General features: G+C 43.8%; 3 protein-coding genes across 3 annotated transcripts; 1 reads left to right on the plus strand and 2 right to left on the minus strand.

Moving 5' to 3' along the window:
• Nucleotides 1–10,065: 10,065 nt before the first annotated feature.
• Nucleotides 10,066–16,024, plus strand: SLC30A10 (solute carrier family 30 member 10; the record flags this gene model as incomplete). Its single annotated transcript, XM_082277076.1, has 4 exons — nucleotides 10,066–10,579; nucleotides 11,027–11,110; nucleotides 14,558–14,794; nucleotides 15,549–16,024. The coding sequence occupies 4 exons, from the start codon at nucleotides 10,066–10,068 to the stop codon at nucleotides 16,022–16,024; spliced, it is 1,311 nt and encodes a 436-aa protein (XP_082133202.1).
• Nucleotides 16,025–41,763: 25,739 nt separating this feature from the next.
• On the minus strand, nucleotides 41,764–44,333 carry LOC309586227 (acrosin-like; the record flags this gene model as incomplete). Its single annotated transcript, XM_082302851.1, has 5 exons — nucleotides 41,764–42,276; nucleotides 42,744–42,889; nucleotides 43,159–43,424; nucleotides 43,739–43,981; nucleotides 44,263–44,333. The coding sequence occupies 5 exons, from the start codon at nucleotides 44,331–44,333 to the stop codon at nucleotides 41,764–41,766; spliced, it is 1,239 nt and encodes a 412-aa protein (XP_082158977.1).
• Nucleotides 44,334–48,764: 4,431 nt separating this feature from the next.
• Nucleotides 48,765–50,972, minus strand: LOC309586228 (acrosin-like; the record flags this gene model as incomplete). The annotated part of the gene is made up of 5 exons (XM_082302852.1): nucleotides 48,765–48,950; nucleotides 49,417–49,562; nucleotides 49,818–50,083; nucleotides 50,387–50,620; nucleotides 50,902–50,972. The coding sequence occupies 5 exons, from the start codon at nucleotides 50,970–50,972 to the stop codon at nucleotides 48,765–48,767; spliced, it is 903 nt and encodes a 300-aa protein (XP_082158978.1).
• Nucleotides 50,973–71,648: the final 20,676 nt, after the last annotated feature.

Here is a 71,648-nt window from a genome sequence, read left to right on the forward strand (position 1 = left end):
CTAACGAGCCCAGTGGACTCTGAGGGAGGTGTTTACAGGTGCCAACTCAGCTCTCCATCTTTTTCCCTTGTTCTACATCTGTACTCCTCATTTAGCTCATTGCAACACCCACTCCCCAAGTTCTCATCTTAGTATAAATATTCTTGTTGGGCGAGTAAAAATGTGGTTTTTCCCTCTCTTTTTTTTTTTGCCTCAGGTTTTCTTGCCTCTCATTCCTAACTGTTCAACCCCTCACCCTTCCCTATTCTGTTTCTTGCTACCCTTTTGCTCTGTGTCCTATTCCCTAAGTCTTCAGCTGTTGCCGTTCCCCTTTGTCTCTCTCAGTTGTTCAAATTCCTGCTGTCCCCTCTGCCAGCTGCAAGTACCTGTCTCTTCTCACCAGGTTGAACCAAGGTCTCTCTGTCTTCTAGGTCCATCTTTGCACTTGATTCAGACAAATGCAGTTCCCTGCACCAAGTCAGGACTAAGAGGAGAGGTCAGCAAGAGAACAGGGAGGACACGCCCCTGTTCTTTCTTTTGATGCTGGCCCAGACCAGCCACTACAGGTATAAAAATATTTCTACACTCTCTAAAGGAAACACTGTGTAGAGGAGCTTGAGCCAGCTGGGCCATCCATAGCAAAGGGCATCACAGAATAAGAAGTGCTTTGGATTCAAATCCAGGAAATACTTATTAAAACACAGAAATATTAAAGCTTCCCTAAGAAACTTTTCCCAGAAGTTGAAGTTCACAAAAGGCTTTTTTTACTGTTGCTGTTCGAAATGACAGAGCTCCTTCAGCCAGAGTTTTCTGACACTTTCGAGGTCTTGTATCTTACACAGGAAGGTTTGGCACAAAGAGGAAGAACATGGCAAAGTAGCAAGCAGATGAAAATAAAAAACATCACACTCCCATAATAAACACCAGACAATTTTAACACTGGCCATACGCCTTATAATGTCGTAAAAATACAGAAGTCTGTTTTACTGCACACAGAGACCCAATTACTCTTGTCCATGTAGGTCAGTGCAGTTGTCTCTTCTACTCATTTATACACAGTGTTAAACTCTTAGAGGGACCACAGTTTGAAAAGCACCACATTAGTCTGATCGTAGTAATTCTCTCTTGATTGTCTTAGAAAAGAAATAAAGATTTAACCTGGACAAAACATTTCTTCTGTCGTCTTGTGATCTGTACAGGGAGGTGTGGGGGGAAGTAGGAAATAAAGATGTCACCCAGCCCAACCCACCTGACACTGAGCCACTCATAAAATGTCTGACTGGGAGAAACAGCTCTCATCTTCTCATGAGAGAACTCATGGTCTTTGCACAGCTCACAGCTCATTAAATAAAACATGTTCTGTGTTAGCAGCCAAGTGCCTTGCTTTTAATGTCCCTGTTTGTGCAATTTAGCAGGTTTAGTATGTGAGCTTTTGGTGTTGTATCACTGTGGAATCTTGATTCTCCTATTTCAGCATGCACCAGCAGCCTACCTCTCAGATAAGAGCTGGCAAGTAGCTAGGAATCACATAAATGGAAAACTTACCTCCTTTCTCCTTCTGGACCTATGCAGAGTGAGTTTGTTTATTCTGAGGCTTGCTGTGAGGCAAATCTTTTTTCCAGGCTTTGTAAGCAGGAGAGATTTGGGGGCAGATGTGTGAACGAAGAGAGGCACTCACCTTAACTGGCTGGGTGACCTGGGAAGACTTTGTTGCTGTAATATTCTGAACTAAATATTGACATCTGTTTGTGCAAACATGCTGATCTCAGGGGAAATGAGAAGATTTATAGGCCAAAATAAGGGAATAAATGGCCGCTTAATTTGTACCTTAGTGCCACAGACCTTCCCGGTGGAGACCTGGTGAGCTAAATTGTGCAGATATCAAAAACCAATTGTACTTGTAGCAGTGCTCTCTGATTCTACAGTGGCAACAATCTATACTGCAGGTGCCAAAAATGTTCTGGGAATTAGAGTTCCAGAACAGAAGATTTCATTTTCTTAGGCTTTCAGTTTGAAGAATTTCATGATCAATCAATTTAGCCACATTTAAGAATAGAAAAATACGTTCCCTGGTTGGAGTAGGTTTCTCTCTCAAACGCACTGCTGAAAGTGTAGGAGACTTTGCCAGATGACGATGACTCAGAGATCTTTTTAGGAATTAGAAGGAACCCTGAGTGTAACACCTGTAACAACAAACCCCTGGCTTAATGTGCTTTTCACACGTGAGAAGCCTAAAGCTTTCCTCATAATCAGCACTTACTTTGTGCTGCCTCTCTTTTGGGTGTATCTTCAAGAGGTTGATTTTATTTTTCCCTGAAAGCACCAAGACTTCAGTAGACTCTTCATGCCAATTCTTCCCGTGGCTGCATTCATACAGATGATTGTAGAACTTGCAGCACCAGAGTTTACCAAATGACAGTTCTGTCACACGGTGCATCCTCATCCTCAGGATTTACATTGCCTCTGTAACGCACTGTGGCGCCCAACTCCTAAACATTATGCATAAATCCATAAATGGAGGGATGTATGCTTTATGCATTTATTTCCATAAATCACAGCGGTGTTAATGTGTTGGCATGCAGGTAAACAGAGCCTACTGTAACAAAATATTTAGATTTTTTGGCTTTGCTGGATGTAGTCTTCTCAAAGGGAATAAAAAGTCTGAGAGATACAGTCAAAGTATTTTTAAGTGTTTATCAAGTGCCTAAAACTGAACACATATTATTTTGAAGATCTTCTTTAGTTTAATAGTGTGGCAAATAGTCTTCATCAAAATTTTCCAAATCTTTTCTAAGCAGCCACAGGAAAGGTAATCAGATTTGTATTAATGTATATTCGGTGGAGCTCTAAAACAAAGTCTTTAAAAAGACAAGGGAAGAGACTGTGAAAGCATATTTAGCAACGTCCTTCACTAAATTTTCACCAGAATTTTGAATGCTCTTCAAAGAAACTTCAGAAGGCAATCTAAGGATTAGTTTTCGGTGAGAAAAATGTGCATCGAACCAAGTAAAAGCAAATAATTTAGGGCTACGTTGCATCCAAAATGGAAAGTGCAGAATGAAAAAGTTGAGTCTCTGAGTAAAGCAAACAAAGCATCCCTGGATGGTTTATGCAACAGCATAAAGATGAGATTAAACTCTCTGAACCTAGATTCCAACAGTACTAGTGCTGCTGAACTTTGGGTATCTGCATTCACTCTCAACCTTGAACCAATTTCATAATAAGGGCATGGACAGACTGTCTGAGTTACATCACAGTATCTCTGGTGAGCTGTAAGGAAATAAAAAGACTGTAAGATAACTGAGTTCAAAGTCATAAACCGTTTCAATACAATGGGGTTTTTTAAGGCTGACATGTTTATACGTTAACTGCAATTGTTTTATTTGGATGTTCTGCAGGGAGTTTGACACAGGCATAAGTCTGGTATCAGTTTCAGTCTAGAAATACTGCTGATACATAAAATGGACCTTTTCCAGTAGGACTCAATGCAATTTACAGTGATGAAATCAGTGAATGGCTTTCTCCTCTTCATGTTCTTTGCAATGTGCTATGCTACCTAGAAAAGGCCATACAGAGATATAAATACACACACACATACATTTATGTGAGCAGCGTAACAGAACTACACTTTTTAAAAAGTGAAGTATTTGAAATATTTCAGGAAGGTTTATCCAGGTGATAGAGCAGAGACTGACTGGATATGTCCTAAAGTATGCAAAACTTTGTTTATGCTGGGTATTAAGTGCAGGGAATGGTGATTTGCAACTAAAAACCTGAGCAACCACCTTAAAATAGGAAAAAATATAACAAAAAGAAGACATTCCAGTCTAGGAAATAAATAATCCCGCAGGTTCATCATTCAATGTATTCAAGTGAAATTTAGGAGAGCATGAAAAATACTTTCTCAGGCCAACCTCCAGTGCAGGGTTTCTCCCCAGGATAGCTTCAGGACTGCCATGAAGAGTCACAGCTATGATTAAAAACCCGGGAACATTCAACCTCTGTGCTCTGCCAAGGACACTGATAAAGCTTTCCGGCAGACTAATGAAGCCTTGCTAGTCTAGGCTTCTGCTCCCTGGCTTGAAGCAGACCTAATGACTTCCCAGCCATTCCACCTTTCAGTCAATCCCAAGAAACCCCATCTTCCTCTTGCAGGTGTGAGAGGGAGGCACAAATAAAATGAGCAAGGAATGAGGAGCAAACCACCTTCCACAACTAGGTCTGTTGGCTGGTGTTTATTATGTTCTTCATTTTGTGGTGGAATTTATCTGTTGCAGAAGCCAACCGCGTGGTTTCTGTTTAGATTTGCTATGAGTTTGGTCCATCATTCCTAATTTAGAGAAATAAGCTTCATGAGCTTCACAGTCAAGGCTATCACCAGGTCTTCTTGGAATGAAGCTTAAAGGCCCTCTCACAGCCACCCATTGCATTTCAGGCTAGGGATGCTGCCTCTAAATGTCATGTGCTCAGGATCAGCCTCAGCTTTTTAGTACAAATGTGGTATTTTCCTCCCCACAGCCTTAAGGAGGCATAACTCCTTTATGATGTACAGCAGTGTGTGGGTGTTGGCTTCTTTCATTCTCTAGTTCCTCCCAGGTAATTCCTGAAATGTCTTTTGTAAGTAATTTTTATGATGGGTTAAGAAGTAATCTCTGGCAGGACTTAGAAAAGCAGGATGAAGAGAGATGTCTCTTAACAGTAATGTTAATAGCTAGTTCCTTGTTTTCATGGCTCTTTTTACTATCCAAATTCTACAGAAGCACGAGGCCATGAGTGACCTTATTTTCATTCAGCAGTAGAAGAAAATTACCATAATTGCTGCTGTTATTGTTGTCATATTTCATAATTACAGAGATACCCCATTTTCACAGGCTGGTAATGGCTTCTCTGGAAGGAATTAAGTAGATTTTTACCTGCCACCTTGAAAATTAATAACTTAAGGAGGATGTGCAAATCTGCAAAACCGAAAGTGGCATAGGGATGGTCAGTAGCCATTGAATTTTTGTCCTGTCTTCTGGAACAAGAACATGTTACGTGAAACTATCAGGATTGAGATTCAAAACAAGGAGAAAGAGGCAATAGGCTGAGAGAGTTGAGGTTGCTTAGCCTGGAGAAGGGAAGGCTCTGGGGAGACATTAAAGCACCTTCCATTATCTAAAGGGGCTCACAAGAGAGCAGGAGAGGGACTTTTTACAAGGGCAGGTCGTGATAGGACAATGATTAATGCCTTTAAACTGGCAGAGGGTAGGTTTAGGTTAGATGTTAGGAAGAAATTCTTTATGCTGAGGATGGTGAGGCACTGGAGTACATTTTACAGAGAAGCTGTGGATGCCCCATCCCTGGAAGTGTTCCTGGCCAGGTTAGATGGGGCTCTGAGCAACCTGCCCATGTCTCTGCCCGTGGCAGGGTGGGTACCAAACTAAACTATCCTATGGTTCTTCACACTGTGAGAGGTGATGGTGGAGCTTGTTTCCAGTTAATGTTGAAGTCTGCAGTGATGAGTGAGAGGCTGGACTCGTACATGGAAAAAAATTCATTGAGGGCTACTAAATACAGATATCTGGCTCAGAAACTCACTTGGGCTGAAAACACTTGAAGGATAAAAGACCATTAAGGGAAAGTATAATACATACTTACCCTGCTTTACTCTTATTTAAGCATCCCCTTACAGCCACAGGTGGGGACAGCCTCTTGGCTACAGGATCTGGCTGCCAATGGCTAAGTGTTGAAAACTGGTGTGTTGAGGACTTTGAAAGCCTGGTACACAGAGATCTTGAAGCTTACAGGAATGCTTTGCACTTCGGGGTTCAGAAAGAAAGTTTTTTTGTTTTTAATAATTTTAGGAGTTCTGAAGAATTTTTCTAATTTCTGCTCCCAATTAGGATGAGAAAACAGCAGCTTTTCTAGCAGCATTGTAGCTGAAACTAAAGTTGGCAAATAAATCAGAAAGCTAAGGTGCTGGACTACCTTTTCTGAATCTTCTAAGAACTTGTTCCAACTCAGCATAGTCAGAAATGGAGAGCCTGGGATATTTAGGTTTCTTGTCTTGTTTAATAGTATGTATCTTGTTCAGGCCATCTCAGCACTGAATGAAAAAGTGAAATCATAACATTCCACTGTTGAATGTGTGCAGTCAGTGTAAAACACACAAGGATGCCAAGCACACTGCAAAGCAATCATGAACATCGCTCCTTTCTAAAAGGATTTGAGACCAAATGTTCTGATACTGCAGGTGGATTGGTGCAGGCAGAATAGCAGTGCCCAAAAAGGGGGAAGAACCCGAGTAAAGAAATTGGTAATGGCATCAGTGACTCCTATGTGCAGAATCATGGCTTTCTTTTGGACTGTGTGGGAAGAAATCAAGGTGCAAAAGAGCTACAGGGATAACACACACTTCATTCTGAAGATTGACCTGAATTAACTACTCTTGTTATTGAAAGCAACAGCTTACTTACATGTAATGATTAGGGTAACTTTGTTCACCTGGCAGTTTCAGTTGTTGTTTTTCTTGAAGAGATTGTGGCACCTGGATGAAGAGGGAAAGGGAGGTTTGGATGTACAGTGAGAAGAGCAAAACTTTGGATTTCCAAGACACTTCTAAGCATCCATTCCATGGATGAAGAGCTGGGCAGAAGATGTCCTGGTTTTGGCTGGAATGGTTTTGGCTTTATAGAAACTGGTGCAGCACTGCATTTTGAATTCAGCATGAGAAAAATACTGATAGCACACTGATGTTTTAGTTGTTGCTGAGTAGTGCTTGCTCCAAGTCAAAGATTTTCAGTTTTCTGTGATCTGCCAGCGAGAACCTGCACAAGAAACGGTGAGGGAGCACAGCCAGGACAGGCAGGACCTGAACTGGCCAAAGGGATATTCCACACCATAGAGAGTCATGCTCAGAAAATAAACTGAGGGGAGTTGGCCAAGAGCCACTGATCACTGCTGGGGGATGAGCGGGGCATCGGCCAGCGGGTGGTGAGCAACTGTGCTGTGCATCACTCCTTTCTTTGGTTTATTTTTGGTTTGGTTTTTTGTTTGTTTGTTTGTTTTTACTATGTTTCAGTTATTAATCTGTTATCTCAACCCATAAGGTTTTTTTTACTTTTTTTTCTGACTCCCCTCCCCATCCCCCTGGTGGCAGGGGAGAGTGGGTGAGCTGCTGTGTGGCACTGAGTTGCCAGCTGGGCTTACACTGTGACTGAAGATGAGAAACAGAAAGCAGGAGTGAATGATCAGTTCCATAAAAATGTGTGCTTAATGTTCAGAACAGAAAGGTGAATCAAATATGAGACCATCCAGGGGAAGGAGTAAAGGAGACAGTCAGGACTTTTGCAGTTCCTCTGTATCTGTGGCTGCCCTGTATTTTTAAGACAGTGAAGGTTTGGTTTCCTCATCTCCAAGAGGTGTAGATGGGAACTGGAAACAGTCCAGACACGGATCTGTGGTCTGACCCAGCAAACACTGCGCTGTTCCTGTGTCAGAGTGTGGCTGTATCGTGACAAGCAGATGGGGATGCCTGAGCTTGACAGAAGGAATAATCAGAAGATCAGCAGATACAGTGTCAGAGCTGAGGCTCTGAACACATACAGCTTCTGACACCTTCAGAGTCAGCTGTAATTGTGCTCCATGTCAGAGGACTTAGTCACAGCCTTATTTGCTGAAAACAATATTTTTAACACCATTTCTTCAGAATAACTGTGATATTTTTATGTTTTGAAGTGAGTTCAGGGCTATGAAACTTCCTTTTTTTCAAAGAGGATTGATGTATATTTTTCACAGGAGGATTAATGGTGTTTCAGCTACTGTATTATATGTCTTCCTAAAATAAAAGCCACTGGAAATTCCTTTCAGTTCTATGAAGGTACAGTTAGCTTCAGAGAGTTGTCTTTTTTTGTCTTTTTTTTTTTTTTGATTGTAAGTGAAGTGCCAGAGGCAGAATTTTCTATCATTAATTATAGTAAAGAAGATGTAGTCTGTAATTTTAAAATTTATATCTGACTATTTATCTTCCTATAACTCATATTTTTCTTCTTTCTTTTCTTACCTATGTCCCACTGCTTTTGATTTGGATCAACCATTAAAAATCTCGTATCCTATGTTGGTAGTAGTAATTATAGAGCTGAAATGTGTGGTGATGTAAGTTACTCCGTTTTCTCCCACAATTGTGTTCATGTTTATGGTAAGGTTCATTTCAGTACATTTATTTTTATGAATTTATAATAATAATAAATAATAATTTGCATTTTACTGCATTTATTATAACAATAAAAAAAAAAAAATTTGCACACCACAGAATATTGAATGTGTGAATCTCTGGTTAATTGGGAGTTGTGTGTTAATTCCTTGCAGGGGAGACTATCCCCTGAAAGGCTACTCAAGTTCACTCCAGAGGTTAAAATACATCTTGGGTTCTGTGCACAGAGTTAGGCGAAATGGAGAGGCCTCCTTTAAAAGATGTATTCAACCAAGGGCTCAAACTCAATCAACAGCCGTAACAATGCAATTGCGTCAGAGCTAGAACAAAGAGGAAATTCCTGAGGCCCTGAAGGGATTTCTGGCTGTAGAGAGCACTGTCTTAGGTAGGTGGGACAAGATAGTGTTTCTTGGCCTTGCTGGTTTAAAATCTGACAGTGATGGGTGCTTTGTCAAGCAGGTGAAATGTGTGATGTGGCATTTCAGTGTGAGTTGTAGCTGCTGAAGCAGTACCTCAGCACTGGTTTGCCTCTGGCATAGCTGACGTGCTCCAAACTCTCACAGGATAACACCTTAAGGACATAATTTTCTTTAGGTCTTATATATTTTATTATTTTTGGGATGAGTTCTGGTATTGAGAACCCCATTGCTGAGGATAGCTTGATTTCACAGCAGCTCCTTTAGTTGTCCCCATCAATTTGAAATGATGTATTAGTAGCGCAGCTCAGTCCTTTTTCCCTTTGCCAGCAGGGCTGTCATTTTCCCAAGAACTGTCCTAAGAGCAACAACAACAAAACATCTACAAATACAAGATAGAGGTTTACTACTATATTATGGTTCTTGTAGACTTTCCTGTAGGTTAAAAAGTGCAAGAAATTATTTTTCTTGTAGGGTGGTGATAGATTTGTGCACACTAAGGTATTATTTTCATTGAGTCATAAAATGTTAAGGGTTGGAATGGACCTTAAAGATGAAGTTCCACATGCTTAGACATCTCCCACTAGAACAAGTTACTCAAAGCCCCATCCAGCCTGGCCTTGAACACTAACAGGGATGGGGCATCCAAAACCACCCTGGGCAACCCGTGCCAGTATTTCACCATCCTAAATTTCCTCTCTTTCGATTTGTACCCATTATTCCTTGTACTATCACTGCAGTTCCTGAGGAAGAGTCCCTCTCTTCAGGCTTCTCTTCAGCCCCCCTTCAGATACTGGAAGGTTGCTATGAGGTCTCTCCACAACCTTCTCTTCTCCTCAAGGTACAGCTCCAACATTCTCAGCCTGTCTTCCTAAGCAAGGTGCTCCAGTCTTCCTATCAACTTTGTGACCTCCTCTGGACTTGCTCCAACAGCTCCATGTCCTTCTTCTGTTGGGGTCACCAGATCTGGATGCAGCACTGCAGGTGGGGTCTCACCAGAGTGGAGGAGAGGGGGAGAATCACCTCCTTTGACCTTCTGGCCACGCTGCTTCGGATGCAGCCCAGGATTCGCTTGGCTTTTTGACACACCTCTTTAAAGACTGGTGGCTGGAAACGAGCTAGCTCAGTAGACGACACTCTGTCCTTTGGTTTGGCACTTTCGTCCCCAATAAAGCACCAAAGGACCGTAACTGTTGGATCGTTGGAACTTCACCGTCTCGGGGTGGCCGGAGCGCAGGCAGGACAGCCTTGGGCAGCTGTGCCTGCCCGAGAGGGCCCTTCCCCCGCCGCCGCCCGGCTCCGCGCCTCCCCGCGGCCCATCTCTCTTCCGTTCATTGTGCGTTTGGCTGATTCCGCGTCCCCCGCCGTGGCCGCTCGGGGCCCGCGGTGCCCGGGGCGGGGCGGGGCGGTGCCCCCGGGCGGGGCGGGCCGGGCCGGGCTCTTATTGCGGAGCGTTACCGGCGGCAGCGCGCGGCCGCCATGGGGCGGTACTCGGGCAAGACGTGCCGCCTCATCTTCATGCTGGTGCTCACCGTCGGCTTCTTCGTGGCCGAGCTGGTGTCCGGATACCTGGGCAACTCCATCGCGCTGGTGTCCGACTCCTTCAACATGCTCTCGGACCTCATCTCCCTCTGCGTGGGGCTCTCCACCGGGCGCATCGCCCGCCGCAGCCGCCGCGGTCCCCGCGCCACCTACGGCTACAGCCGGGCCGAGGCGGTGGGAGCGCTCAGCAACGCCGTCTTCCTCACCGCCCTCTGCTTCACCATCCTCGTGGACTCCATCCTTCGCCTCGCCCGGCCCGAGCCCATAGACGACGCCCAGCTGGTGCTCATCGTCGGCACCCTCGGCCTCGCCGTCAACGTCGTGGGGCTCCTCGTCTTCCAGGACTGGGGCGCCTGCTGCCGCCGGCGACGCCCGTCCGCTCCTCCGCCCGCGGCCGCCGCGCTGCGGGACGTGCCCGGTGGCAGCCCGAACGGCGAGGCAGATGAAGCAGGTGCCTTTCGGCTGCACTTCGCCTCCCCGCCTTCCCCTTGTGTCCCGCATCTCTCCCCACCCTTCCTTCCCTTCAGCATCCTTCTCACCCTTCCGTACCCTTCCCCATCCCTTCTCTCCCTCTCGTTTTCCCTCGGGACCCGCCGAGATGTTGGCCCAATCCTCTGGGCCCTTTCAGAGCCCCAAGGCCACCCGGGGGCTTTCACTAAGCCCACTCAGGCACCCGCCGCCTCTTTCACCTTGTACTTTGCCCTGGGCTTCTGGGTGTCCTCTCGGGATGGGGGGAGGAGGCGTTGCCCAGGGAACGGCATGGGAAATGTTTTGACTCGTTTTTATGTTTTCTTCTTGTCATCTTTGAAATAAGTTGATTTTGAGAAGGTTTTGGTTTTTGATGTTTTTTCTGTTTGTAGAACTTATACACAACACAGCGTTTCTTCTTTGAATGCAGGTGATTCACCAAATGACCAAAAGAGCCCTGAAGAGGGGTCTGAGAAGAAAAAAGAGAAAAAGTCTGAAGCATTGAACATCAGAGGTATGGCATAGGAGTATACTGCTAATGTTATATTAACTTCAAACTCTTTGTGGTTTTCATTTCAGATTTACATACACACACACAAATATCAGCAAGAAGGGGAGCAAAACCCCAGGACTCTTCTATGTATTTGGATCCAGTTATCTCTGCTGGAAAGGTTTTGATTGTATGAAATAGCATAAGTAGTAACAAAATAGTGTCGTGCTGGTTTGGCTCTGAGTGTGCTCACAATTTGATTTTTATTCTTAGAAGAGTACAGCTGAACATTTGGGAAGGACACAATCCCTATTGCACTAAGCTCAAGTCATTACAGGCTTTACAGGAATGTAACACAGGTAGCTATGAGGTGCATTTTTGAGTGTCACTGATGTAGTAGTTGACCAATTTTCAACCTTAAAATGCTTTTGGGTAGAAAACAGAAATCCTTCTAAATCCCAAGGCTGATAATGTTTTATTGTCAGCATAAGAAAAAGGATTCTGAAACCGGTGCTTCAGCATGGTGTTTTTGCAGACCCCTGAAGTGTGAACCCATCCCTGTGAGAGTCTGTGACAGGATCAGCCCTTCCTACGTTGTAATTCAACAGGTCTCTGGGAATCTGTGGAATGAAGCATAAAGCTCCTCCTAGGAATAAATTACCCACGTGTCTCTCCCTGTCTGTGTAGGCGTTTCCATGCATACACTTTTATGTGTGTACTCTGAGCAGGGCAAAAAGCAGATGTCTTTGAGGATATGAAATACGGAGTTTGTCCCCAAGGAAAGGACTGTCAGAAACCTGAATCAGAACAGTAGTTTCAGGCTTCTTATGGTCACCTCTCAGCAGCTGATATTCCTCTAAGGTTGTGTAAGTTTGCATTGCATAAACTCAGCTTGAGAGGTCAATGTGGCAGTCAGACACCTGGGCTTGCTGGGGTCTTTTTGTGTGTATGTGTGACTGTCTGTCTTTCAAAAGTGTTTGCACAGCTACACAAATGCTTCTGTAAGGGAAGATGATTTGGAAAATCAAACCATGTGCTAGAGTCACAACACTTGCCTGAATGACTAGAAGTTGGTGTCACTGAAAATTATGGCATTATAGTGGTAACTGTTTGAGCAGGATAAGCAAACTGTCACACTCAGGGATGGAGGAGAGAAGAGTGAGAAACCAATTACTTTAGAGAAGGCCTTGCTTGCCTGAACCACAGTGCTTAGGTATAAAGATGCTGGAAGCTTTCAAAAATGTCTGAAAGATAAGAAGTTTTGTGACAGTTATTTTAAGATACTTTTCATCTTCGATTTTTTAGAAAGAAATTTTTAAGTGCTACTTCAGTATGTCACCTTAGCAAAACCTATTTTTATTATCTTTATAAATATTCTTTGCTTCTGTAGTCATAAAGATATGTGTCTTTGAAATTCTGATTCAATCAATACTTTTCATTTTAAGTTGTCTACATAGCTATACGTCGTGATCACCTGGCAAAAAGTTCTTTTGTTGTGGAATACGAGCCTCCCTGAAAAACATGGCTGAACAAAATGGATTGACAGAGGGATGGATTCCTTGGTTTTTAGAACTGGTAGGAACAGGAATCCATAAATTCTGCCTGGCAGGATTAATTATTGTAGTGTGAAATTATTCCTTTTACTTCTTGAGCATATGCAGAGTAGTTCAGTGAGACTTTGCAAGGCAAGTTGTTGGAAACAGTTACCTATGGTCTTACCATACTGCTTTGGTTCTGTAAATACTCATTTTCACTTCCAGCTTATAATCATAGTCTTTGGGATTTGATAGGGAAATGGGTTCATTTCTGTCTGGGCCCTAATTCTGTGATGCCTTACCAAGATGTACATATTAATGTTGTTAAGAATGTAAAATAAGCATTTTTCCAAATTCTGTGTTCTCAATTACTAATTCATCAAAATTCTGACATAGTTAGTTTTTTTCTTAACTCAAAAGAAGGCTTTCTGAAACATTTTCCTGTTCTTTATAAGCTGTGCTCTCTTGTTAGTTGCCTGGGCAATGCAATTGCATCCTGCCTGTCCCTCTTTTTAGTGCAACAGCTGATAGCCCATGCTGAATCAGGACTATTTGTAAATGAAAAGGAAACACTGCAACACTGTTAGGAGGAGTAAAACCCCATGGTAGACTGCCAAATGGGACAGAACACGCCTGACTCCAGCAGAAAGAGCTGGACTCACTAGGAGTTTGTATTTTCTTATCTGACCCAAGTGATTTGGAGGAGCTCCAGAGGTTGTGGCCTTCATTTCTCACACAGATAAAGGTGTGTGTGCAGAGCTGGCAAGGAACAGCAGCACAGGCACTGTTCTAGGGTTAATCCAGTATCCAGCATCATCAAAACTCTTTGCTGTGTTGTTAATGAGTTTTGGGGGAGCCTTTTAAGGCTTCCCTAGCCCAGAGGAAGGGATTAAATGGCAGTGAAGCACTTGAGAGTGTATGTGATAGGGTTGTTAAAAGGAGACGGTTCATTTCCTTCTTTCACAGCTTCCCCCCCCAAAAAGTGCTAAGAAATTGACTTCATATAGAGAGAGACATTTGGAATTCAGGCATGGGTTGGAATAAAATCTGAGTTTGAACAGTAAAAACTAACAAAAATGGAGTGTGTTTGAGAAGTGATGGGAAGAGCAAAGCTTATGTAAAGTAGTAAAAAGAAAAAGAAAAAAAAAGGGACTTCTTGGGTTATGGTAACTGTATAGCAGAAAACCAGCTTTGGTTATTGTAGTTTAAAGAGCAGCTAAATATGTTACGGTTTTGTGTCTTTACCTTTTGTACAAAACCTTATTTTATAAGATGTAAGAAGAGGTACCCAGCATTCCTCTCAATTTAGAGTAGTCCAGGCACTAAACCATGTGAGTGACCCTAGATTTTTGGCAGGTCAGAAGACTAGTAATATTGATGGAACAATATGACTGGTAATCAAGCTTGATCTGAAAATTGGGGTCTGAGGGTATTTGGAGCCAGCTTAGAGTTCACTTAGGCAATTTTTCGGATTTCCGCGGTGTCACAGAAACTCATGGGGGAGGGTAACTGTTGCTGAGGGTAGTCTGTGGCTCTCAACTTCCAGGGTAGAATGGGTAAATTTAGTCATCAATTTTTAATTTAGATTTAACGTGCCAGGATCTCTTAATAATCTTCATGCATTTAAGCAAGCACATTTTGTGTTGCCATGGCATTGCAGTTGGACAGCAGTTGCTAGCATACCCTACATGCTTAATAATGCATCCCACTTAAACAGCAGTTCTTCAGAGTCAGTATTTCCCTTGCTTTTTTTCCAAAAGCTGTTACTGGAAACTTTGGTTTCGATATTAATGGCTGGAATATTGCATTCTTCATGTCAAGTGGAACATACTTGAAAAATGTAGCACTACATTCCCCTCCAGGAAAAAAAAAAACCAAAACAAAGCAAAAAACCCCAAACCCATCCCACTAATGGAAATTGTGCCATTTGTTTCAGGTGTTCTTTTGCATGTTATGGGAGATGCACTTGGATCTGTGGTCGTGGTAGTTACTGCTACTATCTTCTATGTACGTCCTCTGGGGGCTGCTTCGTGTAATTGGCAGTGCTACATTGATCCGAGCCTGACAATAATTATGGTGTTCATCATCCTGTCTTCTGCATTCCCACTTATAAAGGAGACCTCAACTATTTTGTTGCAGATGGTCCCCAAAGGTGTTAATATGCAACTACTGAGTAAGTCAAATTTGTTGTTGAAATGCTGTTAATTTTAATGGTGTATTTCAATGCATATGTTATTTGTGGAATGATATGTTTGGATTATTTACTCGTATTAGCTCTAAATTCTCAAGAACTGTGAGAAACAGTCACATGCCTGTGTCCTAGCAACATGACTCAAATCTCTCTGGATTAGTTAAAGCATGCATTTTGAGAATGTGGTACTCCAACAATACATCAAACATACCAGATCTTGAGCTGTTAATGCTTTGTGTTGGTTATTTGTGAAAAAAACAATGTCGAGTTACAATCTTTTCCAACCCTGCAGTGGCTACTTCTGAAAGGCTGCCAAAACATCTTAGAAATTTCCATTTAGGTTGGGTAATTTTGTAGCTCTTAGTGCTGTTCACACTGGTTAATTGTGGAGTAGCACTGGGTATTTCTGGAATTCCATCATGCTCAAGGGCTAAAGAAACCAGAAGATATGGGATTTTGATAGAGGAAGTGATGCTGTAAGGTTTCCTCTGTGAACAGTTGGTAATTGCCATTAGGGAGCCTGAGGGGTGGGTGAATCCAAAAGGAAGGATGGGCTGTTCATGCAGTCACCTGGAGGCTGAACTGAAGGCAACTGGGAGTAGACATATTTTATCAAGTATATCTGTTCTAAAATGATAGTTTTGACCCTGCTGCTTTTGAATAGGGTGCCTAGTGAGACAGCTGATCATTAATCAGTGCACCAAAGCCCCTAATACCTTTCTCTTATGTCTTCCAGCTGACAGACTAGCTCGTGTACCAGGGGTTAGCAGCTTCCATGAGGTGCATGTCTGGGAGCTTGCAAGTGGGAAGAATATTGCCACCCTTCATGTCAAGTGCCAAACCCCTTCTGACTACCAAGATGCTGCTTACAAAATACGGAAGGTTTTCCACGAGGCAGGAGTCCATTCTGTGACCATCCAGCCTGAGTATGTTGACCACAAGACTTCTCATCTACTGTGCAGCTCACCCTGCATCTCAAAATCTTGTGATTCTCAGCTGTGCTGCAGCCAGAGGGAGCCCCCCAGGGCTAAAACGAATGGCTACATGGAGAAAAGAGAAAGTTGCCTTTCCACACAGCACAAAGACGATGGTTCAAGGAAAAGTGACATTGAAATTCCTGTGGAGGACCCAGTGGCAGAGGAGAGCGTGAGAAACGCGAAAAATTGTGACGTGTCTGATGACAAATCACAGTTGTGTGGTACACGATTTTAGGCAATTCCCTCTGCTCTGTGTCATGTTTTCATGGAGCAAACATATCCTGGTTGGGAAGGGGGGCATCAGTCATTGTAGCTGATGTAGGTGTGGCAAAAAGATTTCTGTGCTTTAGCTGTAAACCAAAATACACCTAAACCCCCCTTGTACCTGAAATAAGGATTAAGATTTCCACCAAGGCTGTTGTGTTCAGCTAAGATTTTTGTGATGCAGCCTTACCCAGTTCCTTACCAAACTAAGGGTGAATTCCTGCTGTTAGAGTGGATGGGGTGTATCTCTCTCTGTCTGCACTGATGTTTGCTGTTCACAGCCAGTGGCACTGGGAGAGAAACTCTGGCCTTTCCTGCTGAAGAGAGCTGTTTCTTAAAAGCTCTGTGGCCAGTTAATGACTGTACTGGGCTGAAGTACTGTATATTTACAAAGGACTTCAGTAGAGATGCTTTACTGATCCTTCAACCCCATTTTTGCATGGACAGTTCATTTTTCACAGTAACACTTCTGGGCAGTGGGGTTTGTGAATGAAATTAAGAGTATCTAAGGGGAAGCACTCAGGAATTTTGACTTGTGTTGTTTTCTTGGTTGACTCCTGTATTTAGGGACAGAGCAGAAGCTGGTCTTGCTTCTCCACAAATAATACTGGAGTCTCAGCCTAATCACAGATGAGTGTGCTAAGGAATAGACTGCTTTCATGAAAGCAAATAAATACCTACTAGGATTGTCTGTATGGACTCTAGCAAATGGAAATGCAGGCAGTCATCCAAATAACTATTATCTTTTTCACTGCTGTGATTGTACAACTCAGTCCTTTCAAATTCTTTTTATCCTTCTCCTGACAACACAAGTTCTAAGAGCCATGGTCTTATTTCATCATTGTGCAGGATGATTGCATTATCTTTAACACTGAGTCTGTCATTATTCATGCTGAATAAATAAGCTAATGTGTTTATTATGAACAGTTGAAATTCTGAAATTCTATTATTAAGGCATAATTTAATATTGTATTAATTAATGAAGCACCTTTAAAGTCTCATATGCAGTATTATCACTCAGAGGGAGCTTTAAAAAAATTAAACCAGGAAATTTTTCCTGGTTTTGTCTCGATTATTTCTTCTTGGCTGGTTTTAAAGGTCTGAACCTTACCCTCTGCCCTGGCTTTCCTCCCCCTGCCCAAAGGTGTCTCTCAAAGCATATTTAGTGAAGGAGTTCACTATCTTTTTGCTGCTTGCTCATTCTGAAGGTATGCAAGGGTGCTCTAAGGAAAACAAGGTGATGTGTGCCCTGTTACCAGTGCTGGATTTCAGGTGCATTCCACAGGGTTCTAGGAGAGGAGACTCACTACCCAATCCACACTGAGTCTAGTGCTTGGTCTCCCTGGCTATGCAGATCAGATCCAGAAGATTCCAAATACATTCTGCTGGCAAAAGCCGCCTTTCAGTGGTCTGTGTGGCCTGGAGAGGCAATTTCATCCATTTATTCACAAGGACACCTTTGTGAAATAGAGGTGTCTTTACCTCAGTGACACCTTAACAGAAAGGGCAAATTGATTTCCAGCCTGGGCTGGGAAAATACCAGGACCTCCTTGTAAGGATGGCTTAAAAGCAGCCAGCTCCTTATTAATAAAGATGATTGCAATAATTCAATGGATATTAAAACACAGAATGATATTTTACTACTTGGAATGTGGTATTTACTGAAGCAGTGATTCCAGTCTAAATAGAACATTTCTGGAATCATAATTACCCCTTTTAAACAAATTTTTGGGTGAATTAAGATAAGACATTTTATACTATTACACTGTAAGTTTGTATTATACAAATTAACCTATTTGTTAATGTAATTAAGAGCTTGATCCTCCAGCCTCTTTGATTCCTTTGGCAACAGCAGGATCTTGCTTGGCAGTTATTGCACCAGCTAATGTAAATCAGGAAACATCGTAAGAATTGCTCTGTCTTTTACAAGCATGTGCTGTGAAGTAAGACAGCCCTTTGTTCTGTTCTTTTTTTTGCTCTTTATTTTCATCTGTGATGGTGTTTTGATGTAAATGAAAAATGTATTTATCGTGTTTTTGAGAACTGGAATAGAAAGCTCCCAAAATAACAACAAAGTCTGTGGGAGAACTTTCTTCACAGATATCCTCTAAAACAAGCACCCTTTCATAATTATGCATTTGTATCCTAAATTAGGTGATTATATATATACACACACACACATTTTATTAAATGGTTGAAAGCTGGAATGGCAGTATTTACTCTGGGATTAAAGAAAACTAGTATGTGTGATGTTGGGGCATTTGTCAAAATGGGCAATTTTTATTCTTCCAGTGTTAAAACCGTGGCTATGTATTTTTAAATTTTTTAAAAGTGTTGTAATCTCAAAATACAATGAAATAACATCCTTAAACTTTTTTTCTCGTCTGGTTGAATGTACTGTAACTGCTGCTTGTGAATAAATGGGAAAATACTAGGCTTATAGAAATCTTCATATCTAGAAAACAAACAGATTTTAAAATTGCTTTATTACTTAAGCAAGCAAAACCAACAGAGCTGTGTTATTTATGAGATAAACCTTGCTTTTTTTTTTTTTTTTTTTTTTTTTTTTTTTTTTTTTAATGTTGGGACTTTCAGGGTATGCAACCAAGGCTTCTGACCAACATCTTTGCCTTCCTTTCAGTAACAAAATATTTTTCTCCTGTAGTGTGTGTCCCCTCTCTAATTCTGGGGGGGACTCCATTCCAATGAGTGTGTATTTTGTGTTGGCCTGTTTCCCTTCAGTTCTTGGCATATCTCTTCTAATTCTGTTGAGGCAGGCTTCCCTCATTTTGAGATATAGTATATTTCCATGTTAGCCCTTATCTATGGGCAGTTGTTCTAAATTCAGTTTTGTAGTCTATTGCACTGTCATAAAAGCTCTGTTCTGGCCTCTTTAGCTGAATTGCTTTGTTTGCCTCCCTGACAAATGCAGGTTGATTGTGCTGCTCTGTCCCCTTCAATCACTGCCTTGTGATTGTCTCTCGTGGCTTTCACGTTCTCTTGCAATGATTGTCCCTTTCTGTCCATTGCTGCTGGTGGCAAAGGAAATCTGCTTAAATTATATGTGACTTTCAACTGGTTGTCCAGCTCCTGTGGATGTGATCCATAGCCAGTCATACATGTGACCTAGTAGGATGATGATGAAACCTTTGCTAGGCTTGCCAGATCATTCTGGAGTAAAAGTGAAACCTGGAATAAGTTAACATGACATTGAAAGCAAAAGCAATTTACTGGCCTTCATCAGTCGTGTGCCTTTTCTTAAAGGGAATCAATTCTTTTCACCTTTCCTTATGTGCCAAAAGTGCCAATTTGATTTTTAATGTTTTCTTCTTCTGTAGCTCTCTAAACGTAGGCGTTGCCTTTGCTCTTCATTATAAAGAAAACTGCTACTATTTTCAGGACTATTGCCTTTGTTTTACCACCTTTTCCTTGTCTTCTTTACAATACTTACTTTGACTCATGGTGCAAGTGTGGTTTTTTTCTTCTTAATGTTCTTTTTGTTGTCTCTTCAATAAAAGCAGGATGGTTTTGATAGTCTGGTCATGGTGGTGTACCAATAATACAGTTCAGAAATACATTTTTATGTATAGGTTTAAATTTTGCACTCTATTAAAATACACCCACTTTCTGGTTTTGCTATGTTAAACACACCTTACCATTGCAAACCAATTTTTGCCCTTTTTTACTTTTTCCTCTACTTTCCCTCTCCCATTCCTGGTTATAATGCTTATTGTCCTGAATAGTCCCTTTTATTCTGAACTTTGAAGGAACCACACCAGCACCTGAATTTTTCCCAAAGTGAAGTTCACTATCCAAGTTCTATGGATGGCTTGATGCTAGTTATTCCAAGGACTATTTTGTGTAGTGTGGTCTGTGTAGAAGTGTTATCTAAGTAGTCATCCTGAGGTAGGAACACATATGTTTATGTATATTTAAATTCTTTATGAACACTCTAACTGAATCAACTTCCTAAGAAAGTTTGATTTCTAAACGTGGGAAGGTAAAGTGAAATCAGGAGGGTTCCTCGGTCATTAACATCTTGGGGGAAAGCTTAGTGAAAGATAATTCAAAAGCTATGAACATTCCTATGGGTTCTACTACTTACTCTGCTGTACAGTGGAAGCACTTTCTATATTAAATACTTTATTTGAACAGTGATACCTTGATGTGAGGATGTCACTGTAAAAGATTGTTACATTTATGGAGCTGTGTTGCTTAAAAATTTCCTCCAGTTTTTCTGTTCCTGATGTGATTTAATGTGCCAAAATGTAATTTCCATGATTGCTGAATCTCACTGGGGTTTTATTAACCATTAGTGAGAAATGACTTAAGGTTTTATGTACAGCTATATTTTTATCAAAATGAAGTTTGAATGTCTTGTAAATAAAGTGTATTTTTAAATAAACCTTTGTTCTGAGCTTGATGTTTGCTAGCAATAGGGAGCTTGTGTCTCACTGGATAATTTTAGGATCTTTGTATGAGTGAAGTTTGTTCTCAACCTGTGAGCTTGTTAATGTTGCAAATTTTGTATGTATTTAGAAGAAAAGGGGATCAGCACTCAAAAGCTTTTCTCCTGCAAGCAGCCTTGCATTTTGCCACATGGAGAAAGTTGAACGTGTATATTGTGATTCGCACTCCTGGGTTTCATGACCTGAATGTGTGTGCTAGAAATGGGGTGAGGTCTAACACTACAAGTTTAGGTGCCGTTTTTGGAACAGCAGTCATGGAGATGTCCTCATATGTTTGTCTTCTTAGCATCAGTATTAAGTATCTGCCACCTGCTCCCTACCCTGTTGTGTCCAATTCTCCAGTTGTTCATGTCCCTACTTACTTTGTTAAGGATAATCAATAAGGACGCTGTGGTCATTGTGCTTGGTTTGTTTCTTTTAAGTCCTTTGAGTGTGTCTGAGTAGCAGATGCTACATAAATGCTCCATAAGAAATGCAGTTCAGGTTTGGCCAATACGTTGCCTGTGCTCGTGTGCGTGGTTGGTATTACTCGGCTTGTAGATGGTGGATGACTGGTGATTTGGAAGACAGAACTGAAAAAGTTTTAAAGCCATTCCTGACAAAATTAAAATTACACATAGATTCATAGAAGGTTAAGGGGTTGGAATGGATCTTAAGCATTACTTAGTTCCAAACCCCTGTCATGTGCAGGGACATCTCCCCCTGGGCCAGGTTGCTCAAGGCCTTGTCTAATCTGGTCTTGAACTCCAGTGTTGGGACATCCACAACCGCCCTGGGCAACCTGTTCTAGTCTCTAATCACCCTCACAGTAGAGAATTTCTTCCTAATACCTAACCTAAATTTCCCCTCTCTCAATTTGTACCCATTATTCCTTGTACTGTCACTGCAGTTCCTGAGGAAGAGTCCCTCTCTTCAGGCTTCCCTGTAGCCCATCTTCAGATACTGGAAGGTTGCTATGAGGTCCCTCCACAACTTTCTCTTCTCCACGATGAACAGCTCCAACATTCTCAGCCTGTCTTCCTAAGCAAGGTGCTCCAGTCTTCCTATCAACTTTGTGACCTCCTCTGGACTTGCTCCAACAGCTCCATGTCCTTCTTCTGTTGAGGTCACCAGATCTGGATGCAGCACTGCAGGTGGGGTCTCACCAGAGTGGAGGAGAGGGGGAGAATCACCTCCTTTGACCTTCTGGCCACGCTGCTTTGGATGCAGCCCAGGATTTCCTTTGCTTTCTGGGCTGCAAGCACCCATTGCCAGCTCATGTTGAACGTTTCATCCATCGTCACCTCCAAGTCTTTCTCCACACAGCTGCTCTCAATCACTTCTCTGCCCAGCCTGTGGGTGTGTCTGGGATTGCCATGACCCAGGTGTAGGACCTTGCACTTTGCTTTGTTGAACTTCCTGAGGTTTGCAGCGGCCCAGCTCTCTGGCCAGTCAAGATCCCTCTGGATGCCATCCCTTCCCTCCAGTGTGTTGACTGTGCCACACAGCCTGGTGTGACCAGTGAACTTGCTGAGGGTGTCCTCTATCCCAGTGTCCATGTCACTGACAAAGATACTGAGTAGTATTGGCTACTACAGTACTGACCCCTGAGGGACACTGCTCGTCACTGATCTCCACTTGGACAATGAGCCATTGACCACCCCACTTTGCGTGCAGCCATTCAGCCAGTTCTTTATCCACTGAGTGATCCATCCATCAAATCCATGCCTCTCCAATTTGGAGACAAGCATGTTATGCAGTACAGTGTCAAACACTTTGCAAAATCCATGCAGATGATGTCAGTTGCTCTGTCCCATCCATCAAAGCTGTAACCCTGTCACAGGAGGTGAGCAAATTTGTCAGGCATGATTTCTGCTTTGTAAAGCCATGGTGGCTATTACCAGTCATCTCTTTGTTTTCCATGTGCCTTAGCATAGTTTCCAGGAGAATCTGCTCCATTCTCTTGCCTGGCACAGAGGTGAGACAGGCATAGATTTTGTTGAGAACCTCAGCCTTCTCTTTGTCCAGGGTAGCCAGGTCTCCTCTTTCCTTACAGAGAGAGAAAATATGCTAAAGAGAAAAAAAAAAGTTATGAACAGAAAATAAATGTTGAGGGTTTAGCTTAACCATTATTGGTTGTACGTGAAAATTACTGCAGCAATGCTGCCCAAGCAATCCTGGGATTATTTTACAGAGATATTAGATCATGCTCTGATCAATAATTGTTGAAAAAAAACCAGTTTTAGGACAAGAAGAACAAGGGCTGATAGATTTGGACCATGTGATTTTAACCCTGACACCTTAGGAACAGTTTCTCTGTTGCACAGACTGACATAAAGCACTTGAAATTCAAGGACTTCTCTATACAGAGGCCCTCATTTTGTATCTCAGTCTTTCTGGAGCAGAAGGTATTTTTCCATCTTAGAGGGCTGCTACTGTTTTGATACTTTTCTACGCTCCAAGAAGTCACAGAAATAGGATGAGTTTGGGCTGGATGTGGTAGACTGTGCTTTTAAAACAGCTTCTAAAAAAAAGTCCACAATCTGTATAACTTCTTATGCATTCAATATTAATTTATGCAAAATGTTTACACATTTTATGTTATATGTTTGCAATTACAGTTTGTTCTGTTTCCAAATGTGCGGTTTTAAATCCATACCCTTCTGCAAGGATGTTTTAGGTGGCTGCTATGGATTCCCCACAAATGGGTGCATGTCTATCTGCTGAGGCAAGTGCTTTCTGATCTGGTGGAGATCTTGTTCTGACCCAAAGCTGTAGTAAGAAGTGAGGAAATAGCAGTGATCACAAATGGGGGATGAAGAGTCAGTTAAATTGTCTGGCAAATTTAGAATATATCTGGGGGGAAGTTACTGAATCTTCCAGTTAGGATAAGGCAGAGGTTCAGTAAAACAGAATAGGAGATGTGCAATGAAATGCCAGTGGGAGCTAATCAGGGATGAGTAAGCCTCTGTCTCTTCAAGGACGCAAGCTTTGCTCTCTGATTCAAATATGGAATTTATTGTTGAATCCTAGTCATATTTTACAGACAGAGAGTTATTTTGCTATAAAATGGTAGCCAGAAAAGCATAATTGCAATGCTTACCATCAGCTCTCTAGAGAGCCACCGGAGGTTTGTGGTTGAACTTGTCTCTGCTGAAGTTACATTGGCTGTCTGATGAAAGAAACACATATCTTGGTCAATACAGATAGCAGGCATTTCAACAACCAGGAATTATTCTCAGCTACTTGTACATTGGTCAATTAATTATACCTGGGGTTATTCCCAGGCACAGGGAGCAGCCGGCACACAAAAGCTTGTACCTATGCTGGGAAGATAGTGCTCGCTTCAGGAGAGGGTGGCTCCCTGCTCATGGCCAGCTCAGATTAGGCCCCTGACTCTGGACTGTACCTGGGCATGGAGAGCAGTAATTGGCATGGTCTGTGAAAGACTTGAACACCTTACTAATACAGATTATCATGGTTCATTCCCAGCTGTGGTTTAATTTGCCAGTATTGGTGAGGCCCTTGGTCCCTGAGCCTCCGCTCTGTTGTGCAAGGTAGCAGGACCTGCAGGTAGAAAAGGAGATGAGGCTGGTGGTGGTTTCTTGGGCTCAAGGGTGGAAAGGTTTCCTCTGCATCAGTGCACAGGGCAAGCTGAGAGGGGAGAGGCTGTCCTGATCAGCAGTGCAGTCAGCAGATAATGCTATCAATCCCAGCTCCTTGCATTGCTCTGGAAATGAAAGGTGCAAGGCAAGTGGCACGTTCAATATGACACTGCCCTTTGCTTTACCTCCTTCTGGTCCTAGGACATTCTTACTTTTTTTTCAGTGTTCACTCATGTTTAATAAACTCTGTGTCTGTTTAACCACACACTGCTGACCACCCCGTGGTGAGGAGGTGGAAACAAATCTATGGTAAGAGGCTTCAGGGTATGTGTGGGGAAATAACCCAGTGATGAGTTTATACTAGTCATTGACACAGTAGGTCCACAGCCTAGAGGACAGAATATTTTGCAAGCAAAGGATTGCATAATTCAAGAGGTAGAAAGCAACTTTTTTTCAATGAACACCTTAAAAATCAGTCTTGTAAAAAGCATCTGATGTGGATGAGCTGATCCACCAAGCTGTAAACCAGGAAGAACAACAGGCAATGGGAAATCAGCTCAGTGAATGTCATGACATCTTGCAGAGCAGCACTCTGATTAGCTGTTTCTTTTCAGAGTTGCTGTATGAAGCCAAGATGGTAGCCTTTCTGCATATCCCAGTTTCCTTTGCCCAAACTGGTCACAGAAAGTGTTTTCTTATGGCTGGGCTTTAAGAGCCCAGCAGTGTGAAGGGTCTATGCAGTGACAAAACATGCACCAGCAGCATAGTACCTGCAGCTCTTTGTGCTGGTTGGTGCACACTTCAACCAATTGCCCTCAAATGATTTTGCTGACATTGCCATCTGGGGAACACCCTTCTACTCATGAACTTCTCTGGTGTGTAATTTCTAAGAGTGTGAGTGTTCAGTGAGCCCTCTGTTGTCTGGGTGTAGCTTGATAGCTCGTGACAGGCGGAGATAATCTCGGCCCCGTGGCCTTTGCGTGGCGCTCAGAGGAGCTGCTCCCCAGCCCTTCCTGAGGAGGAGGAGGGTCCTGCTTCTCACCCACAGCCAGGCCAGCTCTGGGGGAGAAGACCTGTCGTGGATCTGCTCTGCACATCTGTGCCTGTGCTGTGGCAAAGGGATGTCATGCATCCCCCAGGACAAACAACTTCAGCTGATGATGGAGAAGGTTTTGCTGAGGATTTCAGAGGGGGAAGAGTGGGAGCCTGGGGAGCTCCCTCAGCGGCCCCCACAAACCCTGTTCTCGGAGTGTCACTTGTGCTTTTCAGCATAGTTTCTGAGGTCATCTACAAGTGGGCAGTGGTGTAAGCATCTTTCTGCCTCCTACTCCTGATGCTTGTATTTGAAAGGAAGTGACTTCCTTGAAAATGTGTTGAAGCTTTTTTATAATTTCCCTTGATTCCTGTTGTCTCCGCATACAGTTTTTTCATTTGTTTGCAGTAACTCCTATTTGCCTCTGCCCTTTATTATATGAAATATGGAATCTCGTTTTAACCACCCAGCTCCTTACACTCACAGTGACAACAAGTCCATCTACCCCTAGAAGTAACACTGGCTCAACCTTTATGCCAATATGCTGGCATTGTGTGCCTGCACTGAAAAGAAAGGAAAAAGAAAAAGCAGAGATCCCAAAGTAATATTCTCCTAAGAGCTGTGAAATTCTACAAATAATGAAATGGATTATGCTTCCTCCTGGTTGTCAGGCAGGGTATTGCTCCTTCAAGAAGGAAACTGATCTTTTTGGGTTAGTGGTTGGGCTGACATGAAGGCTATTCCCAAAGCCTGCCTTTGGCAGACTGAGCATCAATGTCCTCGTGCTTCTTTGCCAGCCCAAGAAGAAAGGGATTTGGCTCCTGATGCAGGAACACAGGAGCAAACTATCTGCTGGTGGAAGCAAGCAGAACTGTGTTGGCTAGAGGGAAATATTGGCTATTTTCACCAGCTGAAAATCTGTCCCTGTGCTCTGCTCTTCTCCACGTGACAGGGAACTGGGCTGCCAGCATGGCAAGGAGGGATTACACAGCGACTCAGCTGCCACCTTAAGGGCATGAAAATTTACTTTTCTGGCTACAGTGGGGATCTCCAGGGACGATGGAGCAGCAGGGCAATCACCCCCACTTCCTCCTGGTTCCTGCACATGTATGTATGTATGTATTATTTCTGGCAGAAGTCAAAGGCTTCTGCAAATTATTTTATATTTGCAACCCCAACTAACACGTTAAGCTTCCTTCTGAAAGACAAACACTGTCTCTCCAAGCACTTTGTGTCCTGGCCAGAGAATAATCATGTGAGGCAGCAGCAATGGGAGGCTGAGGGGAACAAAAAGGAGCCTGGCTCACAGAGGTCTTTCAAAGCAGTTGCTCACTTGGCCAAAGCGTTCGGCAGTGTGCCTGTGCCTTCTTTGAATCCAGCATCTCTGTCCAGCCTGCGCTGAGTGGGTCAGGGCAACCTTCTTCATATGGGACACACATAAAGCAAAAAATATTCTGGACAAATGTGGCTTCAGGACAAGGATCCATAAGGAAGAGATGTATGGAGTGTCTTGTAGCATGGAGGTTGTTTCCACAGCAAGTGCCAGCAGCAGTGGGTCTGATGAAGTGGAGAAATGTCTCATATTTAGGGCACATTGACATATATGCATGTATTTATTTTTGCATGCACACACATATCTAGGCACACACACATGATACTGACCGTACATGGCCATATTTATTACCATGTACCAGCAAATGCAAGTTCTTGCTTTAATCACAGTGCCATACAAATACAGTTTACTGAGTATCCCTGATATCTTCTTTCTGGTGTCTCCTTCCTGCTTATCATTTTTAAACTGGACCAGTTCAGTGTGTCAGGACTTCACAGTTGCCCTTTAACTACCTGCGTGTCTGCCTGGCAGAAACAGCCAGCACGTAGAATCAGGGGTTTGAGTGTATTTGGTATATTTTCTTTACCATTATGGAGCCCTGCCATGTGGATCCCAGCTGTATGAGGCATTTTTCTGCTAGGTACTGAAGCTGTGTCAAGGGCAGAGGCATAAAAAGTGGACTTCCATTGTCCTGGTGTTCACACTGATTTTCCATGCTGGGGTTGATCTGGGTAGAGAGGAGCACAAAGGCGGTCTTTAAAAGTTTACTAGATGTGCACAGGAAGAAAGGAAGAGGGCATGGATAGACAAATAAAGCCAATCCCCCTGGAAAAGTCCTCCTAGTGCTTTGTTCAGTGGGTAGTTACTACTTCAACGCAGGTTTTTGGTGGCAACAGCCACAATCTGACCAGCTCTTATCACCCTCCACAAGCATGGGCCCTGCTCCACCTTGCCTCTATCTGGGGACTCCAAATTTTGGCCCATCCAATCCTTTTGATTACTTTCCTTCTGCTTGTTTTCTCAGATGCTTTCTCCTTTGCCATCCAGGGCCCCCCTAATCTCCTTTCTTCCTTGCCCATCTGTTCAGGGCTGCCAATCTCTCCCTCCCCAGCATGACGCTGCCCAATTTGCAGCTGCTGTCCTTCGGCTTAGAGACCTTCTTAACTTGGTCCTGCAAAAAATCTAAAAGGGAGGCATTTGAAGTGACCAGGTCTGGGGCTTGAAAGTGCAGCCAGCTTCAAAACTAACCTGCTTTTCACAGAACTGCTGTTCAATTGTATATCTAGACCCAGATATTGAATATGCATTGCTGGCCAAATTTCTCTTTTCGATTCAGAACTGTCAAGAGGTCAGAAAGTTTGAAGATGTGAAAACCCACCTTAGTTACTGTGGCTAAGTTGAAGTGTTTTTTAACACTACTACTACTTCCACCACCACTAACATGAAAAGAAAGGCTGTGGTGACTAGTTCCAAGCAATTTGGAGAAGAGAATCAATGCAAAGATACTCTGCAATATTGCTGCTTAAGGAAACACTTGTGAATCCTCAAAGATTTTGTGTGAAACTATGTAAAATCAAGAGTATGGGAAGTGTTTGGCTTGACTCTTTTCTGCAGTGCACCTTCAGGGTCACATAGTGACACCAAGACAAAGCTCCCTCCAGCTGATGAGTGTTCTCCCTTTGGCAAACACCACAGATAACCTCAAGATCATCCTTGAAATCCTGCTCATCCACAGCACTGACAAACCACCTCTTTTTTAAATCTGTTTTTTGTCTTATTTGAGACCAGGCTGGCTAGACTGCAGCCAGCTGGGCCTGCCACAAGGCTGACCTGTGCTCAACTCCTGCCTTTGCCACTTTGGTCCGTCTGCCTCCAGCAAGAGTGCTCAGAAAAACCCAGAGCATTTTCTGAGGCATGATTTTCTCAAGACACTGAGAGCATTTTAGAGCACTTGGGGTGATCATAAGGTCAAGAAGAATGCACTTGCATGTATCTCTTGTTCTTAATTTGTTGTTCGGAGCAGGGAAGAAAAGAGGGTGTTTTGGGTTCAGTGACAATAGAGGTTTATACATGCTCTACACTCAGCACTATGTGCTTTAGCATAAACCTGCTGACCCCTGGGGAACTGGCACTGTCATGATAGCAAGCAGACATTATGAGTAAATGCCTACAATAACCTTTCATATGGTGAAAGATTTCCAAGGTTTACAGCTTTGAACCTGTTATCCTCTACCAGAATAATACAACTGTATTTACAAAGTGATAACAAGGGCACTTCTGTTGAGATAAGCAATTTTTCTTGTATGAATGATTAAACAATTCTGACTAATTTGACTGCCGTTATACATCTAAAGAAAAGAAATCTAACAGATCTTGAGCAAAGATTCCAGGCCCTTAACCTTTCAATCTGATTAATTAAAAATGAAGGTCAGCTGATTTGAAAGACTGGTGGTTAATTAAAAATGAAGTTCAGCTGATTTGAAGGACTGGTGATTCCACCTTTACTGAGATCATGGGCACTGCAAGACCTGTGGGACTGAACCTTATGAACTTCCACTGTGGCACCCATCATGGCTGTTTGTTCTTACTGGCTGAACCAATGACTCCATTCTCTCAACTCTTTTCTTTTTAATTCCCCCTCTCCTTTGGGCTTTCAGTGATAAGAGTATGTCAATGAGGTTGACTTTTGTTTGCCCAGCCGAGCATTGTAAAGGAACCCTCTGAAGTCCTGTTTGGTCACATACTAGGGGGTAAATATTTAAAAATGTTAATCTATATAGAAATATCCTGAAGTTTATTACTCTAAATATTACTAATTGTTTCTTTACTAGGAGAGCACCTGAGAATGAAGGTCAGACCCCTGTTTTGCCAGATGTACTAGAAACATAAAATGGGTGGCACTTCTGAGCCTGAAGAGTTTAAAATGTAGAACAAATTCTCAAACTTCTGGTTGATTTGAGAATTTTTTGATGTGAATTTTGCTTTCAGTGGTGTTTGGTGTGATTAGCTAAACTAGCTATGGTGAAAAGCATGTCAGGAGCATGTGTTACTGTTCTTTCTTTGTTGTTTTGTCTTGACTTAGCTTTAGCGATACTGAATCCAGTTACAAGTTAGTACATCAGGATTTATGCATGTAGCTCTATTTTAGTGAGCAGACTCATTGATTTCAATGGTTCTATAAATAGCTTAGGCTTAATAAAGGGGCTAAGAAGTTAATGAGTCTACAGCTCTGAAAGGAATGCTCAGACTGGCTCCCAGTCCTGGTGCCTATATCAAGCTCTGTGCTTCACCTGTGGTTTCAAAAAGGAAGTTATCTGGTCCTTGGACACAGGCCTGTGGCAGTCCAGGGGTGATATCCTTTTGTAGGTCTTAGATTGGCAATATAATTCAATTAATGCTTTCCAAGAAGTATTTCAGGAAGTCCTACATGAAAAGTAACAACGTTTACTTTTATGGAAATCGTGCTGGAGTTGTCTGGGAGCAGAGGTCTGTACTATCAGGAATGTTATTATCTGCCTGAAGCAGTTCCTTTGTTTCTTATCTGCTTATCACACTGTGCAGCCAGAAATCTCCTTTCTGTCAGCTGTACACAGAACAACTTAGGCATTTATTTTAAACTGTGTGGGTTTCTTGATGAACAAGTAATGAACTACCTAGCCTGCTTTTTGAAAGCATGCACCTCTTCTATTACATTGCCCAGGGATCAGAAGCTGTTCTGTGTAAGAGAACTATACATTTACTTGGTAATTCCCTCACATGTCTTGCATGATCCTGATGAGCTGCCCTCCCCTACAGCTGCAGTGAAACACTTGCATCTCACAATGGAATAAGGTAACTTAATGTATACTGAATCACACTTTAGTTTTCATTCAACAGGAAAAAACAGAATGAGTGAATTGCTGTTATCTTAGTGAAGCCTTTGGCTGCACATGAATCTGTCTGGGCCTGATGCAACTAAGCAGGGTCCAGTTCAGTGCTTGCTTGAGAGACAGTAAAAGTGGCCTGCTTAGACTTTGGGTTTATTTCTGAGGAATGGAGGGTGACTGTTATCTCTTGTCCTCATCTCCCATGTATGCCCAAAATCCCCTGGGGGAAGGTGAGATGTCAGTAAAACAGAGAAATCATATGGGAATTCATACTAAATGGTGGGAAGATAGAGGGCTGAGTCAGACTTCACCTTTAGACTTGAAGATCAGCATAATCTCCAGAGCCATTATGTAAGAGCCTGGCTCTAAGTGTTGCTCTCTTTGCTGTGACAAAAGCCAGAGATGCAGGCCTGATAAATATTGTACTGACTTAAATCTTTCACTTGCTCTGGCTTCATATTGATGTTGCAAATGGAAATTATTCTGATTGATGCTGGAATAAATCAAGGTAGGGTCTGCGCCACGGTATCTTGAATTCTCAGTAACAAGTCTAATCTCAATGGCAATAGGTTTAAAATCCTAGTGAGTTTACTAGGTACTGGATCATGGTCAAAGTTAAAGATTTTGATGACTCATGGGATTTTGGTCTCAACAAAGAGCTCGTTCTTGAGTCAGTAATAATTTGTAATAATGATTCATAGAAGAGACAGAAAGTGGTGGTCAAAGGTGAGATGAATCATATTGCCAGTGAAGCTCCATTTTGCTACTGAGTCATGCCTTCCTATGCCAGAAGAAAGAGTAATTTACATTTGCACTCTCATAGCTGCATTACATTTTCTGTAATGCAGCTATGAGAGCGGCTTCAGGAAAATCTACAGCTTTTGAACTACCAGTGTTTTGCAAACAATAGCATTCCCCACTTGTTTAAAACCAGCATTTTCTCTTCTCATTGCCACTCTTAAATATACTCATGGTTCTCTGCTCTTCTACATCAACTGCACACAGCCTGAGACTGGCAGTGCTGCGCTGTTGATACCACTGCTGTTCCTCCAGCGCTGCCAGGAGCAGCTGCAGCATGGAGCAGGCTGTGAGGTACCTGGAACTGCGCTAGCTGCTGTCCCTCTGCCTGGATGGGCATGGTGTCATAGTATTTCCTCCTTGCTCTTCATTTTCATCTCATGATTTGAGGTGCTGCAGGCTAAACTGTCACCTGTGTCTCATTGCCATCTGCAGTACTTCAGCTACAGAGGCAGTCAGGTCTCTGCTAACGCTGTTTGAATTCAGCCTGTTGAAGATCCAAATTCATTGAGGTCCTTACAGGGAGTCACACGTTGCTGTCCCAGAGACTGGGAAGTAGCTTTTTGGGTTTTTTTGGATGTGGGAGGGACCTCTTGCTGGACTCCTGACTCATCCTTTTGTTTAAGTCGGTACTGCAGGGGATGCATTTGTTCAATTTGTTCAGGTTAATGTGTGCTAAGACCGCCTCCCAAAACAGCAGCATTTATGCGTGTTCAGTACAAACAATCCCAAAGTAATAAACCCAAATATTTCATGATGTTATTAGATAAAAACAGATGAAACAGCATAGGGGAGGAGACTGGTGCTGGTTGTCTTAGGCTAACAAGTACATTGTGACATAGTATTCCTCATACAAGGAAATTGTAATGAATAAACCAGTGACCTTAGGGCTGTCTTCCAGGTGAAATATGAAGCAAGGTTTAAAGTATATAAGGGAAGACCTCTGAATAGTACTGATCTTCCTCCAAAATATGATTTAAAAATCTAGTTAGTGAAATTTCTCCTGCAGAAAAAATATCCTTTAGTGAGTTCATTTGCAACATTATACCTAGCAAACAGAAGCCTACAAGATTACTTAATAATGTATTTAATAAACCATTCTGGTTATTAGTGGGCTGAAAATGGGTGGTCTTAAAATAGCACTCATTGGAAGAAAACTAGTGCTGCAAATACCTAAGATGAACACAACAAATTTCAAGTCTGAAAATCATAATAAATGGATCACCCAAGATGGTCTTTCTTAAATTAGATCTTGGTCTCAAAGAGGATTGCCTGAAAGAACTCATTTCCCCTTTGCCATAGGGTACAGGGTTTTTTCAGATATCTGCCCATTTACCACTAAACTCTGAGTTAAAGCATTTTCAAGATACATTTCTGCATGATGTGACTAAAATCTAGGAGATGTAAATGGTCCTAGGAAGGCTATTTTATATTTGTTTGCTGCAGACTAATGATCACTAATTGCCAGCAGACTGATGGGGCATAGGGATGATGGAGTTAAGATCAATGTGAGGGGAAGACTGGAAGAACGAACTTCCGGAGAAAGTGAGAGCTTTTCCACAGTAAAAGTGGTAAAATATTTCAAGTCATAGAATCACAGAACATCTTGAGTTGGAAGGGACCCACAGGGGTCATCCAGCTTCTGGCCCTATGCAAAAGAATCCCTGAAAACATTATCCAAACACTTATTGAACTCTGTCAGGCTTAGTGCTGTGACCACTTCCCTGGGGAGCCTGTTCCAGTGCCCAACCACCCTCTGGGTGAAGAACTTTTTATAATATCCAACCCAAACCTTCCCTGACACAACTTCAGTCCATTCCCTCAGGTCCTGTCACTGGTTACCACAGAGAAGACCACAGTGCTTGTCTCTCTAAAATGAAGGTGCAGGTATTAAAAAGCAGGATAGAGTAGAAAAAAAGTATTTCAAAGTCTGGGAATTACTTAAGGAAGAAGTATAAGAAATATTAGCTAAAAGCTATATCATTTTTTTTCATTTAAAACCTTTCCTCCAAAAACTTTTTGGAATTATTTTTCTGAACATTCCTCTGCTTGTGGCTGCCTACCTCCAAGCTGGGAGAAAACTTGGCTGTTCCAAAGGCCAAGCACAATTATAAGTTAAAAAGTAAACCAGACGAACCCCCCATCCCAAACCCAGTTTGTTTAATTATGGGTACTTCAAATATATTTTCTTGCAGTATGTTGAAATTAATTTTTAGCCATTTCTTCCCTGATATGCAACAAGTCCTTGTTTCTTTTCTGCTCTAGAAAATAGCAGATTAGTTGTTATCATTGCTGCATGCACGCACAAAGATAGCAATGCCTGTGACACAGGTATCCACATTTTAACATTTGAGATATTTTAAATAAAAGTGAGCGACGTGGAAACTAAAGAGAATTTCACCCATGATAATTAACAGTTGAACTCAATAAGTCTCATGACCGTAATACGCAAGAATTTTCCATTGCACTTTCTCCTCTACAACGGACATATCTGATTTTCTTTATAGGTTATTGAAGTATCACTGGCCAGTCATAAAATATGACCTCTTTTCCCTGCAAAGAAAGGAATGTCCTGGACACAATTTATGTGCATCTTCTGATTGCAGGACACACCAACGCTTCTGAGTCTTCCCTGGAGGCTCTTCTTTCTACCATGCAGGACCATTCTCTATGCTAAATTTATCTAGCACAGTATCAGGGCCAATCTAAAGTGGAAGTGATTTCCCTTGCAGGAAGCATTTCTTAGTTGAGTAGATAAATGTTAAGAAAGGATGGAAAATTACTTTGCTGTAGCCAGGAGATGTGGTGTAGGGATTTGCAACTAGAAGTCAGTGCTGCAGAGCCTTTCTTAAAAAAAAAAAGTTACTGTTTGCTGAAAAAGACCAGTAAAGCAGAGGCAGAATGAGACATTTTCTACCAAACAGCAAGATGTCATGACAAACACTCTGCCTACACATCAGTTCCATTCGGATCCATGACGCAGATCCCGGAGCCCATTTGTGCAAGTCATTGGAGCAATCTGGTGGCAGTGAGTTTGCTGCTCTGCTATCAGCCTTTCCTGGTGGTCATTGGGTTCACCTTATGATTTGAGTTCACTTATGGGGTGGTTAACAGCCTTTAAGAATTCGCTCTTTGTATGTAAGGATGGATTGTATACCCTGAACTCTCTTAATCTCTGAATGCTATAAATGGTTCTATGCCCTTGACACGCACAGGTTTTTTGCAAACAAGGCCCATTCAGTGCTCACATTGAGTGAAGGCACCAGCCTCTGGGCTATCTCTGTCCTTGGGTTCTTTACGTCTTCCTAGGCCAGAGATCACCTCCGGGCCACTGGCAACATCTACTTGACCCATTCCTGCCTCCTGTTGATATCATTCCCCAGTGCCCTGAATGAGATCAACCTCTCCCTGTATGGACAAACAACAAACCATTTGCTCCAGGGTCAATTTCAGTCCTCACAACTGGTCTATTTTTCTCATTTTAGAGCTGTTTTTCACCAAAACTTGTGAGCACAGCTCCTGAAAAATCAGTAGCAATAGCAAAGTTGCTAGTAGATCTTTTAGTATGCCTGGTGTTTCACACCTTGCACAGAAAATCTGTCCTTGGGTTGAGTTTTTTATCTGCCTTCAGTTTCTTTTTGTTCTTATGTCCCTTTCATTGATCTAATTTTAAAATTGTTGTTGTGGTTTTGAGGCTATTCATGCTTTGCTAGCAGCTTGAGGTACTGCCTGCTTGGGTATGTTGTGAGCCCTGCAAGGCTGAACAGCCACAGTAAAGTGGGAAGTATCCCTTAGCCTCCAGGATATGTAGATGTGGCACTTAGGGACAAGACTTAGTGATGGACCTGGCAGTGTTAGGTTTACAGTTGCACTTGATGATCTTAAAGGTCTTTTCCAACCTAAATGATTCCATAATTCTGTGATGTGCTTGCTTCAGCTTTTTCAGTTGGTTTTTCTCCCACCAGGAGCACTAGAAGCCTTCTTTCTCCCAAATGAAAGCTAAAGTCACCCATGAGTTTGTTAGGTGGGTGACTTAATAAACCCCTGCAACAAGAGGAGACTTGCCATGATTTAGTGCCTGCTGCTGGCATTGAGGTTTGTACAAGCAGGACTGTGAAATCCAAGGGCTCAGTGCTGCCTGCACCGAGGTGAACAAGATCCTTAAGGGCACTTCAATTTCCAGACAGCAGAAGCTTTATCCCCTTGTAGGACTCTGAGACTAATTTTTGCATTTTACACTTCCTGAAGGAGACTGGGAATTTTACAAGATGAAGAGCTGCTGCCTCTTTAGTGAGTTTTCACTCAAGCCTTCCATTTGTTTCAGTGGGCCGTAGACATACATATTTATCCCACCTCGTTTAACTGTGCTCCAATGCCAGTTTGTACCAGTCTTTTATTCTGAGGTAAATTTTAATTGCAGATGTAAAATAGCTTGAAGGACTGAGTCGAATAATTTCTTCTCATAAACCAGGCAAATAAACACCCATCGGGTAGCTGAGCTGTTGCTGAACCATAACTACCTTTCAACATCACAAAGGCACACGGCGGCTCGCAGTGTCGTGGTTTGATTGATAGGGACGGGGATGCTGATGAAGAGGTTTGCCTGCTGCGCAGCTGAGCCCTATGGAAATGATCCCTCTAGTGGGCACTCGGAAAATTAACTGGTAGTGCTGCTTGGCACTGCGGGGAGCTTAAAGGGGGAGTGAATGAATGAAAAAGTTGCCCAACGTTAAGGAAAAAAACCCCAAACAATAAAAGAGGCAGCCATATTTTCTTAAGCTTTACCACTGAAATAAGATTTTAAGGTAGTTGTTTATGAGAAGTGGTAAACATCACCAAAATGCTCATTCAGTGACTTTTACAAAACCCTTTAAAACAGTTTTATTTAGATTTTTTTTTTCATTGAAATAATGAGTGTTTTTTTTTTTTTTTTTTAGTGTGTTGTCATCTCCTTGAGAGAGAAAAGCTATAAATTATTTATAAAGTACTTTCTGAATGATGGGGGGGGGGGGGGGGGGGGGAAGAGGGGGAAGGGGGAGGTGGGAAACCTGTTGTGATTTCTTCCTTAAGGTGAAAGCATGAAGTCTTTTTATGGAAACAACTTTTTAATATTTCAAGAGATTTCAAAAATATTTCCAAGAGATTCAAGCAATTTCCAACCAGGAAACAAAGCCAGGATTTGTGCTCTCATTGCAGGCACTACGTGCTTCTGGTCCATCATATGCCTCTCGTCACTGTCATTACTCATAGCACCTCTTGTTAAGAGGAGGGCATAAAACATCGGGCTTGCTGGCCCCCCTAACACTGAGGTGTGCCCTGCCTGGGCATGGAATGTATGACATCCCTGGTCAGTGTCTCAGGGAGGTCTCAGGCGTCTGTTATCTTTAGCTGCCTTGAGGAAATAATTTGTAGCGAACATTTTCTTGTTGCTGTTACTGTGACAAACCTGCGCAGGGCAGCCCTGTGCCAGCCCTGGTGCTGTATAGCTCCACGCTTGCCTGAAGGATCAACAGTGTAACCCTGTGTTGCACCAAGTGTTTCCTTGTGTAAGGATAAGTCTGTCAGCTTTTGGATAAACATCCAGGTGACCCTATGCCAGCACTGGATCACAGCTCCTGTTCCCAGCCCCTCGTTCTGCTCACTGGAAGAACGGATGGCTGTAGATAGGAGTTATGCTACCAACATCTGGTTTCTTTTGGGTTTGTCCTCTATCTCCTTTCAACATCTCCTATGTCTAACTCCAGTGCTTCCCTTCCCAGGTCCTCCGTCCCACAGCTGCTCTGTGCCTCCCACTCACTGGGGTGTCCTAAGCAAACAGTGGAGCCTGCTCTGCCAGGTGAGTCACAAACCCACTGTTTTCCTGACCTGATGCAAATTCCTGCCTCAACCCAGCTGGGTGCCTGGCCAAGGGCAGACCTCTTGACCTGTGCTTCTCTGAGCCACATCACTAACAGCTATTTTCAACTGAGAATTTAAAATGTTTTTATCCTCAAACATCTCTGCTTTCAGATTTGAGATGTAAGAAGGAGGTGTTTGTGCACCAGTCAGGTACTCAGTGGCAATTTCATTCCCCTATGTGTGGCTACACAGAAGGTGTGTGCTGATAAGTTGTGCCACTCATGAATCATGCTTGTCCATGCTGCTGCTCCATGAAGCTTTGGTAGAAGAGATCAATTTATGGAACTATATGGAAGCTTCCATGTATAAGCCAAAAAATATTTTTATTCTCCAGATATGCTCTTGTGCTCTCTCACTGGATGGTGTCTCATTTGGGCCCTAACATAGAAATGCTCTTGCTTTTATATTCCCAAAATAGAAGTTCTCAATGAAAACTGACGTGTACTTGGGGGGCAGGCAGAAAAAATAAAAGAGATGGAGGCAGAAAAGAAAGACAGTATGTTGTACCTTGACACCAGCCTGAGGCTCTGTGGTGACTTGATGTCATTGCAAAGCCTTGTGTTTCCTGAAATTTTAAAGCAATTTCAGAGAGAGATCAGCGTGGTTTTAAGTAAGAGCGGAACAGTTCTACTCTTGTGGGAAGCATGCAGAGTTCCACTCCTATGCATTGAATATTAAATGCTTCAGAATAGAGATGTTTGAAGCTCTGACAACAGTTGTAACTTCCCTTGATGTCATACATAAAGCTAATATCTTGTGGCATTTTAGTTTGGGTTACAATCACGCCTGAGCTAAAGGAATTTGGCATGTTTGTGATTATGGAGTCACTGAAATGTATGGCATGAACTCTTTGTGGTTATTAATCACAGGATAAATGTTTGGATCACTTATTTAAACCACTACTGCATTAGAGAAAAGTGTTTGTGGAAAAATGCTTGTTTTGCAAAGAGCTACTAAAGTATTCTGTCAAGTTCTGACTTCAACACACTGGTAAGAGTACAGTTCCAGTGAGCAATGGAGTTCCCCACTCTCTTGTCTTTGTAGAGAGGATGTTTTTTTTAGATTTGGGATTTTTTCCTCTCCCAATCTGTTTTTCCAAGGTGCAATGGAAACCAAGGGCTTCTTATGACTGTTTTAACTGTACTTAATTGGAACCATTTTTGCAGACATTATGCTGAATTCAGCTTCTCATAAAAATCCTGTAGAGGATATTCCATGCCACAGACAGCAAAACAGTGTGAGTTCAGGCAGCAGTGTCTTATAGTCAGGCAGGATAACAACTGACCTCCTCCCTTCATCTCTGGCCAGGGGCATCTTGCAGTGATTCTTTCAAGCAGAACGTGGCTTGCAGGTGGAACATGTTGGTTTTGTAGAGATTGCTCTGTCATGTGTGGAGACTTTACTGTTTTGCTGCATGTTGTTTTTCTATTAACAAATGTGCAAGTTTAGTAGCAACTTTTTACTGGAAGGAACTGTATCAGGTTCTTACAGAATTTATTTGCACAAGTGGGTTTTGTGTTTGGGACTCAAATTCAGGGAAATGAAAGCCTAATGTCCTGTCTTGAACAAGTAAAATGAAAACCAGTAAAGTTTGCAATGCATTGCCTGTTTATCTGAAGACTTGTAAAATTGACTTCTATACAATCTATTTTTGCAAACTTCAGTGGCCTTCCAGTACCTGAAGGGAGACTATAAGAAGGATGGAGAGAGATTATTTGCAAGAGAATGTAGTGACAGAACAAGGGGGAATGACTACAAACTAAAAGAGAGTAATTTTAAATTAGATATTAAGAAGAAATTCTTTACTGTGAAGGTGGTGAGGCACCCTGGAACAGCTTTTCAAGAGAAGTTGTGGATGCCCCATCCCTGGAAGTGTTCAAGACTAGGTCGGATGGGGCTCTGAACAACCTAGTCTAGTGGAAGGTGTCCCTGCCCATGGCAGGGGTTGGAACAAGATGATCTTGAAAGTTCCTTCCAACCCAAACCATTCTAGGATAGATTACCCTTATATGATATGCAGCCCTAAGTAATCAGCGTTAATATGTTAATTAATGTAATGACATGTTTGTGCTGAGGAATAGGTTATATGGGCTAATGATGCCCAAACTCTGTTCTTTGATTGTTTTGAATTGTATACAGTGAAGAGGAAGTGAAAGCAATTTATGCGATTATGTGGATGGTGTAAACGATCAGAACTGACAGACCATGATTTCGAGGGAGTGCTGTTATGTGCTGCAAATACTCTTAGGCAGGCAGTCGACTCCAGTGACCCAAAGATCCCACAGACCAACTCAAAATACATCACCCACAGGGTTTTCCTGTGGTTGAGAGTTTTTGTTGGGTTACTGTTTTTATTATTTTTTTAATGATAGGTTATACCCTGGCAGAACTAGGGGTGCAGTGTAACCTTGTAATTGGCAATCACAAAACTCTGCCCTACTTTCTGAACTGTCAACAACGTACTCATCAAATGCTCCCAAGGTTGCCAAAAAGTGGAGTTGATGTGGGGATTTTTGAAGCACTGGTGAAATTTTGGTTCCAAGTACAAAAATCAGCTTAGTTCCACATTTATATATATATATATATATATATATATATATATATATATGAATTCCTGGTAAATATTTTCAATGAGCAAGAGTGTTGCTTTGCAGGGTTGAGGATGAAAAGTTGCAATGCACTTCTGAGCACAGGTGACAATCTAGTCTTTGAAGGTTTCATTGCACTCAGATGACCAGAGTATTGGAAGAACCAGATTTGCAAATATCAGGCTCAAGACAGGGCAGTTTAGCAGAGCAGCCTTGTGGGTAGCTGGAAGAACTCCAGGGAACAGACTCAATTTGGGCTAAGTGTTAGTTGAGTAAGGCATGACTAATAAGATTTTTTTAACAAAGCATTTTTAGAATCTATTGAAAACATCTATTTCTCTTGAAGAAAATCAAACATTAACAAGTTTTTCCACTAATTATAAAATAAAACTCATGGTCTCACATTTAGCTTGTGTGGTGGGGAAACTGCCTACAGTTCACTTTGGAAACCTTTCTAGGATTTAATAATCATCAGTGAATTGCACTACTTAAGTCATTAAGCATTCAGCTGTTCTGCCATCTCGATGTACAACTGGGTGTCTGCTTTTCATGTCAGCTGGGGTTAGAATGCTGGAAAGCAGAATACTGAATTAATTGAAGAATTAGCATAGATTAAATTGCACTTGTGTGAATTGTAAGTGATTTGGATGAGAAGCTGGAAGTGTTTACTGGGGGATGCAGGAGTGTGGGGAGTGGGCAAGGGCTTTAAATGCATGGGAGCAGGAGAATGCTTTGGGTTGTGTTACTTCTTGAGATGGAGAACAGGTGGAATTTGTGCCATGGCATGAATAATACACGACATAATATTTTTTTTTCCTTTTCCTTCAGTGGCTTTGTGTTTTGGTGCTAGGCATAATGCAAAGGGTGACTTTCACTGAGTACAAGTGTGTTTTAGCTGGCTATTGATTAAGGGTGTAACAGTATTGGTTTACTTGGTTTAGACTTAGTAGGTTCTGTAGGTATAGGGCCAGGGGGAATGGTTTTAAATGGAAACTGTAGATTCAGAGCATATATAAGGATGAGATTCTTCACGGTGAGAATGATGAGGCACTGGAACAGGTTGCCCAGAGAAGCTGTGGATGTACCATCCCTGACTGGGCAAAGTGGAGAAAAGCACTGAGCCAGGCAGGTGAGGGGCCACTGGAGGTGTGGGACTGCCACCTCTGGTACTGCGGGAAGAGGAAGGGCTCGGCCCAGAGCTGGGGTCTGATCTGAGGGAAGCTGGGGTGACCACACCGGTACCGGGTGGGAAGGGCTGTCTGGGTGAGAGATAAAGAGGTAGGGCTGGTGCTTAGGCTGGCTGCAACCAGCTTGGTTGTGAGAGCCTTCGGCTTCCATCATCCCCAAACGACCACGAGGTGTGGAGACTTGGGTTTGCTTATGCTTGATGAATGTCACAGCTCAAGGTGTGCTCCATGTGTGGGATTTTTAATTCCCTCCCTTAACATTTCCTCTTTTTATTAGGATTTTTAGAGAACAAAGGGCATTTCAGGAACAAGTGAGATGTGAAAATTGGCCCAGATAAATGAAAAAATACAAGTAATAGCACTGGTATCTGCACTGCAAAGCACAATGCCTATTTTGCCACTGAGGAGAGGGGGAAATGACAAGGAGGGAGCAGTAGCAGTGTTGTAAAAAAGCAACACTCTTCTCACAAATGGTTAATATGGGAGGCATTTATCTTGAGTACGGTGAGGCAGTATAATGTCTTGTAGGAGTTTTCAACAAATAGTGGAGCCTTAGCAAAAGTATTTTCCTATCCCCTTGCTAGGCTTGATGTACCAGGTTCCTGCAGCCCATGGTGGCTGAGAGCACTCTCCTCTCTACCCAGGCACTTGGGAGCTCTTTGGAGCCACTCTGTCCCTTTGTGCCCAATGGCTCCTTCTGCAGGTGCTGAGCGTGGCAGTCCTTGCCTTGCCCAGGAGTTGGAATTGCACTGAAAAGCTGATTCACTTTGAGCATAGTAATTTTATTTCAACAACTAAATCAACTCCAGTGTTTGCACTCACACAGGAGAGGATTGTGGTCAGGACAGAGCAGGTTTATGACACTGAGGATGCCTTTGGATCAGCAGGCATTGCCCCAGCAGCAAATGGTTGCAGTGCACTCCAGTGTGCCCTGGATCCTGTCTGTCCTGTTGCTCAAGCTGTGTTTTGTCCAAGGACCTGATGAAGGAGCTTCTTCACCTTAGTAAAAAACTCTACCAGCTTGTTGAGTGGAAATGGGCAGGAACTAACCTCACCCAATGGTGTTGGTTTTGGCCATGGCATAGGAGTGGGGGGTGCTGTAGGCCACGGCTTTTGAGAGGGGATTACTGTTGGCCATGGCTTATGAGTGGGAGGTCGTGTTGGCCATGGCTTATGAGTGGGGGGTAGTGCTGGCCAAGGCATTTGAGTTGGGGGTCGTGTCGGCCGTGGCTTCTGAGTTGGTAGGTGGGCGGTCATAAAATGACTCCAGGCTTGTGATGTTGGAGAAGCCCTTCCAGCTGTGTTTGCACCCATCTGGACCAGGATCCAGTTGTAGAAGTGCTGAGTGGAGGTGTAGACTCCGGGCTGCTGTGGTCTGGCGCAGCCTCTTCCCCAGCTGGTCACTCCAATGACCCACCAGTAGTCAGCGTTGTTGTCTTGGCACATGAGAGGACCACCGCTGTCACCCTGCAGGGGAGCAGACAGGATTAAGGTGGTGTTGGGTGGTCCCTGTCAGCACTGGGGCTGTCTCCGTGTCTCCCACAGTGCCTGTGCCAGAGCTGCATTCCGGGCAGAGCAAGGCTCTGCTCATCAGGGGCTGGAGCATCCAGAAACCCATCTGCAAGAGGCTTGCTGTCCTGTAAGGGTAGTGCTCTCTGTCCTCTCTGCACAGGGCTCCTGGATGTGCAGAGGATGGATATTTGGCACCTGGATCTCTGGGTTGCCAAGAACAGTAGTTGGGCTTTCTGGCACAAGGGGGCCCTGGGCAAGCAGGTGTGGCTGGGGAGTGTGCGGGAAGCCCCCACAGCGGTGGGGAGCCGGGGCTGGGAGGGCGACTGAGTGGCCGGGCAGAGCAGGCCCTGGGCTGTGTTGGGGTGGTGCTGCCCGGGCTGCCCGCGCTGCTGGGGGCTGAGTGGCTCGTGGCCCGCTCCTACCTGGCAGGTGTCGATGGTGCCCTGTGGGTAACCAGCACACAGGTTGTAGGGGTGGATGTCGCCTGCGTACCAGCCGCTGCTGTTGCAGAGTTTGGTACTGATGAGCTGGACCTTGGCCTCCTGCAGGTGATCGCTTGATTTTTGAGCTGTGAGCAGAGAAAGGAATAAGCCTTAAGCACCTCCTTGTCCATTGTCCTCTCCTGACTTTGAAGGGGGCCTGTTCCTTAGGGCTTGTCTTTGCCTCTGCAGAGGCACTGGGGTGCTGTGTCTCTGCTGCCTGCCTTTGAGGACCAGAGCAGGTCCATCTCTGCAGAGGCGTACGTCCCACAGCCTGACTTTGGCCTCTGCTGTGGGGAAGCCCAAGCTGTGTCCCCAGTGTGCTGAGCTGGCTCAGGAGTCTCTCTTGGGAACTCACCTCCTTCAGTGGTTGAACCCCAGCCAGCAACCCAGCAGTTCTGCAGCTCTGACACTCTCAGCGTGGCGTCAGGCACACAGGCCAGCTGGATGTAGGGGCTGCACTGGACAGGATGGTCCAATTCCAGCAGGGCAATGTCGTAGCTCATGTCACCATGATTGTAGTACTGGTGCATCACCACTTGCTTGATACTGCGCATTTGTGCACCAGGGCCTGGCTGAGTCAACTGGGTGGCTCCGATCAGCACGTACATCATGCTGATGTTACTGGAAGGCAGATGGAGAGAGGGCTGAGAGGGAGCAGAGCCATGCACCACAGCAGCCCAGCAGCTGCCAGATCTCTGCGTGCCATGGCAAAGAGGAAGCAGTGCTCTGGCAGGAGTGAGTGCCCTCCCACGCCTTAGGGTGGGGGAATGTTGATCTGTAGGCTGCTAGGAAGCCTTGGCATCAGCCCAGGCTTCTCTTCAGCAGTGTGGCAGCTGGGCTGACTGAGAGGAAAGGGGTTGGGAGTAGCAGGTGGTGCTGCCAACAGGGCACCTGCTGGTGGTGTGGGGATGTCCCCATTCCCTGCCCCTTCTTACGTGATGTCGTCGAAGCAGTGGGCTGCTGTGAGGACCCACTGAGTGGTGATGAGGGAACCTCCACACTGATGGCCCAGGTCTGGCATCCATGGATGCTGGATGCTGACCATCCAGGGCCAGGCTCCTGGCAGGGCACCTGTGCCACCCACGATGCGTGTCATGCCATAGTCATAAGCGACATTGCCGTAGTAATAAGTCATGAGGCCATAGTCAGATACCACAGCTCGGAGTCCGCAGGTCCCTCTGCAAGCAGAAAGTCATTTCCATGGTGCTCCATGGCCTGCTGTGGCTCAGGCTGAAGCTCAGCCCTCTGCCCTCCCCACAAGGGCTTGCAGGCACAGCAGCCCAGGGAAGCCCATGGGGTGTGCGTCTGTCCGTGCCAGCACCTGGCTGCTGGCAAGGAGCTGAGGCTTCCCCATGGCGGGTGGGAAGCTGTGGCCCGGCCATGGGGGACAGGCAGGGCCCCCTCCAGGGAAGGCCCCAAGTGTTGGCCTGGCTCCCTGCCAGGGCCCGGGGCCACTTACCCACAGTTGTCCCATGTGCCGTGCGCCAGCCCGGCAGCGGTCAGCAGGACGAGGAGGCCGAGCCAATTCATGGCTGCCAGAGGCACGTGTCAGCTGCAAGCACTGAGGGATCCGGGCAGCAGCACAGCCACAGCCGCAGTGCCCGCAGCAGCCGCGCTGCCCGTGGTGCCCTCGGCCCTGGGGCTGATGTCACAGAGGGGTGGGTTCCGTGTCCTGGCCACTGCGGCCTGTGGCCCGGGGGCCACTGGGGGAGGGGCAACATGGAATGGAGGAGCCATAGAATGGTTTGCACTGGAAGGCACCTTGGAGATCATCCAGCTCTGACCCCCTGCCATGGGCAGGGAGGGATAGCTTCCACTAGACCCAGTTGCCCACAGTGTGCACAGCCTGGCTCAGAAGCTGTCCTTGAACACTTTGATGGATTGGGCATTGAAATACTAAGTCCTGGTCAACAGGCCCTGACCAAGGCTGGAGCAACTGGCCGTGACCAAAAGTCAGCCTCTACATGGGCTTTCCAGCCAAATGTTATCTAAATCTGCTCACTGGAGAATCGTGGATTTATCTTTCCATATTTAGAAACTGGACAAGGCCACATCCGGCCTTGTGTTGGGGGTGTAGGATCACAGACAACTCCCTTGGTTCCTTCTGAAGCCCTCCCAGGCCTCAGGAGCATCCCAATAGACTAATGAAACCAGATGTTCCTGTACACAGAAGTTTTGGTATCTTGTTTATTCAACAGTGTAAAAACTGGACCCTCTCACAGCGCGGTCAGAAGCCTCGTTGCCTGTAGGTGGAGGCACCTGCAGGATTTCCCAGTTGCCAGGAGTGGTTCCCCAGTCCTTCACTGTGACAGTGGCTTCCCCCAGTTGATGGGCAGACCTGGATGATGGTCAAGGGTTAGGGTAACTGGTGATGTGTCTTCCTTCATCACTGTAGGCAGTCTTTTGTAGTAATGATTACATGCATTGCTTAGCTTATCCTTTTGTCAATGTTTGCTGATGATTTGATGTACTGCTCACCTATCCTTTTGCAATTCTTTGCAGTTTTGAATTATAGGAAATGACACTCCTGAAGTTGGTGTCTGTGTCTTCTGTGCTGACCCTGCCTACATGAAAAACAGGCATCCACACTGCTCTGGGAAACCCATGCCAGTGTCTCAACAGCGTCACCGTCAGGAATTCCTTCCCAGTATCTCATCACAAGCTACCCTCTGTCACTGCCAAGCCACTGCCCCATGTCCTATCAGTGCCTGCCCTTGGAAGAAGGCTCTCTGCAGCTTTCTTTAGGCCCCTCTTCTTGCAGGATGAGGCTGGGCAGTCCCCGGGGCAGGCAGCTGCTGAGGAATCCATTTGGGGCAGGGAGCTGGGTGAGCAGCTGCAGTGCCAGCTGCAGATTGAGCTCTGGCTGGGGGAGCCCGGGACCAGGGGCCGTGAGCTGCCCAGCCTTTGCATAACCGAGGGCACGGGGAGCTGAGGTGCCGGCCAGGGATTTGAATGGACACGGAGAGCTGCAGCAGGAGTTGGTGGCTCTTTATGGAATGAGACATCTGTGAGTCTGCTGGGGGAATCCCGGGGCTGAACGGGTACGGAAACCCGCTCTGACTGGGTGAGAGTGGAGTGTGTAGGGAATCAAATGGGGCACTCATTGGCTCGCTGGAGCCAGCCGTGCCTCCAGAATGGTCACACAGGGGAGAGGAGTTCCCTCAGCACTTTGGCAGCCCAGATGGGACACAAGAGCAGGACTGCTGGAGCCTCCCTCTTCCAAACATCCAACTGCTGGAAGCAGGTGAGTTCTCCTGGGATCTTTAGAGCAGGAAGGAGCCACAGAGGGAGTGTTACAATTCCGTGTGCAGAGTCTGTGTAAATTATAAGGGTGGATTTGAGCCTCTCTATTTGTGTGGCTGTCAAAGACTGGATAAGATTGATGTCTTGAGATATTTTGGAATGCTTGGGATGCCTCTGTGTGTGTGTGTGTGTGGTGGGATGTGGGGCAGATCAGGCCTTGTGTAGGCGAGGATGTGCTCTGCTCCAGCCCCAGAGCCTGAATCCCAGGCTGGCAGAGCTGTCAGTCAATCACACTCCAGAGGCTTTGCTAACCCAGCTCCTGTGTGGCCAGGTGACTGGAAGTCCAACCTAGGGGCAGGGCCCATGGAGGCTCTGGGGCTTAAAAGCCCCACTGAGGGAAGCACGAGAGCCTGGATCCTATCAGCTTCTTGGAGTTTCTATCCCATCCACACTGGAACCCAGGAGTTGGTAGCTCCAACTCTATGTGTGTTTTTCTATATCTTTTCTGTCTTTCTCTCCTTCTTCTAATTCTTTTTTTGTGGAACCTTTTGGGTAAGATAACACTGAACTGTTTTAAAGGTTTCTAGGTAAAATGAGCTATGATAAGTGTTTTATGTCGAATTGGATGCTGTATTGAATCCTTTGCCAAAATTCATTGTTTTTCTGTATTTTGTTGGTAAATTTTTGTGTGATTTTGACCTCTTGAGATAATGTGGTTGGTATTTCTCCCATGCACTGACCCAAAGTCAAGGAACCTCAGGTCACCCCCTAGCATTTGAATGTTGTAGGGTGTTACAGTGCCCTTTGGTGCATATTTGGTGACATCACTGGTAGCGTGTGGAGCATGGGTGTGCAGCATGATCAGCATAAGGTGGCCACAGAGGAGTTATGGGGGCCCCCATAAGCTGTGAGGTGGAGGGGCTGGAGTCTCTGCCAGGACGCTCGAGTCTCTGCTCAAAGGCTTTTGGAGATAGGCACAGGGAGAGCCTTGTGTCCATCGTGGCACACAACGGGTGCTAGAGTCCCTGGGCACACACACAGAAGGGGGTTGAAGTCCCTTCTTGGCATGCAAAAAGGGGTTTCATGTGCCTCGAGGTATTTGATGTGATGGGAAATATCCCTGATTTAGGTGAGGGAATGTCTGTGGCCGAGGTGTTGCTAAACTGGAGGAAATCATTATGGGCAGCAGGATTCTGCCAAGACAGCACCATAAGGTTGTGCCAGGGTGATCGGGCTGCTCTAAGCTGGTCTGCTCACTGGGCAGGGTAATGGCCATGCCCAAGCCTGAGTGACACTCTTGTGGTCAACATCTTTAGTGAGCAGGCAGCCCCTGACTTCAGGAAATATTTGAAGAAGCTTCTGCCAGGGTGCCAGGGACCAGTAGAGATGTGGGGTGGTTGTTCTCAGCACAGCCCATACTGATAAACACAAAGGGAAGAGTGCCAGCCACCATGAGACAGGACTCCACTGGCCTGGAAGCCAAGAAGAGTATCCAGAAGCAGATGGAGTGACACCTAGCCCGAGGCACTTTGAAGCATTCCATTAGATGAAGGGAGTCAATGTTTGCCTCACTTCACCTAGAAAAGACAGCCATTGCCTCCAACAAGTCTTCCCCACGGCATTCCTTTACCATTTTTTCTTTCCCTCCCCCACCACCCCAAATATCAAGGTTTGATTGAAAGGGTATAAAAATTAGGGGGTGAATTTGTACAGTTTGTAGATGATTTCTTGATTAGCAAGTCGAGGTAAGAAGGTTCTTGCCCATCCTGTGGTGATTATGTGCAGCACTCAGGCAGACAAGCACACCAAGCTGCAGTTTGAGTCTGTGCAGCTGGCTCTCTGATTGCCCCTTCTCTCCATTTACCAGGCTCATACAGCCCTCTCATCTTCCTTGACTCCTCCCTTTCTCTGCCCTTGTCTCCTCCCAAATATGGAGCCAAGCTGAGGGATCTTTTCCCCCTGGCTGCCAGGCTGGCCCCTCCTGTGAACAGACTTGGTGTTGCAGCTGCTGTTGGCCCACTCACCTTGGCCTTCCATGGCATTCCTGGGGTGCTCTCCTACTGTTCCTGCCAGGTTCCTCTCCCCAGAATGACCCCAGCCCTTCCTTTGAGTATCTCTGAAGTGTGACCACCTGGCACATCAATGCCCCTTTAGTACTCATGAAATCTGGCTCTGCCTGGGGCACTGGCACTCCTGTCAGGAGCCAGCAGTTTCCCTGGTCATGCTTGGGAGTTTCTCAGGTGTGGTGTTCCCTTAGCCCAGGCTCACACCCTGGGCCCTAATGCCCAGCCCATGTGTCTTTGAGCACCACTCCCCAGGTGTCTGTTCTTTTCCTATCCCCTTGCTAGGCTTGATGTACCAGGTTCCTGCAGCCCATGGTGGCTGAGAGCACTCTCCTCTCTACCCAGGCACTTGGGAGCTCTTTGGAGCCACTCTGTCCCTTTGTGCCCAATGGCTCCTTCTGCAGGTGCTGAGCGTGGCAGTCCTTGCCTTGCCCAGGAGTTGGAATTGCACTGAAAAGATGGTTCCCTGTGAACAAAGGTAACTTTATTTCAACAACTAAATCAACTCCAGTGTTTGCATGCACACAGGAGAGGAGCAAGCACAGGACAGAGCAGGTTTATGACACTGAGGCTGCCTTTGGATCAGCAGGCATTGCCCAGCAGCAAATGGTTGTGGTGCACTGCAGCCTGCTCTGGATGCCGCCAGTCCTGTTGCTCAAGAAGCACTTTTAGCTGCCTTTAAGCCCATCTGGACCAGGATCCAGTTATAGAAGTGCTGAGTGGAGGTGTAAACTCCGGGCTGCTGTGGTCTGGCGCAGCCTTCTCCCCAGCTGGTCACTCCAATGACCCACCAGTAGTCAGCGTTGTTGTCTTGGCACATGAGAGGACCACCACTGTCACCCTGCAGGGGAGCAGACAGGATTAAGGTGGTGTTGGGTGGTCCCTGTCAGCACTGGGGCTGTCTGCTTGTCTCCCACAGTGCCTGTGCCAGAGCTGCATTCCACGCAGAGCCAGGCTCTGCTCATCAGGGGCTGGAGCATCCAGAATCCCATCTGCAAGAGGCTTGCTGTCCTGTAAAGTAATGCTCTCTGTCCTCTCTGCACAAGGCTCCTGGATGTGCAGAGGATGGATATTTGGCACCTGGATCTCTGGGTTGCCAAGAACAGTAGTTGGGCTTTCTGGCACAAGGGGGCCCTGGGCAAGCAGGTGTGGCTGGGGAGTGTGCGGGAAGCCCCCACAGCGGTGGGGAGCCGGGGCTGGGAGGGCGACTGAGTGGCCGGGCAGAGCAGGCCCTGGGCTGTGTTGGGGCGGTGCTGCCCGGGCTGCCCGCGCTGCTGGGGGCTGAGTGGCTCGTGGCCCGCTCCTACCTGGCAGGTGTCGATGGTGCCCTGTGGGTAACCAGCACACAGGTTGTAGGGGTGGATTTTGCCTGCGTACCAGCCGCTGCTGTTGCAGAGCTTGGTATTGATGAGCTGGACCTTGGCCTCCTGCAGGCGATCACTTGAATCTTGAGCTGTGAGCAGAGCAAGGAATAAGCCCCCAGCAGCTCCCTGCCAGCTCACATCCCGTGTGGGGGATCCCTTTCCCTAGGGCTTGCTTTGCCTCTGCAGAGGCTCTGTGTCTCTGCTGCCTGCCTTTGGGGACCAGAGCAGGTCCATCTCTGCAGAGGCGTATGTCCCACAGCCTGGCTTTGGCCTCTGCTGTGGGGAAGCCCAAGCTGTGTCGCCAGTGTGCTGAGCTGGCTCAGGAATCCCTCTTGGGAACTCACATCTTGCAGTGACAGCACCCCAGCCAGCAATCCAGCAGTTCTGCAGCTCTGACACTCTCAGCGTGGCGTCGGGCACACAGGCCAGCTGGATGTAGGGGCTGCACTGGACAGGATGGTCCAATTCCAGCAGGGCAATATCGTAGCTCAAGTCGGCACGTTTGTAGTACCGGTGTATCAGCAGCTGCTTGACATTGCGCACTACTACCCCCGGGCCCGGCTGGGTGAACTGGCTGGTCCCAAGCACCACGTACAGGGTACTGACATTACTGGAAGACAGATGGAGAGAGGGCTGAGAGGGAGCAGAGCCATGCACCACAGCAGCCCAGCAGCTGACAGACCTCTGCGTGCCATGGCAGTGCTCTGGCAGGAGTGAGTGCCCTCCCACACCTTAGGGTGGAGGAATGTTGAGCTGGAAGCTACTAGGAAGCCATGGCATCAGCCCAGGCTTCTCCTGAGCAGTGTGGCAGCTGGGCTGACTGAGAGGAAAGGGGTTGGGAGTAGCAGGTGGTGCTGCCGACAGGGCACCTGCTGGTGGTGTGGGGATGTCCCCATTCCCTGCTCCTCCTTACTTATACTTGCTGAAGCAGTGGGCTGCTGTGAGGACCCACTGAGGTCTGATAAGGGACCCTCCACACCAATGGCCCAGGTCTGGTGCCCAGGGATGCTGGATGCTGACGATCCAGGGCCAGGATGCGTCCATGGCACCTGTGCCACCCACGATGCGGGTCATGCCATAGTCATAAGCCACGTTGCCGTAGTAATAATTCATGGGCTGGTAGGTAGCTCTGAGTCCGCAGGTCCCTCTGCAAGCAGAAAGTCATTTCCATGGTGCTCCATGGCCTGCTGTGGCTCAGGCTGAAGCTCAGCCCTCTGCCCTCCCCACAAGGGCTTGCAGGCACAGCAGCCCAGGGAAGCCCATGGGGTGTGCGTCTGTCCGTGCCAGCACCTGGCTGCTGGCAAGGAGCTGAGGCTTCCCCATGGCGGGTGGGAAGCTGTGGCCCGGCCATGGGGGACAGGCAGGGCCCCCTCCAGGGAAGGCCCCAAGTGTTGGCCTGGCTCCCTGCCAGGGCCTGGGGCCACTTACCCACAGTTGTCCCATGTGCCGTGCGCCAGCCCGGCAGCGGTCAGCAGGACGAGGAGGCCGAGCCAATTCATGGCTGCCAGAGGCACGTGTCAGCTGCAAGCACTGAGGGATCCGGGCAGCAGCACAGCCACAGCCGCAGTGCCCGCAGCAGCCGCGCTGCCCGTGGTGCCCTCGGCCCTGGGGCTGATGTCACAGAGGGGTGGGTTCCGTGTCCTGGCCACTGCGGCCTGTGGCCCGGGGGCCACTGGGGGAGGGGCAACATGGAATGGAGGAGCCATAGAATGGTTTGCGCTGGAAGGCACCTTGGAGATCATCCAGCTCTGACCCCCTACCACTGGCAGGGAGGGATATTTTGCATGAGACCCAGTTGTCTGGAGCTTGGCTTAGAATGTTTCCTTGAACTCTTTGAGGGATGGGTCAAACACAGCTGTTTGGGGTAACCCGTGACAGGTCCTTCGTACCCTCACAGTCAAGAATTCTTTCCTTATATCTCATCTCAAGCTACCCTCTGTTGCTGTCAAGTCATTGCCCCTTGTCCTATCGGTACCTTCCTTTGTAAGCAGGCCCTCTACAGCTTTATTTAGGCCCCTCTTCCTTTGGGATGAGTGTGTGCAGGCCCTGGGGCATGCAGTGGCTGTCTCCCAGCACTACTTGCTAGTATCTCGCAGGAAAACGACACGGCATCATGGCCTCTTTGAAATGGCACTGTTATCCTGCTCTCTGCAGCCTTTTTTTCCACGAGATTGTTCCTAAAACAGAATCACTCTGGAACAGGGCTCCTGCAGGAAGCATGTGTGTGCTTGGGTCAGGAGCCAATTCAGTCACAGTCACAGAGGGTGAGCAGTGAAGTGCCCAAGCTGCGTCAATCTTCCTGCACAAAGTTCAGTGAAATCCAGGTGCAGCACAGTCCATGCTGGCCACATCAGCCAGAGAAATGCCCTCTGGCAGACTCCATTCTTGTTGTCCTGGACTGGCTGCCATAAAGTAGGCAATGGTGCCTTCACCCCATTGCAGAGAAAGTGGGGGTCGAGCCAAACCAATTTTGTCAGTATCACCTATAGTCATGTTGGCTGCCTTGAATAAAAATATGAAGGCGTGAACATGAAATAATCTTGGTAGAACTCCATGATTTGTGTATATGGAAACCTCTTATTCCCTTGTTTTCCAGACACACCTTTAGTTTGCCACACTTAGATAGTGAACATTTAAGAAGCAAGAGGAAGAAACGAAAAGAAATACAAAATTAAAATTAATTTAATTAGAAATGGTAATATTATTTTAACTAAATTCTTCAATTTCAATTCCAACTATAGGAAATTCACTTTCCAAGAGTTCATGTATGTTCAGGTAATCACAGCCAAAAATGACAGCAGAGGAGACTGGGTGAAAGGAGTAACATATCCACTTATTTCTTGACAAGAAGAAATTCTTCTTGTGAAGAACAGGCACCTGGGTGTGGACTCCAGAAACCCCCACACCCTCTTACCTGTGCTGCCCATCAGCAGTCTCACAGAGATGAGTCTTTATCACACTGGAGATTGACTGATGGCTGATGGAAAACCATTCCCAGAGTCATCCCTGGTCTGAGTTCTACTGTTGCTTCCCCAATGGCAGAATGTCTTTTTCTGAGGATCACCTTCCATGGCAGATAGATGCTAATGAGAGGCCTCTGGAGAACAAGGCTGAGAAGGATCAGGGTTTTAGGAAATACAGTCTCATAGGATTAACTATTGTGTGAATGGATTTGGCATTTAACATTCAGAAGACAAGGCAGAAGAGAGCTGTGAAAAGCCCTTTTAATATGGATAAGAACACTCCTTAAAAGAAAGACTAATTACAGTTTGCATCTCATAATGCAGCAAACTTAAGATGGAAGCTTGTCCATCTTATGAAAATACATGGGTACCCTCTTAGGTGAGAGCTGGAGAAGAGCATTTCTTCATCTATTAAAGTTCAGTGTTTCAAAATAATTTTCTTAGAGAGATGTGTTTGTAAAGATTTCATCAGTCTATTTTTTTTCCAGAGCTACTAAACATATATTATAGGGTAATTGGATGAAGAGTCAACAGTGTTGTAGTCTGCCTTTTGGAGGCAATTTGCATAGGTTGTCAGAATGCCTGTTATTATTTCACTGCAAGATTTATAGAATAAACTATAACCAGAGGGAGTGTAGTCATTGGGACTATTCCTAGTCTCAGTCCACTAAGTTGTGGTGCTCTCCTGACTCACTGAAATATAGTGGGTGTCTTGATATTCAAGGGTCTCTGCTGAGTGTCTGAGTTTTCTCCTCTGTACTTCAAGCAGAGTAGTTCTGGCCAATATCCCAATATCCTGAAGTTACAAGTTCATCCCTTCAGAAGAATAAAAAGATATCCTGCTCTTAAGGAAAGAGTACAAGAACAAGAAAATATGTTTAAACAGAGAGAACTTCAATCTACGAGACTAGAGTGGCTCAGTTAGGGCTTTGACTTGCCCAGCATACTGCTTTGGTCATACAGAATTCCTTAAGTCCTGATGCATCAGAAAAAATGCTTGATCTATCAGGAAAAACCAAGAACAGCTTCTAAACTTGCTTTTGTGATTCCATATCAGACTGGGAGCACTCAGTGATAAAAAGCTATTTCTGCCTTCAAAGTCAAGGCTAGTCGCTCCTGAGAGCAGCTTCAAGAGCCATTCACAGGATATTCCATTCACTATGGAACAGAGTGTTTGTGCTTGAGGAAGTGACGGCCACAGAAATCATCAGACCCTGCAAAAAACACCAGCTGGATTCTTTCTGTATGAAAAAGCTTTGGCAAACAGTTAACCACTGCCCAACAGAAGCTGATGTTCTCCAAATTTGGAACAGCTGCCTACTGTGAATGTTTACATTTTTGATATTTATCTTTTGTGGGATGGTTCTGACATACCAATGTATCATGGTTTGCCACTGGTTAAAATACTAGGCACCCATGAAAATTGTGACGAAGTGTTCATGAGTTAAGGATTGGGAGAAAGAATTCTATGGGCAAAACTGGCTCAAACTTAGAGGTACAAAGTAAATTTATTATTAACAGAGTCAGGGGAAGATAATGAGGAATAAAATAAGCCTTTAAGACAACTTTTTTTCTCCCCAAGCCCCTCCCTATTTCTATTGACAACGCAGGAAGACAGGGCAAGGGGGTGTTTAGCCAGTTTGTCACTCTAGATATTTTTTCAGTTTGCTTAGGGAGAGGAGTGTTTTCTCTGCTATGTCGTGGTGTCCTTCTCAGAGGAGACAGTTCTCCGTGAACTTCTCTAACAAGGTTTTAATTTCATGAGTAGTTTTGAATGAGGAGAATCGTTTGGAAGATACACTTCTAAATACGTCTGTAGTGAGTGTGCATTTCTTCAGTGATTGCCATCCAGAGATTAAGTCATGAAAATTAGGTGTGGTAAAATATTTGAGATTTAACATGGATTTTTATTTTAAGAAAGGATGAATTTGGTGACTCATGACAGGGACGTACTCACTGAATTTACTCGCTGACAAACACTAATGCTAACACTAAGCCTAAACCTAACTCTAATACTAACCCTGAACTGTAAAACTAATGTTAACACGCAACACTAAATGTAACCCTAACCCTAACCAAAGCCTAACCCTAACCCTACCCAAAGGCTAACCTTAATGCTAACCCTAACCCTAAGCCTAACCACTGAGCCTAACCCTAACCCCTAACCCTAACCCCAAATTTAAAAAAATAAATAAATTGCCAGTGTATAATTTACTCTGCTCTTGTACTCAAGAACAGCTGTCACAATCCTTGTTGTCCATACTGTAGGTAAAGAAACGTACAGATTTGACAAGAACCATAAGGAATAAATTCTGCATGTTAAGCATGGCATCCTATGGTGCAAATTAAAAACAGAGGGAAAAAAATAATAAATTGTTAAATGGAAGGGTGATGACTGTGGGAAGCTTCTCTGGAAACTGGAAACAAATTTTCTTGTAGGTGATTCTTCTGTTGGAGTTTAGAGAACTCAAGAGTACAGTAAGAGAGTGTGTGTATATATAAAATATTTCTTTACAGTTTTGAGGTGAGGGAGTAGAAGAAAAAAATAAAAGTGAAACAGAAATGGGTAGAGTTGTTTCAGAAGTGAGAAATTTCCTATGATGTTCTTTTCTTTTTCTGAGCAAGTGAAATGTATCTTCATATTTTTGTGTTGAGTTTGGAACAATTTGTATCTTCTTCTTGCTTTCAGTTTTCCATAACCTGTATTTATGATGTGATTTTGCTTTTCATTTTATTAAAAGTATATTTAAAATATACTTCAGTAAAAATGGAAAAAAAAGAGTTAAAGCATAGGTGTCCATATAAGGACCATTTCAACTGTAGGTGTTGAGTATTTTATTTGGTTTGCTGGTTTTGTCCACGTATGACTATGTGTATACATACGCCTGTAAAGGGTTAATAGATTTTCAGTATCACACTGTCCATTTTCAAGCATATTTTAAGGCTGCGCGTGTCTCTCACATTCTGTCCCAAAGCCATAGAGACGTCTTTGTCTAAAGATGTGTACACATTTATGGAGGGTGTGAAGTTTTTTACAATTTCCTTGGCAACCCAACAATATTTACATCACCACAATTTTCTTATGCAATAAACATTTGCTGTTCAGCTGGCTGGGACATCCCTAATCTCTTCCTTGAGCTGTGTGACTGGGATAGCCCAGATTTTTGAACTGTCATTTCCTGGGCATATGCATGAACAAAGGGTTCTCTAAAACTGTGCAAATTTGTTTGTTTATTTCATGGAAATGCAAGCAAGTATTATCTGTGATGCCATAAAAATTTTGTCAGGGGTGCTTATGGGAAACTGGGAAGATTTCCCTGGCAAAATACTAAATCTGTGACTTTTCTTGCTGCTATTTCATATTTCCTTAAGAAATCTTCCCAAACCCTTCAAAGTCTTTTTCCTCATTTGCTGAGGGCTGCTTCGGTTCTTCACTCATGCAGCTTTTCTGCTTTTCAGAGTTAGCTCTTTGAAACGATGTTGCTGGTGTTTGTAACTAAGTATATGATCAAAGCATACAGTCAGATGCAGGAGGATATTCTGGTTCAGCTCATATAAGGATGGTTGTGTGGGTTCCAAAGAGCTTTTCAGGAGTGAGTGCACCTAGGCTGTAAGAATTTCTTTTCTGTCATAGGATCCAGGCTGGATTGTAATGTATCTAAGAGCTCCAGAAGTTCACGGTTCTGCTGTGGCTGCGGGTTTGTCCCTGTGTCAATATGTATTATTGACCCCACAATGTTGTCACCTGGACTTTACCTCGTTTCTTCATGGGGACTAGTGACAGGACCTGAGAAAATGGCCTGAAGCTGTCAGGGGAGGTTGAGATGAGACATTAGGAAAAGCTTCTTTACCCAGAGAGTGGTTGGGCACTGGAAGCGGTCACAGCACCAAGCCCGACAGAGTTCATGTAGCATATTGACAATGTTGGGAGATGGACTTCAGTGGTCCTTGTGGGTCCCTTTCAGCTCAGGATAATCTATGGGTCTATGATTCTGTGAGCACCTTATGCTCTGAAGGAAAAGGCAGTAAAATGCTTTCTGGAAGGAAAATATTTCGTTTTCTGAGACACAAAAAAGGAAAGGTCTACCTCAGCTGCCAGAGTACTGAGCCCGGGGAGTGCAGGATGCCACGTGCGCACAGACACGAGATGACATTCCCAAAGAGAAGGGTGGGCTGGAAGCTCTGCCGAGGCGGGCAGGACGAGCCCGAGCGGCCGCGGGAGGGCGGCAGAGCCTCAAGAACGGAGAGATGCGGCTGCCTGTCCTGCCGGGCCGCGGGAGCTGCCGAGCGCCGCTGGAAAACAAATCCGGCAACAACAGGAGCTACTCCCAGAGGTCAGCATGTCCCACAGACAAAATAGGAGATGAGCTCAAATTCGACTCGCTTCTGCTCTTATCTCCATGGGTCATTCTTTAATTATGTCCCTCCAGGTTGGACTATAAGGTCCTTGGGGTAGGGGCTTGTCTAAACGATGTATTGCTATGCACACCTATGACACTGTGTAAATAATTAACTGCTGTAATTATCGTGCTTGTAAAGCACCCTCACTTGACATTGCTACGGGGCAGTTACTGTCTGTATCTGAATGTGACTGTGTCAGCCCCACTAGGACCTTGAATCTAAACTCAGAGGAGGCTAAGCCCTCATTCACTATACCATGGTCTATTGCTTTGAAACAAAAACCCCCAAAATTTTACCCAGTAAGCTTTTGCTCTAAGTGCTTCCTGGAAGAGAATGACCACATTACCTGGGAACTAATGCTTTGCAATTGACAGATCTGGGAGAACCAGGTTCTAGCCCATGTTCCACTAAATATTAAAACCAGAAGGAAGTGCATTAGCAAAGGCTCTTGTGAGGTCTTGGAAAGTTTTTAATCTATTTCACCATCTTTTAAGATGCTCATCAGTAGCAGATGAGGAGTATAGAGGTCATGGCCTTCCGCAGATGCTGATCTTCCTCCGTGTACTGTCATTATTCTCAATGGAAACTGGGAGCAATCTCTGTCTCATCTACCTGTAGAAGACCTGCTTGGGATGTTCTCTATCCCCTTTTCTGGCTCTCAAAGTGATGCAGTCTCCCTGCTCAAAGGTGTCATTTTTTGCAGCACAGGAGTCCTGAGCTCTTGTAGGGGGATAGCAGGATACTGCTAGTTAGTAAAGGTGGCTGTCAACACTGGATATGTGCAAAAGTAACTTTAGACCTAGAACGTGCATGGATCAAACAGGATTAACATGGACGGAAATCAACACAGGTGTGTGGTGCTTGTGTGTGTAAAGCTTCATCCCATGGTTTTAGGGAAAGGAAAACACACTGGTACCAGCAGGAGATGGCCTGGCTGTGTCAGACCTGCAGTTAAGATCTTGAAATCAGCACCCAAAGCAGTTGTCAAACTTTTAATCTGAAAGGTGTTACTTTGGGCTGCCTGTGTTATTTCCTTTCTTTATCTCCAGTGGAAAAAGCAACACCTCAACAGGCCCCTAAAGGGAGGAAACAGCCCAGGTGATCCTCTTTGCAGCTGAGCACCTGAACTGCATAACTACAGGATCAGGCTCTCTTTACTTCTTCCTCTCATGAATTTTACCTTCTTGGCTATCCACTGAGGTATCTTCAAAAGACTGAAATCACATCTGGTTTATTAATGCTCTGTACTGAGGTACAGCTTGGGAGAGGGAACACCATGGATTTACCCCCCTCTTGGGCTGAAGGGTTCCTAGGCCTGTGCCTTAGTGCTGCTTCCCCACCTGGGGCTTGGCATGGGCTTTTTTTGCCCCACAGGTCCATCCAGAAGGTCAATTCTGCCACCAAGGAGACCATGCCCTATACTTCAGGCAGGGACTCAGATGCTACGTCTCATCAGTCATCCTGCATCTACCTGATGCTCTACTGACAATATCAGGCTGAAGAGGTCATGCATGTACATATGTATATATATATAGGCATTGATTCAGAAAGGCCAGTGAGTCTGTGGTGGCACATTGATTCCAGGTTTTGTCACATGGATGTGCTTAAGCTTTTCAGCTGTCTTGGGAAGCAGATTGGTGTTACTTCCATTTTAAAAATGAGGGTTAATTGACTAACTCCCAAAGGCTCCAGCAGAGCATAGCTATGCAGAGAACAGAGTTGTGTGCTGTCCTCAGGCTGTGCTGCCCCACTTTGGCATCCCCTCTGTGTCAAGGCCAGAGGCCAAGCTCTGCAGCTCTCCCAAGCACATTGAACTCAACAGCATCAAACACTTAGGAGAGCACAATTTGGTCCTAAATATGCAAAAGATTTAAACGGGTGATTTGACACACCAAGACAAGAGAGGGACTTCTGAAAAGTAACAAAAGGTTGTGAAATTGCTAAGGGATTAAGTTGTTTAAATCATTGTTCCAGCTTTATTAAAAAAAAGTATAAATTCATTTCAGTTCTTAGCGGATCTCAAGCTGCCAATTTCTGAGCTTTCACAGCCTTTGATGTGATTCCAACTTTCTATGATGTAAGTGGATTATTCTTTCCTTAATTCTGAAGAGGCCATTTCCCTCCCAGCCCCCTCCAGAAAAATGTCGCAGCAATCAGACTCTAACCAAACACTGACTTTGGCTCATTGTGGATATTAACCCACTCTCTGCAGTGGTCTATTTATCATATGCTTCTTTTGAGACTTTGAGTATAAGGAGAAGATACTGGTGGTAAACCACTATTTTAAATAACAATGATCCTAAAACACACAATGGACCTTGCAATCCAGTTCCAAACTGCATACATAAAGAACAGTTAATCCATCCTTTAAATACAGCCAACTTTGTGGTGGAATATGGCAGCTTTTAGCATACAGAGCAGCAAAACACAATTTAGACTGCAGCATGAGGAATAGTTTATCCAACAAAAAGCAAAAGGGAAATGTAGACAGGAAGAATGCAATTATGTACCTGGACTTAATCCAAGACACCTGAGCTGATATTTCTGGTCTAGCTGAAACAGCCCCAGAACCCTTAAATCAGGGCAGACAGTCAAGACTCTGCACCTTGTGCAGTGACAGAGACTTCCAGTGGTACCAGGGTCCTTCCTGTGGATGTGGATAAGCTGAATCACTGCAGGTTCAGAGGAGGACATCTGCCTATTGAATCCTATATTGAATTGTCAGTGTTACAGCCTGTACACTTCTAGAATAGTAATACCTCTGGCAAGACAAATGCACCACATGAAAATTGCTGAAATCACATCTCAGACAAGTGTGGCTGAAGATAGCGATGTATATCTGGGACCAAAAATAATACAGCTTTTAACAGAGTTTCAATGAAAAACTATGTATTTTCTCCTTTTTGGACAGGTTGTACTTCCTTACGGGACGTCCAGCACCTTTTAAATTAGAGTGGTAACCAATGTCCTGAAGGGTCTGGTGAGGCATCCAGGAGCAGGGGGATGCAGGAAGCTTCCTATAGGCACTAAGGAAGAATGACCATCCTGTGACAGGCCTATGGGGGAATGGATATACCTCCCTTTTTGGTGACTGTCACAAGCTATCTCGTACCAAGGGCAGGAACCTGACTATTGACCAACCCAAAGAGTGGTTTAATTTTGCAATGCAGCAGACTCCTACAGATTAAACTCTTAGAACAGACCATCTACTTTGTCTTTCATAGCTCTAAGCTTATAAGTCCTAGCAGGAAGAGACGTAGTGAATTTGGGGAAATAATCCAGTCAATTCTCTGGTATGATCATGCTCACAGGTGTGCTGAGGATAATCTGGTGCTGCTCTGGCAGGTTTTATTTTTATGGTCTTCTGTTCTATAAGCAGCATCTTTAGGATTTCTGAATTATTTGCAATGTTGCTCTCAGAAGCAAAACAGTGGTTTGTAAATTCAGGTGTTTAGTTCTTATAGATGCCTTATCAGAAGGTTTTAATGAGCAATCAAATCTCATTACTCAAGACTTACTAGTGATTCTTCTTTGATTGCCTTACTCTTCCTTAAAATTCGGTACACAGCCTGTGAAACCAATATTGCTGTAATAAATATATGCGTGATTTTGGGGATGGCTATGAATTTGTTGTAAGGCATAAGCATTTGATGAAAGAACTCAAAAGTTAAACAGAGAGAATTCACTTGCACACTCCAGACCTAACTTTTACAGACAATTGAAAGCTGAAATTTTGTGTTGAATATGTGTTCAGCAGTTGCTTTCTGGATGTTTTCCCACTAGGAAAGATTGTTTAATCTAACATCCAATATGCACTAGATGGCACTATTTTATAGCGTGTGGAGCTGTCGTTTGTCCTGCAACGGAGTTTATTTCTCTGTGGGGAAAGTCAGTGCTTGGGTAGTTGCTGCATTTGAAATACTGATAAACAAACATCTTTCACAGGATCTGATTGCTGTTGTTTAATATACATATTGGCTCAAAGCAAAATACTGAAAAAACACTTTGTTAGGGATTTTGGCCTGGAATCTGGAAACAAGGTCCACAGCTAAAGCTTTAAATTACACCAACTAAACCAAAATCAACCAACATTCTAGGAGACTTGTGCAGGCTTTGAATCCTTGCAAGCCTCCTTAGCCCCTTGTCTGAGCAGTCCTGGAAGCCATGCAGGAGCATGAGACCAGAGACAAGGGAACCTCATAGACATGCATATAATACCCTGTATACACTCAGACACCAACTCATTATCATCACCAGACCCTGGGTTTGGCCTAAAACATACAGCATAAACATGTCCTGCCTGACTATGTAACTTCATCACTCTCATCTGTAAAATGAGGATTTCTCCTTTCCCCCCCTCTTATTGGATTAGGCTGTAAATCATAGCTACGCTCAAGTTTCCCTGTTTTTGGCCGGGGCCTCAAGGCTGCTATTACTATGAATAATGCTATGTCTTCATAATGTATTATGGTCCCAAAATAGCTATGAGCTATATAGGAAACTGTGTCCCAGGATAATACCAGTATGGTTTTTACAGTCAAAGTGGATATTAATTTGAATAATAATAAGGTTCCCCTCACAGAATAGCAGACACCAGTTGTTTAAATTTAGGTGTTATACTCTATATACCTGAACCTAGAATGACTCTGAATTTCTCTGTTGCACACACTTACTGCTAATGTTGCTTATGAGACTGTGAGAGGATGAGAGTGAGATCCAGCTATTTTTTCCCTGTGACACAGAAGAGCTATTGGTGGCTCTGGTTTGTCAGGTCACATTCATTTGCTATCCTTCTAGGGCTTGAAACTGGCAGCCCAACAGCGATGGACAAAGGCCATCAAAGCACTCTTCAGAGCCAATAAGCACTTCTGAGGACACCAAGGTCTGTCTTCCCTCTCACAAAAGCATTTCAGCTGGGTTTTGTTCACTAGGTGGCACAAATGCACAAGAGATTGATTCAGAAGTTTTCTCCACAGTTTTGCTGTTGACGTTGTAAATGTGTCCAGGGTAATTTTGAACATGTTTCAGAGTGATTTCGGCTCCAAAGTTCATTTTTGAAGAAAGACCCATAGTGATATATTCACTGGGGACAAGTCAGTGCACTAAGTCTTAGTCATCTGAGCCTTGCTTCTCTCAGCTGCACTCATGTCCTTCATGATGAACTGGTTGTATCAAAGTCTCCCCTTCTCTTCACTAGACCAACACTAACATAATTACATTAATGCACTTTTAATTTTAATTGGAGAGGAAAAATATTTGCAGAAAAAATTTAATACTGAAAAAATTCCCATCAATTCCAATCATGGAAGAAAGTAAGTAAAGAAAGACCCTAACTGAGTAGCAAGAACAGTATAAACTGGACAACATTAATGGAAGTACCAGTAGATGAAAGAGATAGTAGCCATATCCTTCCTCACCTAAGGTTTGGCTGGATGGATGGAGCAAAGGCAAAGTCAGTGGCATGATGATGGGAGCTGAGCTGTCTTCCTGCTAGCCGCCAGCCACACAGCTTCCCTCCAAGCTGGGAACATTAGACTGGACATATGAGGCTTAATCTAAGATTCCTTAATCAAACGCTTAATGTGAGATTCCTTTTCTGGCTTGTCAATACAGGTGGGCTTCATACATGTGCTTTTAGAAGGTACTAGCATAAATCCTAAAAGATCTGTGTGCTCTACTTCTTTCTCAAAGGATCTATTTTACTGCTTCAGATTTCCACAATTCCACTGAATTTATATATATATACATATATATATATATATACATACACACATACATATATATATAGATAGCTAGATATAGATACAGATATAGATATAGGCTTCATAAATTCTTTCTGTTAAGGGATAATCAACTCTTGGGTTTCTCTCCCTGTCTTTCCTGCTTAGCCCTGAAAATAATAGAAATGATGTGATTTCAAGGTCAAGGGTGAGTACAAGACCTCCCGGTTCACGAGGTTTGTGCTGTGCATCAGAAAAGAGCAGGCAGTGGCAGAAAGCCACCACAACCATTAAAATGTAAGTGAAATACTGAAGGCAGGGAGGGCTCAGGCTTTGAAAGCGAGTAACTTAAACATTTTCTTTCCAAACATCTGTAAATTGTTAGTCTGATTTATTTTGAATTAAAAATCATTTTTAGCAGACTGACAGCTTATTTTAATTTTCAGCCATTAGACTTTTCAGATGTTTGAATTTCATGCTGCGCCATTGCCTTTGATGCTGGAGAAAGGTGCCCCTGCTCATCAGGTGTATTTGGGTCCTTTACCAATGAGTGCTGGTTCTTTTCTTCCTCTGTGTACACCATGATCAAATCCTTGAGCTACTTCCCCTGTTGAAACTCTGATACCATTGTCAGTCCTGTTGGAAAAAGCATTATGCTCACTTCAGAGGCCAGTCAGATGACACAGTGTCTTGGTTGAAATTGATATTGTCAAACACTATAACATATAACAAATATGAGATGTCAATGTCTCTGCATGGAGAAAGCCAACATAAAAGAATTCAAGACATAAAGCACCCCTTTCTCTACTCCTTCTGCTCCACTGTTGTCACTTTGCTTTTGTTACAGTGGGTATTGTTTGTTCAGTGAAATTACTCATTCTCTCTTTCTGGAAATCCAAAACTCAACTTGAATAAGTGTTTTTACCCTTAATTTCAAAAAGAACTATGGAAGAAAGAAAATGTGTTATATTATATCTCTATCATTCACTGTGGTAGCCAGTATTGACTGGAGTTCAAACAAATGCCTGTGATTTTGAGCTTGGTGCTCTGACAACTGAAATAGCTGGATTTGATATTTGTTTTTTCATCTACAACTGAGTAAGGACTTCCAGGTAGTTCAGATGTGTGCCTTGTCATGATGTTTCTAGAGGGTATATCTAATCCTTACACTTGGTAAAAATTAAAATCGAAATTTAAACAGCCTCCTTTCTACGTAAAATCATAAGAGGTAAAAGAAGAATTAAGTGTTTCTGCAGATGATAATGTTCAGCATCAGATTATCCACTTACACATAAAATTCAAATAATCTGATATGGCTGCATTTTCTTTGATTTCAAGTCCACACCATAGGATTTAATATGACTTTATCCTATGAAATTCTTCCTTGGCAAATCTTCTAGGTTTGCTCAAAAGCAGTAGCAAGCTCAGCAGACCTTTTGAGTTATTTTGACAGGCCCCAGAATTGACTCATCTCTAATAAAAGTCTGACCACCCTACAGTTGAACCCAGTATGGGTTGTGGCAATGACACCACAGGGTGTTTCACTTTTACGATTCCTTCTCTTAGTATCTTCTTAGTATTTATGGCAAAAAAGAGTTTTCTGTTGATCATGGCCAGCAGATAGCAAACATACCTCCCAGTACATGACTTGACCTCTGAATGGTGTTAGGTTTGTACACTACAGTAACAAGATAAATTAATGTTTCTAGCTCCAGGCCTCCATTCTGCAGACTTCCCTAGGTGCTTGAACTTGTAAATAACATGGGCACTGCCCTTGCGTGAGTTTCATCAGGAATAATATGATGAGCATCTTGCTGTGTCTGGGGAAGTACTTGGTTAATGTGTAAGAGAGAAAAAGATCTCCCTCTGTCTGTGCCATCTCCTTTGAATGTTTGACAAAGTATACACTGACAGATTCCTGAGCAATCCTCCAAGGCAATGGGTGTCCCAATGCTTTCCCAGACCTCCTGCTGTTCTCTCTTGTTGTGACAGGTCCTAAGCCATAGAACTAATGAAATACTTCTACCTAATACAAATGTAACAAGTACAGGATAAATGCAATGGAAATCCGTGAAAAAATCTAGTGAAAGAAATGTGCAAACAGAGATTGAAAAAGGGTCTGCATGTTTAAATTCTTAATTTGTACAATGTTTTGGGGGTCCTCAACTTCAAGGGATTCTGAGAAACTGCTTTTCAGGGAAAGTGTTTAATGACTAGATATAAAAAAAATGTTTTGGGAGCCTTTGTCCAGCCTGAAAATTTTAGGTCTGAATAACTTTAGTGACCTCTTTTGTACAGAAGTTGGACTGAATATTTTGCATCATCAAGTTTTGCAGTGTTATTTCCATATCCATTATTCCCCCACTGCAAGATATTTCAGTAGCTTTTTTCAGTAGTCTTTCTTGTAGCTTTTCTACTGTTATTGTTTTTTTTTAAATTTGGGTGTGAGTGTGTATCTGCTGTTGTTGTTTTGTTTTGTTTTGTTTTGTGTTGTTTGGTGGGGTTTTCTTGGGCTTTTTGTTTTTTGTTTTTTTTTTTCTCTGACCTTTCTGGAAGCTCGGAGTTTCATAGTTTGACTTATGGGTGAAGTGTGGCATAGATATGAAGTGGATAATGCAGCTCTATAAGCTACCAACTGCTTAATGAAACTGTACCTTTGCAGTAACTGGTGGAGGAAAAACACCTCATTAAATAAGAGGAAATCCAAGGAGTTTCTCAGGGAGCATGAGTGACTTTCCCACATCTTAAGCAGCTGGCTCTTCCTTCCTCTCATCCTCCCATTAGCTATTCCCCAGTAATGGTCTCGCTGGCCTCTGAGGCGCTGACAAGATCGTATAACTTTTAGGGAAGCCTATGGTTGTTGCCGCAATTTCTTCTTCCAGCTTAACTAATGGCTTGTGAAGTTGGAAATCCATGTCTTGAGTTTGATGGATTTTGTTTGGAAATTGATCCCAGCAGATAGTTCTTTTAAAAGAGTGCCTAGATATCAGACATATCCAGGGAAACCTACTTAAAGCAAGGCTCATCTTAACATTCAAGGTCAACAGAGATGTGAGAAAGAATCCTTACAGGATAAAAAGACTCATGTATATTAAACTATGTGTGTCCACAGTCATACTGAATGACTTTCAAAGCCTTCTTCTTCCTCTTTTTTTTTTTTTTTTTAAAATTCATACATCATTCTTTGAGCTGTCTTTGCAAGCTGTCTTTCCCATGGCACTTGGCCAAGAAAGAGGACACAGGGCAACCCTATAATGGGAATCCCAGAGGAAAAGGTCAGTCATTCTCAGCCCACAAAAGAGGACTTATCAATCAGTTGTCAGACCATGAAACCAGAGCATCCGATGTTAAAGAAGTCTGAAATAGATCACCATAAACACCTCACAGCTCTTCTGTAGCAAGTGCAAGGAGGATATGGGAGGGAATGAGCTGTTCCTTCAGGTCTGGGAGAAAGTGTCATCATTCAAAAACCTTTTGATAAACTGCCTTGCAGTTTCAGCAGAAACAGTACACCAAGACAACTGTCTGCAGGGCTAGGAGTTTCAAATCACCAAAGGGAGGGGATGCCTGCAGGCAGCGGAGAATAAGGAGCTATAGGGTTTTAAAAGAGTTATCCTTAGTCTCCTCTGTGCTGCTAATTGTTTAAATAACTTCTTTTCTGGTAGAAGTTATTTTTTCCATATATGTGTTCACAATCTGACTACCAGTTGCACAAATCAAAAAATGCCTGGAAACATAGATATGAAGCAGTAGTTGCAGCCAGAAACTCCCAGAAGGTATTGGTGCACCAAAACTAGTGCATGGTATGTAGGACTTTTAATACAAGCTGGGTAACTCAAATTGAAGATGCAAACAATAACGTGAATAATTAACTCTGGGGAGGTTCACATCTGTATCTGAGATGTTCCAGCTGCCCTCTCCATGTGTACAAAAGGCTGAACCATAGTGCTGGATCCAAGGAGACATATTCTGGGAAAATTCAAGGCAACATGTAATCTTCCTTATTGGCAGCCATCTCCTTAAAGAGAACAAAAAAAAAAAAAAGAAAAAAGCAGATGTGAACTCTAGGGCATGATGGACACTTGTGGTCTTAATATGGACTCTATGTGTAGAGTTCTTTTTAAAGAAAATAATTAAAGTGGAGGGAAATGCTAAACCTAAGTCAGAGGGAGCCTTAAAATACAGTTAGGTAGGTATTGTAATATACATTTTTCTGTTAAGGGCAGTTGGCCCTAAATTTGTTTTATGTATGTATTTGTGTATATATATATATATGTATATATGTATATATTTAGAACAGAGGGCTGTTGGCTGCAGTCAAATCTTGCGTGACTTCATTCAGGATGCCATTTCTCAGGTTCATTAGAGGTTATTTTAGTCTTGTAACACCTAATATTAATTTGGGTTAATCCAGAGATGGACTCAAGATGTTGCCAGTCTCGAATCTGGACACACATTTAAAAGCTCAAGTGAGAGGTGGGTGGAGGGCTACTTGGACCATTATAAATATTTCAAGATGATGAATAAACAAAGGATAGATATTTTGATTTCATTCCATTTCTGTTATCAGCTGCCAATTCTTTACAGTCCCCACCCTAACTTTTAAGGCTAAAGCCAGACTGCAGAACCATTGTAAATCTCCTCCTGAAACTCTCAGCTATGACAATTATTAGACTGAAGCAGTTTCCACTGCTGAGCTACATCATCCTCTCTGGCTGCAGCTGAAAGTGTGCACTAGTCATTTCTCATCCAGGTAACATATTTAATGTGCTTTTGAAGTGAACACCAGATCTGACTGCCTCTTGTAGCTGATAGGCATTGCGCTGCACGGGAGCATTCGATGAAGAGGGAAATCCACTTGAGGACCATGTTGTGCTGAATTGTAGTGGGCTGAGATGTGCTTCTTGCTCATCTCCAGGGCTGCTTTGGGATGATCAGCCATGGTCATCTTGTCACAGAAACCTCTGCATAGTGTTTCTTACTAACATTGTCCCTGTCTAAGCCACTAGTGAAATTTTAGGCAGAGTTCTTGCTAGTAAACCATCCATGTGCCCTGGAGAGGAGCCAGACCGAAAAATCTGATGGAAAATCAAAATAAAAAGACATAAAAAGAGGGAGAGAGAGAAAGAGAAAATATAGAAAGGAAATGGGGAATACAAAAAGTTTTCACAAGTGTTTTGGATTTCTGGGATGTATCTTCAAGCACGTGTCTGCGTTGATTTGCAGGCAGACAGAATCAGCCAGATGTGAACTGGGAGTGCTGTGGCTTTGTCAGAGCAGTGCTGAACCTGGGTAGTCCGAAGCTGCCTCTCAGCAGGGCTTGTGTTCACTGCTGAGCTAACCATGATGGTGTGATTTCATGTTTGGAGCTGTTGGACTTGGAGGGCACAAGCAGACTCACCTTAGTTCAGCCCAGAAAACAAAATGCAGATATGCCCTTGTGCAGGCAAGAAATTCCAACAATCTTTCTGTCACTGGCAGTGCTGAATTTGTAACCTGGTCACACATTAACACAGATGGACATGCTGCTTTTTCATACATGCATGAGGGTCCATGGCCTGTATAAAGACCGTCCATGAGTGAAAAGAAGTGTTGTACTCCAAACTGTGGTCTTTGTTCTGCAGAAAGAAAACACACCTTGTCTGTATTGTGAAATGTTATTTGTGTAACTGAATTGCTATCAGTATAATTAATGAATAATGAAGAGAAAAGGAAAATATAATATAATTCTGGAAAAGATCTCAGTAACAATGCAGTTAAAATTGCTATATACACACTCCTTTGCACATACCCTGCCTCTGCAGTTATGCACAACCTTCCCCTGCCCTTTGGCTCACTGGCTTCAGTCTGGAAGAGGAGTTAGTGTGTCATCAGCGTCCTAAGTCCTAAACAAGTAGAACTATGAAAGTGGTGTTGAAGGTCTTTCCCTCTTACTCTAGGGTACATTTGGGACCATTTTTAGACTACTTTTTTTTTAGCGTGCTTTAACACTTGAGGATTTCTTATTAATCCTCACCTCCACATTACACCCAGATTTGATGTTTGGAGTGTCTACATCTATTAGCTACTTGCTTTTCACTTTATTCACCTGAATAGCAGTCTTACACATTCTTTGCATCTGCAGTTCTTTCATTAGTGAGATAGTTGCATTCCCAGACCCTCCAGTGCTGTCTCATGCCCTCTCTCTTGTCATGCAGTGCCTGTACTCCTCTCTACTGTGACCTGCATCCTCACTCTCAAGCCTTCTGCTGTCATACCTTGCCTTTACACCTAAATTATCTTGTTGTTCTAGATGATTTAAGTCTACTTCATTCATTAATACAGGCAAGCTGCTTATGACAGCTGACTCTATAAAAATTATAGCTGCACCACATAATTAACCAAAGATAAGGAAATAAAATAGACAAAGCAATTGCAACACTGTCATTAAAAAATTAATTTTACAAGGGGATAAAGCTAAAAAAAAGCTCTAGGTAAGATGAGACAAGTCCAGACAAGGCTTGAAGAGTTAGTAGAAAGCTGTGGTCTGTTATTAGCCATAGCAATGCTGTATTTACTGTTTGATGGACAGCAGTAAGAGCTGACTGGTAGTACTTCTGATTGCACTTTTCAGGTCTTTTCCCAGCTTTGATGAAGCAGGAACTTCAGTTACCTGATATCTGGCTCCTCTGCTGTTTCCTGAAGGGTCCTTGCATTTCCAGGAGAGTCCTTCAACCCTCCATAACCTCATGGGCTATGAGGCATGAGGTGGTGCAGCTCACTGTTGTGGCTCAGGGGAATATAAGAATTCAGGCTTTCTTGTTCCAAAACATTCAATTCTTGTGAATCAATTGATATTTGCTGTTAGCAGCAAAAGGCTTCTTGCAAACTCCTCATTCTGCAAGTTAAAGGACATTTTTCAGACACAGGCACACATGTAATTGGCATAAAGCACTGGAGAATTGTGTCCAAAGTGTGTACAAATCTATAAATGTGCAGGAATCAGGTTTTCCATCTGTAGGTACATATTAGTTCATAATGTAGGGAAATAGCAGGATCTGTGTGGGGGCGGGCTTTTATTTTATTTTATTTTATTTTATTTTATTTTATTATTCTATTTTTTCTTTTTCCAGGTGTTTTGAGGACACACTTAATTAGTTTGCACAATCCCTAGGAAATATCCCACTTGCACAAGGAAAGGATAACACATGATAACCTCTGCACCATCCAGCTGGGCAGCCAGAACTTTTCTCCTTTTTCTTGTTTCTTTCTCAGGTGTGTGGCTATTTTTCATATCCAGGACAGTTCCATTTCTCTGCTCAGTCAGGCACTCAACCTTTTTGCCTAATTATATCTGATGTTTTACTCATAGTATTATGCTCTTCTTCAGAGGAAATGAAAAGCAGATTGTCTCCTTGGCAGCAAAGAATAACAAATGTGCTGCACTGAATAGCTGCTAGATGAAAAACTGCCACAATCTGCCTCTGTGCCAACCAGTGCTAAAGACACTCTGACAGACAGGAGGCTGCTCTGAGAACTACTCCCTGCTCCCTTGATGTCTAAAAGTGCTCTGAAGTAAAGTTAAGGTTACTTTGCAGAGAAGGAATTGTGGATATCTGATTAGGCAGAAGGTGTTGAAAAATTTCCAGCAGAATTTTAAAATTTGCTTAAGTGAAGTTTCATTAAAAGGAATAATAATTATAATAATAAACTGCTCTGCTTCAATAAGGTTGAAAGAAATTTCCTTATCTAGACCCACATTTTTATTTTGGACTTTTTTTGAGTAAAATTTGATTTATGTATTGGACTTCTTGCATTTAAAAAAGAATTAATCTCTCCCTCTGGAAGAAAATATATGTATATAGGCAAATCAAAATATATTTAAAAATCAAAATATAATTACATATTTTGGCTTTCAAAACAGGATATTTTAGTGAACCTGATGTTAGTGCTTTTTTTTTCTTGGATGTTTTGCCTCACAGAAACATTGTAGATTTTGTCTTTAATGCTGGGTACAATTCCCCCTGCCCTTCTGAACTGAGACTCCAGAATTTGGATAGTTTTGTGATTGTAACTATACCTATGCCATCTATACATGTTGCTTACACATTTCATAAGTTATTTCAGATTCCTTCTATTCATTTTACCAAAAAGCTTTTTATTAAGAGTAAGCATTAAAGTCAGTGAATGTTCATGACTTTTTGCAGAGGAGGCACAAGTCCAAGGTTTGATTTTCTTCCTTTAAAATTTGCAGAGACTGACTATTAGATCAGAGTAACAAAAATGGAAGAATGAGCAGAAAAAACTGTGACAAAAAGTACTTACCTCAACTTTGTGTAATTCCATCCTATTCCATCCTATACTGACTGTCAGGCTGCCTTGCAGGAATGAGAGGTCTGAGTGCCTTGGGGGACTTTCAGGGCTTTTTGTTTTGGGAAGAATCAAACATAAGGAAGCCGTAAGTCCTTCACTGGTGGTCAGTGCAAAGAATTCTGCTCTAAAAATCCTTTGGTAGACTGGATTTGACAAAATCCTTTGAACAACTCTTGCCATGAGGATCATCAGACAACCTATTTTTCTGTTAGTTTTCTTCTTCCAGTGTTACCTAAATTCAGTGAGAAGCGTGAAATGTGAAACCCATGATGGCTGCATGTTCTGCTGGTTATATTGCTGAAGCAGAAAGTTTTCATGTGACTTGTCATACAGTTCTGCTCGCAGCAGGCTCTGTTTGACACTTTCACAGCACATGTTAGGAGTCACATTTCATATTTTAAGGAATCTGCAGTGAGAGTTTGTAGTGGGCAAGCCCAAACAAAAGATCCTGTGGAATTAGCCTAATTACCCCAGGAGAGGTGGTTGTAGAGTCTCTATTCAATCCCATTCCAAATGATTTCTCACTTTCCAAATCAATGCAACCATGCCGAGTCTCAGTAAGATGTAGTTTTTGGTCAATCTGTGATAGTTTTTTTTCAAGTTTTGCTTCTTTATGTTAAGCATCTTAACTAACTAGTTTTACCTGCTCTGCCAACTCACTACTCAAGACAGGATTATTCACATCTGTCTAATTTTCCCAAGTGATCTCCTAACCACAAATGTCTGCTTTTTAAATTTT

Source organism: Coloeus monedula (genome assembly GCF_965178545.1).
Source record: "Coloeus monedula genome assembly, chromosome: 2".
Lineage (NCBI taxonomy): Eukaryota > Metazoa > Chordata > Aves > Passeriformes > Corvidae > Coloeus > Coloeus monedula.